Raw genomic sequence first — 72,089 nt, forward strand, 5'->3', positions numbered from 1 at the left:
AAACCAATCCGAAATTCAAAATAATAATTAACATTTGTTGAAAATCAATATGGAAATTTGAATATCCTAGCTAATTTGTCAAATTGAATAAATCGGTTTTATTTTAATAATAAACAGCTTTAAGTATGCTCGTTACAGCTTATGACTTGTGAGCCAAACAACCAACAACCAAGTGGGCTTCCAGGCTTGGTGTATTGCAACCGTAGAGATGCACAAACACCAATTTTGAAACAGTTCCGTTAAAAAAATCATTTTTTAAATCGGTTATAGAAAAATCATTTTTAATTTTTTTTGAAAATGAAATTTTGCTAAAAAAATCTAAATAATGGTTCGGTACTTTTTTAGAAAACCGGTAAAAAATTGGTTTTTGATTAAAAAAACGTTTCCTAACCAACAGTTTGGTTTTTTCCAATAAGTTAAAAAAAATTGATTCACAATGTGTAACATGTTGGGTTATGGAGAATCTGAAGGGCCATAAGGGACACAACGAAAACAACAAAACATTTAATCCCCATACACCAACCATAAATCTATGTTATACCTATCTTTGTAACTTTAACATAACAAGAAGGAAACACAATTACATACCTTTTAAATCTTTGAAACATTTTCATATCTTGATGCAATAATGAGTCCTAAGAGCCCAACATAGAGCTCCTATTTCGTAGTCGCACCCAAGGAGCAGACCAGCAACATCCGACAATACCCCATAGACGAACACCATGAATGACTAACAACAGAAAACTGGAACAAGGCCTATGCGTCGTGTAAAGCCCTTTACACACGATGTAGGTGGCTGCGATTTAGGGTTTTGAGAATCAGAAGGTTATGCCGAATACCATGGGGGGCTTAGAGGGGGGCAAAGTGGGCAACTGCACAGGGCCTAATTTTTTTTATTATATATTTTTATTTAAAAATACAAAATTATAATAAAGATAAGGGGCATTTTTTTCTTGTTCGTCCTAGGCCTTTTGTAACACCGAAATTTTCAAAACAAAATTTTCATTTAAATTCGCTTATCTCTTTAACACTTTTCCTAAAAATCTCATTTTTATTTAAATTACAAGTCATGACTCTTTTGTTCAATCAATTAATAAACCAGGATCCTCCAAAACAAACGCCTCCTCTGGTGTGTACAATCGAGCCGGTGCCGTCCCATGATCCTGAGAAAACCTGAAACATATAACATAAAACTCTGTAAGCACGAAGCTTAGTGAGTTCCCCAAAATACCACTCTAACACATATTAGCCACTCAAGGCTATAACTCTGTTGACCCTCTGGTCAGTGTGTCTCAGTGGGACCCTCCAGTCCCAACTCTCTCTATGGACCCTCTGGCCCTAACTCTATGGACCCAAAGGTCCTAACTCTGATAACTCTAAATCATGCATATCACATATCACAATAAATTTCATAAAATAAATAGCATACAAATACACTGGCACATAACTCTAATCCTAACTCTGTGGACCCTCTGGTCCTAGCTCTGTGGACCTTCTTGTCCTAACTCTGATATACACACAACATAAATCACATAGATATAATGCAGTGCCACACATCGCATAGATAGCATACAATAACTCTGTCACATAACTCTGTTACCACTCTAGGTAAAGTATAGTGAGAAGACTCACCTCAAACGAAGTCGGATGAACTCTCGTACTCAATGTCCCGACCTGGCCTCCTCCTATTATTCAAGTAACATCCCCGATCAACACTCTCTCATTGTCTCAGCTCTAATGATTGGGTAGAAGACCATTCTATCCTTCCCTGAACTCTCTTAAGTCAGTCTTGACCAAAACCCTAAAGTCAACGAAAGTCAACGGTCAAATTTTGACCCGACTCGTCGAGTGCACATGGGCAACTCGGCGAGTCCACACGTGACCACGAAATCCTCCTTCTAGCCTCGCTTGACACGTCGTGCCAACCCCTTGCTCGACGAGTTATGTCTGGTATGAATCGCGGGGCAACCCCGACTCGACTCGTCGAGTCCTCTCATGAACTCGGCAAGTTGCTCCCATGACAACACTCATCTGGCCTTCTGAGGTCAGATCCGTTCCTCTAATCCATAGATCTGACTTCCCTATGACCAATAACCATGAAAAGGTCAAATCTTGGTACACATGTAAGGCTCTCTATGCTTATTTTGGTGAAATCCTTCATATCATGACAACCCTAGCTCATAACGCCAAGGAAAAGGCTAAAGCAGAATGGAAGGGACTCTCTAGACCTTTTAAGGTTCAGATCTAAGAATCATTTCACCGTGGGACCTCTCATACTCTAGATTCAAGCTAAATAAACCATGAAGAAACCCTAGATTCATGAAATCAAACGAAGATGGACATGAATCCTTACCTCTCATAGCAGATCTGAACGAAATGATGGAAGATTTGAGTCCCACAAGACAGCCTAACTCGAAATCCTTCCTTCCTTTTGCTAAGACACCCCAAAGGATGATGAATTAGCCTTCCTCTTGCACCACAAGCTTCCTCTCTGCTCTCTATGGTTTCTCAGGGTGTAGTGGCCGCAAATGAAGGCCATAAGGACCTTTAAATAGGTCCCAAACCCGAGAAATTAGGGTTTCTCTGCCCAGCACCTACTCGGCGAGTCCCTCCTCTGACTCGTCGAGTCCACTCATTAAATCTGCGTGAAAAACCCGACTCGACTCGGCGAGTTGGATCCTCAACTCGTCGAGTCTCTCCTTTAATCAAAAGATTAAACTAGACAATAATAACCCTGAAAATCCGAATGTTACAATTCTCCCCCACTTGAATTAGATTTCGCCCTCGAAATCATTCCTTAACCACACATAGATTTAATCGTTAACCCGAAAGGCTCTGCCGAAATGATCTTCATACCACACTGATATCTTTCTCCATGGACATCCGAAACCACATAGAACCTCCAAAACCAGAGTTTAAACCAACTCTTTCGCCGCTAAAAATACCCCTTCCCAATAACCGGAAACTCTAGTGGCCTGATCCGCCACCAGACCGCCTACTTGAGCGATCACCATGATTTTTTCTCCTCGGATATCAACCCAGTTTCCTCACTGGCTCTCTGATTCCCATAATACCACGTCCAACAACCGGCTATCTCTCCTCCAAGCCGATCATGCTAAAACATATGAATCACGCCTCACGAATAAAAGGGGTCACACTCCACCGGGGCACATCTACTAGACTGCTATTAGAAACCCTCCGAAAAAAGAATCCCCAACACTCTGTACTTAGACACAAAAGCATAACCATGCTTGCTCAGAAGTGTCCTCAAACATCCCATTCATAAGCCTCAGCTCCAAATTCCATATCTCTTTTAACACCACACGAGGTCTGACCGTCGTCTATCTGCATACTCTTCTGACGGCTCTGGGCAGTCAGCAACCTCTGCCTGACCTGCTGAATCTGCTTGGTCGTCTGAAGCACCATCTCCGTACTAACCATCACACGCTACCCTACCTCTCCCCAGCAAATGGGAGTCTGACACCTCCTCCCATACAACAGCTCAAAGGGTGGCATACCAATGCTCGAATGATGGTTGTTGTTATAGAAAAACTCAACCAAGGGTAATTACGTGTCCCAACTCCCTCCGAAATCCAATACATACGCTCGAAGCATGTCCTTGAGCGTCTGAATCGTCCACTCGCTCTGCCCGTCAGTCTGTGGGTGGTAGGTGGTATTAAAATGCAACCTTGTGCCCAACTCCTCATGGAATTTCTTCCAGAATCTGGAAGTGAAATGTACATCTCGATCTGAGACAATCAAGATCGGTACTCTGTGCCGCGATACCACCTCCCTCACATACAACTCTGCCAGGCTCCCCGCATAAGAGCTCCCCCTGACTTCCTCTTCGCATCAACTAACTCGGCCCTGTGACACACAAGGCACAAAATTTTCAAATGAAAACTACAATCCAACCGAAAATCGACTTAGCCCTGACAGAGACGGAGACCCCAGTCTCGCCCCTGGTTCAACCACCATGCTCCAAAAACTCAATACTAGGGCTACTCAAGCCTAAAACTCTTCTGCATCATACACTGATCGGAGAACACTCCATCATCACACTCTCTTGCCGTCTAGTGAGTACTATGGCTCCCCGCAACATCACGACAACCTCTGACTAGTGAGTATTACGGCTCCCCGTAGCACCACAACACCAACTGACTAGTGAGAACTATGGCTCCCCACAGTACCACGACTCCCTCTCTCTGACTTGTGAGTAATACGGCTCCCCGTAGCATCACAACACCCTCTGATTAGTGAATACTACGGCTCCCCGTAGCTTAACCCCATACTCTCATTCTGATCACAACGCCACACTGCGTCCACTAACTCATGCTCCATAGACTATCATAGATAGCTACACACACTTGTCCCACATATGCATCACAAACTCTGGCGGCAACCGCTATAACAAAATACCTACCTTTGCGGAGATCCACTTTCTTAATTAATCCCTCTTGATGTCAATACCCGAAGGGATCCTACTGGAACCGTAGATACATGATACACCACCAGTCGTCTCAAACTCAAGATTCTAAATAACTCCGAAATCGGAACATTATACCCGGGTACCACGGAACACCATTACAGAACATCACGATGTCCTGCCTCAACCATTGATCTCCTACTCCCAGCACCATACAGATACCACAATACATTTCCTCTGAACCCCATAAATAATTCTTCATTTTACCCAAGCGCAAGTTCAGTGTATCCAAACACTCAATTGGAATACAAAGAAAGCGCTAACGCTTCAGAACACGCTGATGATCCTCCGAAACCCTTTCCCCTACTGTTCAAAATCCAAGCAAGAATACACATACCGGCCTAGGAGTTGGCTGCTTGATAATCTTCTATCCACCCCAAAAGGGGCATACACAATCCATACTTCGACCCAAAAGTTCTCAACTGCCCATACCATCATTACGGGTCTTCCATTTGAAACGGCCCTGACCACCACCAGATTCCTGGCCATTGGCCACCTGCCGTGGAGACACCCATCCTTTCTCAGACACATACCACATGCATTAACTCGCTCTGCACCTTTCCTTGATCACCAATGACCCTGGTCTCCTGAATTTGAGCCGCAGGTTTCTGTATCCAACCCCTAACCTCTCTTGCAAATCTCTGGTTCCCTCAATAAAATACCTGGTTCTCCCCCACTTAGGGTTCGAACCATCACCAATTGACACATCAACACTCTACCCCACAGACGGTTTCCTCCAGAAACATCGCACCTACGCTTGGAAGGTGCCACACAACGCTTAATGATCTCCTCACGTAGAGATCAAGAAACCTCAAATACCCTAAATCTCCGAAGAAATCCTCAGGAACTTCTCATCACGACTAGAGATGCACACAAAAACCGGTTTCACTATTCAAAACCGGATCCAATCCGAAACCGGATTGGGTCAAAACCGGTTTTGACCAAACCGGATCGGATCGGATTTAAAACCGGATTTTCAATCGGATCCTAATCCTATATTCCAAATCGGATTTGATACCGGATCGTAAATCGGATTCGCTAAAAACCGGATCCAAATCCGCCCCAAAATCCGATTAAAAGCCACTAAAATCGGTTTAAACCGGTTTCAAATCGGATTAGAATCGGATTCGGATTTTGGTTGGAACCGGATCGGATTTTGACCGGATTCGGATCAGATTTTGACCGGATCGGATTTTTGATGACGTAAGCGAAATCGGATCGGATTCGGATCCGGATCGGATCGGATCGGATTCGGGTTTTGTGCATCTCTAATCACGACTGCCTCTAGCCATTCGAAGTCTCATACCATCCCAATACTGAACATCCCAACTGTCCAGTACTATCACTGACTCTTAGACTGAAACAATAAATCATCATACTCCTCATCCTCGACTTCTCAACCCCCGCTCCAACACGTGAATCATCACGAGAATAGGGACTCCACTACCATACTCAATACCCATCATACACAGAAGAGCCACCGCTATGATATACTCGACTAGATTACCCGCTGATACCGATACCACACGCCCTACTATACTCAATTAGGGTGTAATGTGGTCCTTGACCATCTCAGTCCCCACTGACTACCTGCTCATGGTAGATCATTTCCTTGCGGCAGACATGCTTCCTGATACTCTGGTGGAAAAATCTTCATCAATGTCAACCCGTAGGGTTTACTCCTAAACCCAAAACTGAAATCTCACGCCTCTCCTACTTCCCATAGGAAACATAAATAGCACCCAACAAGTCACAGAAGGTGACATCTCCTCCATCGGCTGATTGCTCACTCAGACTGCAATCCCCCATAAATGCCTTCTCTACTAATCCCTGAGTCTTGCGACTACATTTGACATCTTACCAAGGTACTCTGAAATGCTCTCGACCTCCCTCTCAAGGGATGCCTCTTCGGATTCAATCATGGCCCTCAGACCTAAAACCCCATCGCGTCCAAAATCCACCAATCAATCCTGATCGGAAAACCGAAGAATCACAAGCATCATTTGCTAAGAACCATGGTACTCAACCCCGAACATCTCTTCTCAATCTGCTACAATGCATGGCACTCAAACTATAACATCACCCCTCAATCTGCTAAGATGCATGGTACTCGAACCATGGCATCACTTCCCAATCTTCTCCGATGTATGGTACTCGAACCATAACATCACTCCTCAATCTGCTCCGTTGTATGGTACTCGAACCATAACATCACTCCCCAATCTGCTCCGATGTATGGTACTCGAACCATAACATCACTCCCCAATTTGCTAATTAGAACCTTCAGAATGCTCCCTGTATTGAGTATGGATCCTCTGCTTTCGGTAGTACGTGACCATACTACCTGCCACATCTACCCATACTTTCCACACGAACCATTCCAGAGCTCCTAAATAGCTACTCAACCTTCTCGTTTACTAATTCCGCCATGCGTGCTCGCTCCTCAGTGAAATGCTCTACTCCGCCAGCATACTCATCTGGCTAAGGTTACTCCCTAGGCTCTTCCTTGGTCCTCCCACTTCTCTGCCATCAGCTGCTGAAGAGCTCCTAATGATGCCAGCCATCTACCTCCTGAATATCATCATATTCACTCGGTAGCTGACTCCCATCATCGAGAGTTCCACAAAGCACGAAGCAAGCAACATTTGGGCATCGAAGAATACATAGAACTCACCCTGGGTGATAACTCCGCTTGCTCTGCTCATTCTCCAAAGTACCACCGAACTCGGCAACTCTACCCCTCGCGGGTTCTAACTATTCTCTCGATAAGCACCACAATACTCATTTAGGCGTCTCTCCTAGATTACTCCTCTACTCAAATCCCCTAGAGGGATTCCAACTGAATACTCTCACTCATACTAAAAAACGCATCACATATAACAACAACTCCTATGCTAAGGCATCACAAATCAGGCCACTCTAGTCCTAAGATATGAAATACCTAGCCTGTCTGTAGCATGCATAATATCTCATAAAATGTATCATAAATATCTCATAACACAAAAGTAAGGGTATTTTGGGAAATCATCATTCGGGCTCTGGCTGATTGTACACACTGCTCTTTCTCGATTCCTCTTTGAACTCTTATTCACTCTTAGAAAATCATTTCTTTGAAAACTTTTCTTACTTCCTTAGTTTGAGTCCAGATTTACCCGAAGGTGCATCCGAATCCCTCAAACCAAGGCTCTGATACCAACTTGTAACACCGAAATTTTCAAAACATAATTTTCATTTAAATTTGCTTATCTCTTTAACACTTTTCATAAAAATCTCATTTTTATTTAAATTACAAGTCATGACTCTTTTGTTCAATCAATTAATAAACCAGGATCCTCCAAAACAAACGCTTCATCTGGTGTGTACAATCGAGCCGGTGTCGTCCCGTGATCCTGAGAAAACCTGAAACATATAACACAAAAATCTGTAAGCACGAAGCTTAGTGAATTCCCCAAAATACCACTCTAACACATATTAGCCACTCAAGGCTATAACTCTGTTGACCCTCTGGTCAGTGTGTCTCAGTGGGACCCTCCAGTCCCAACTCTCTATGGACCCTCTGGCCCTAACTCTATGGTCCTAAAGGTCCTAACTCTGATAACTCTGAATCATGCATATCACATATCACAATAAATTTCATAAAATAAATAGCATACAAATACACTGGCACATAACTCTAATCCTAACTCTGTGGACCCTTTGGTCCTAGCTCTGTGAACCTTCCTGTCCTAACTCTGATATACACACAACATAAATCACATAGAAATAATGCAGTGCCACACATCGCATAGATAGCATACAATAACTCTGTCACATAACTCTGTTACCACTCTAGGTAAAGTATAGTGAGAAGACTCACCTCAAACGAAGTCGGATGAACTCTCGTGCTCAATGTCCCGACCTGGCCTCCTCCTATTATTCAAATAACATCCCCGATCAACACTCTCTCATTGTCTCAGCTCTAATGATTGGGTAGAAGACCATTCTATCCTTCCCTGAACTCTCTTAAGTCAATCTTGACCAAAACCCTAAAGTCAACGAAAGTCAACGGTCAAACTTTGACCCGACTCGTCGATTGCACATGGGCAACTCGGCGAGTCCACACGTGACCATGAAATCCTCCTTCTAGCCTCGCTTGACACGTTGAGCCAACCCCTTGCTCGACGAGTTACGCCTGGTATGAATCGCGGGGCAACCCCGACTCGACTCGTCGAGTCCTCTCATGAACTCGGCCAGTTGCTCCCATGACAACACTCATCTGGCCTTCTGAGGTCAGATCCGTTCCTCTAATCCATAGATCTGACTTCCCTATGACCAATAACCACGAAAAGGTCGAATCTTGGTACACATGTAAGGCTCTCTATGCTTATTTTGGTGAAATCCTTCATATCATGACAACCCTAGCTCATAACGCCAAGGAAAAGGCTAAAGCAGAATGGAAGGGACTCTCTAGACCTTTTAAGGTTCAGATCTAAGAATCATTTCACCATGGGACCTCTCATACTCTAGATTCAAGCTAAATAAAGCATGAAGAAACCCTAGATTCATGAAATCAAACGAAGATGGACATGAATCCTTACCTCTCATAGCAGATCTGAACGAAATGATGGAAGATTTGAGTCCCACAAGACAGCCTAACTCGAAATCCTTCCTTCCTTTTGCCAAGACACCCCAAAGGATGATGAATTAGCCTTCCTCTTGCACCACAAGCTTCCTCTCTGCTCTCTATGGTTTCTCAGGGTGTAGTGGCCGCAAATGAAGGCCATAAGGACCTTTAAATAGGTCCCAAACCCGAGAAATTAGGGTTTCTCTGCCCAGCACCTACTCGGCGAGTCCCTCCTCTGACTCGTCGAGTCCACTCATTAAATCTGCGTGAAAAACCCGACTCGACTCGGCGAGTTGGATCTTCAACTCGTCGAGTCTCTCCTTTAATCAAAAGATTAAACTACACAATAATAACCCTGAAAATCCGAATGTTACACCTTTCAGAATATTTCATTTTTCTGGACCGGCCCTGCCGAATACTAGGGTTTTTCTAGAGAGATTTAATCTATTATGCACATCCAAATCTAGCACTAACAAACGAGCAAGAACTTCAGAATTGGGTATGAGTCATGGAATTGACCTTAATAATGAATTCGATGAAGAGCCATCGAAAGTCATTGTTCAAAGCCTGATGGGAAGAGGCAAAGCAAAAAGGCTGGGACGTCGTCGATAAAAAGCGTTGGCAATACGGAGGTAGTCCAAGTACTATCGGCCAAGCTTGACGAACATCTTCATTTTATTAAAAAAAATTGAATTCAAACAACAACAAATCATTATCGATTTACATATTTTGAACACACCACCTTGTCTGGATCTTCTTGTAACACCTATTTCCTAGTTTTCCTCTTGTGCTAAATGTAGAAATTCAAATTCTGGGTTTACGTCGCACGTAGGTTTAGCTACTTTGCACGTAGCTGTTCATGAAAACCCTTATTTCAGGCATTGGGCCCTATATAATAACCTTAACTCCTAGAGTTTTGTTCCATTTGTTGGATTAGATGTCTAAGCCATTAACTAAATTTTTATAAACTTAAATTATTATCAAAGTTATTTTAAGTTGCCCTCAAACTTAGTACGAGACTGAAATGCTATTTGGAGAGACAAAGAGAGAGAGAGAGAGAGAGAGAGAGAGAGAGAGAGAGAGAGAGAGATTTATTAATTTATTATATGATTAATAAATTAATTAGAAATCAAAATAAATAATTTATTTATATGTTTTGAGAAAATATATTAATTAGAAATTATATTATTTAATTATAAATTAATCAGACTAATTGGAATTAATTTCAGCATTAACTGGCTTTCTGAAGTTCTAGAAAGAAGGAATTCAAGTTTATTTACACTAATAAACTAAAAGACATGTTTTTCTAATAACCCTTCTCAATTTCGAAAATAGCAATGTACTTTAGGGTTTCTTAAATTCAAATTGTTATTTGCAAAGTGAGAACATAAATCCTTAGGGTGTATGCAAACTTAGGGTTAATGTTTTTTCCGCCAAAAATATGATTTTTAAAACATATAAAACCCATCAGTGGTATCAGAGCGGATGTTCTCTGTGATCTCATACAAAGTTGAATAAGATCAAAAACCCTTTGGTGGTGATTATCTTTAGGGTTTCATTTTTTTTTTATAATTATTAGTTTTAAATGTCTTAAAATTGGATAATTATAAATTTGGTAATTCCCAAACCCTAATTTTGAAATTAGAGGGTATTGGATTAGGATTAAATTTATTTGATTAACTGATTCATAGTAAATAAATTGTTTAATCCTTATTGGTTTAATTTAAATTGAATTAATTTTATTAATTTCGAAATTTATAAATTAAACTTAGTATTTTTGAAAATATTTATAAAATACACCTTATGTGTATAATATTAAAAGTTAATTACTATATGTATAAAACTAAGTCAGTCGGATATCTAGTATGCCTCATTCACAAAGCTTAACTATAAGAGGGGTATAAGAAAACTTCTTATAAAATTATAGTTGAATGAGTGTCCATTATTATCCACTACTTCCTTGTTTGGTGGAGGGTCGTTAGTAGAACGGATCTGATAGGACATTAACTTCATTAATAGTATAATGCTATTAAAGTAACTAAAACAATCAAGGTTTACGCATTTAGTCCCTCAATGTTTTTGAGGATTTGAAGGCCAACCTACACATTGGCAGTACGAGGAGGTACGCACAACGTACATGTGCAAGGAATGGATTGGGGAGTGCCATGCCAGTATGCTGGGCGTACGCTTGGTATGCATGACATACTAGCCTAGACTTGAAACCCTAATTTTAAGGGTTGCTCCCAATTTAAACAATCCTATATCCCTTTGGACCATCATTATCAGCCACCATTTCCACCTCAAACCCTGTTTTTGAGTCTAAGTTGCTTTTGTGAGTTTTGTGAGCTTATTGAGTGATTTTGGTGTATATTGTTGAAGAAGGAGACTACAGAAGAAGGAGTGGTTGCTAGCAAGCTTGTAGATCCAAGAACCTTTCCTCTTTGAGCATCTTTTTCAGGTATAAAGTTTATACTTTGATGAGTTATCTATTTGATCTACATGGTTGAAGTTTTATGAGCTTGTGTCCCTAAGATTGGACCTTTATGAGTTTGGAGCACTCCAGGGACCTTTATCTGTCCTTTCATGCATTATAAGACTTTTAGATTCATAAAAATGGTTGCTTGATCACTCCATATGGCTCATGCATCAGTAGAGTAGCTTCGAGTGTGTTGGAAGTTAAAGTTTGTTGCTTTGGGTCCTTCCTAGCCATGTAAAAGCTTAAAGTTGATGACTTTATGGATTAAGACGCCTAAGGATGGTTAGATCTGAAATTGGGTTAGATGTCTTAAAGGATTAAGACGCAAAGTTTGTGGAAAACTGAATCAACAGAGTACGCCGGGGGTACTCCTGGCTACGCCCCACATAGTCGTGTCCGCCCACGGTTTGGCCGTTGTTCGATTAGTACGCCCCGCATAAGGAGAAGTACGCCCAGTGTACGCGCTGGGCAGTTGACTTTCGTTGACTTTTGACTTTTGGTCAAAATATATAGTTTTGGACCATGAGAAGGGCAAAATGGTCTTTTTTCCCTTAAAGGACTTAGTTGTGGGATTTTAACTCTTGAGTTGAGTTTTAGAGCCTAATCATTAATTAGGGTTAATTGTTTCGTTGACCAGGCGGGGTCTAGTTCCGGAAGTTCAGGTTGAGATTTACTGGCTGTCAGTAGCAGGTGACTATTCTCCCAGTGCTCGTGAGTCGAAGGCACTAATGTCGGCTCAATAAGTTGTGTATGTAGGATGCTAGCTGTCTTTGTGACTCTTGCATGTTTGTATGAGCCTGTGTGGTAGAATAGCTCTATCTGTGATGACTAGCTGGGTCTAGATGTTATTATTGTGTTATGTTGTTTATGTGTGACTGAGACTGCTGATAGTCTCCAGGGTTGCCGATAACCCACCGGGCATGCTGTTAACCCACTTGGACTATTGATAGTCCCCAAGGTTGCTGATAACCCGTAGCTGTTTATTTGTGCTGTGCTGCGTGTGGTATATTGTAGAACTCATTAAGTTTTGTTCGTACGATTTGTGGTTTACATGTTTCAGGTTTTTCTTATATTAAAGGAGGGGCACAACTCGATTGCATCGCATCAATGGGGGACTTTTGTACATGTTAATTTTAGTGATACTCTGATAAGTTTTTTAAGATTTGTAGCTATGAATTGAATAAACACTTATAGTTTTAATTGAAAATTTTGGGTTGAAATATGGGGTGTTTCAAGTTGGTATCAGAGCCTTGGTTTGAGGGATTCAGGCATACTCTCGGATGTGCTTTAGCACTTGGCTTTTCCTTTGATGTAACATAGGCTCAATTAACACTAAGCCTTACGCTAATATTCGTTATGAATAAAGATAGCCTAGATCCATCATTAATTCCAAAGTCTATCGATCTTTAGTTGATAAGGAATAACCAGGTAGGATCATATCGGAGGTAGGGTCCGTTTGGTATACAGACTATACTATTTGGAAATCCCATTTTAAACACCTCACTAAATCCAACTTAGACATCAGTCCCGTAAGTAGACCAATCAATAATGCGACATCGGAACTATTGACGAATCTTATTTATAAATTCATAACAACGACTATGAATTTAAATATAAATCAAACTAGAATAGAATAAAGTGTAATTTAACTTACATATATTCCCTGGAAAATAGTATGGAAATTGCCCTAACGGAACTCTGGGTTGATAGCTCCTAGGGACTTCTAAACTTGACAAAATATCCTAATTACTAAGGAAAAAAATTCGGACCAAATCGAGAGTAATCAATAGAGAGAGAATCGAATGTTGTGGGAAAGGAATGAGCTTATGGTTTCTATTTATAGGCTGGGATATGGGCATGTGCGTCGTGCAAGGGCCTTGCGCGCCACATATAGGGTTGTTGTGCTTGCTCGGGTGTGGTGTCACGTGTCAGAATCTGGCTGGTGCTACATGGCAGCTTCTAGAAGGACGTGTGTGGAGCGCAGACACGTACAACGAAACTTAAACTTCAAAATTGCGTAACTTTTTTTATACGAGCTCCATTTTCGACGTTCTTCATATTTAAGCGTCGATATCATGGGATCTACAACTTTTATTTAGACTATGTCGGCTAATTTTGACTTTATTTATTTTACACAAGCTTAGGCTGTTAAAACCCATATAAAATACATAACTTTGTCATCCGACGCCCGTTTTTTACTGTCTTTTTATCGTTGAAATCCCATTAACGAGGTCTTCAACTCTCGTTTAGATTGTTTCGGCTAATAATCAACCGATCTAAAATTCGATATTTGAGTTGTCTATTGTTATGTTGAATCTTAGAAAAATCATAACTTCCTCTAATGAAATCATATTTGGACGTTCTCTATATGTACTCTCATGGTTTAACAACTACTATGACTTTTGTTTAGACCACTAAGGTTAAAAAGTAACCGAAAAAAATTTACTGTCTACAACGCGCACTGCCAAATTGTGTCGAATCGTGAAACTTTGAAATACCATAACTTCTTTGCTATAAGTTCGATGTAAGTGTTCCTTATAACCCCAGAATCCTTATCACGATTACTTCAATCTTTCGTCAAAGGTATTCGTCCTAATTATTATTCTATTTAGACGAGTATTTTATTCTTATTTTATTGTATTGTCGTAAGCACGTATACTCCAAATAATCACTCATAAATCACATAATTCTCAAATAATTTCCCCTTTATTATATCAAATAAGTTACAATCATTGACCCTAAATATTATGTAGCACCCATAAAAATCATGCCAATTTAAAAAATTTTAAATCATTCAAAAACCAATAATTATTACAAATTTGTTTTCAAAATAGTTTCATATCAGAGTATCCAAGAAATCAAGATCATAAAAATATGAGGAGGTGCATAATCATGCATTCGCCTTCACGTGTTCATCAGAAGCACCTGAAACATAATCAAAACTGTAAGCCCGAAGCTTAGTGAGTTCCCCCAAAATACCCGCACAACAAATAACACACATATAATAACAACATACTATGGGCCCAATCAACCATCGGTTGGAATGCCCCAGGCCCTCAACCATCGGGTTGGAACGCCAACATCTATGGGTCCAATCATCCTCGGGATGGTATATCCTCAGTCCATAACCATCGGGTTGGAATGCCCACATACTATGAGTCCAATCATCCTCGGGATGGAATACTCTTGGTCCACAACCATCGGGTTGGAATGCCCCGGTCTATTGGCTCTCGCACAAAGCAGATAAGCCTCAACCACCAATCAATCATGTGCACATATATCAGATAATCACTTAACAGTCTACAGACAGACAAACCGATCTCCAGATCACTAAGCATGGCAATATCCTATCTACCAGGATACCGATCTAAATTATCATAACCACATAGAAACATCCTATCAACCAGGATATCGATCTAACATATCATACTAACAATAAAGCAGGATAACAATCCAAAGGGCCGACCTTGGTGCCTTCGACCCTTGAGTATAGTGAGGAAAACTCACCTTACACTGCTGAAGTCCCGTAGATAAACTCTAGCTGATGGATGGCAGATTCCCGAACTGTCAACATCAAAACGACACCCAATTAATAATTGGGTTCCAACACATAATCATGAGTCCATGCTTGGGGTAAAAGACTACTTTACCCCCAACCTAGCTTGATTCAAGCCTAAGGCCCAAGCTCGCACTCCAAAGGCCCAAAAAGTCAAACAATGGACCAAAGCCTAACATATGGCCCAATTTTCCATATTGGGTCGAAACCCCTCACATGGTCTTACCTTAAGGCCCAACCATTTATTCTGGTCCAAACACATGGCATTCCAATGGTCCAATATCTCAAAATCATAAAGACCCAATTATGGCTGACCTATGGCCCACTTTTCCAAATTAGGCCCAAGCCTTTCCAATGGGCCTTGTCCTAAAGCCCATTCCTAATATTCTAGTCCACATACTTGTTCTTGGATAGCCAATCAATAGCCCAATCACCAAAGCCCAAACAAAATTAGGGTTTTCACATAAAATGACGATTAAGGTTAAGTATTCTTACTTAACCCATTAAGGACTTAATCCATTAAGTCCATCATTATACTAGGTAAATCATACGATGTGATCGGGTGTAACTCATAATTTAATTCCAATGGCCCAAAACGCGGGTCCTAGTAACTTCAAACCAACAAATCCAAAATTAGGGTTTCCAACCTAATCGCCTGCCCGTTAGTCAAATGGTTAGGTGTTTAGGTCAATTAGGGCTTCATTAGGTCAATTAGGGTTAAATAGGTCGGGCACCACCCACTACCACCTCGGGTAGTGGTGGTCGGCGGCGGTCACCACCTCATGGTGGTGGTTATGATTTTAGGGTAAATATGTCCAAGCATCTAAACTAACAATCTAATCACACAGTGCACACCGCCACTTAACACGACGACTGGTGGTGGCAGAAGGCGGCAGGCACCACCTCACGGTGGTGGTTATAGGGTTTTCCTTGATTATTCCGACCAAGGTAAAATGGTACAACATACATACAATAAATATCCAAAAATAAACACACATAATAAAATACACACACACACAACTACCCTTGTGGTGGCAGGCGGTGGTAGAGGGTGGAAGCCACCACCTCATTGCGGTGGTGGTGGCTTTTCTCATGGAATCCGGCCAAGATAACTACACCCACGACACACACTAACAATAGAACACACACATGCGTGCCCGGAACAGTAACACCACCACCCACCTAGTGGCGTATGACGGCGGCAGTGGGCTGACCTTGCAAACAGTAGTAGCGCTAGTGGCTGACATTGCTGCAACTGTGGATGCCAGAGAAGAGACGCGACCTAACACGAGCAACAACAACCTTCACGACTGAATCAACGACGACGAAGATCTTCTTCTTCGTCGGCAGTACCCGCGACGACAACAACTACGAGTCGAAAGAAAATGAGGGCAGTCGGGCCGAGACCACATCGAACAACAACAAAACTAACCGCTATCGTTAGAGGCGGCTTCGTCTTCAACGATTGAGCACAACGGCAGCAACAATGCAACAATGGGATGAGGTGGCGACGATGACTGTAAGGCAGTCTAACAATCAAACGACGGCAGCAACACACACAACTTCGTTTCGTGGTGGTCCTCGTTAGGACTGTTCATTATTTGGATAAAACCGAATTGTCCAATTGGACAAATTGGATTGGACTATTTGACTCATATATTCAGATTTTTGGATTGGTTTTCATCAAAACTGAATTACTATTTTGGATTTTGGATTGGTTTTGGTTTATAAAATATGAACCGAATAATCCAAAAAAACCGATTAATAATTTATTATTTATTTATTTTTAATATAAATATAACTATTTATTAATTTTATAATTTATTTTTTCAAATAAGTTCAAAAAGTTTCATCTAATAAAAAACATTAATATGCATTTTCTCCTAAAAGTTCTTTATCTATTAAATATTAAACTATAATATACATTCTTAGCAGTTTATAAATTTTAAATCACAATTAATATTTTTTTTGCTTCTTCTATAAAAATTGGATAATATTATAATTATATGTCATTTTAAAATGTTTTAGTTTTTGAAAACCGATTCAACCGAATTGTAATTGGATCAGATCGGATCGGATTTGAATTTAGTTTGAATTATTTGGATCCAATTATTGAAAACCAAAATCAATTTGGATTTACTTAATTGGATCAGATCGAACCGATCCATCCAAACGAACACCCCCCTCGTTGTCGCCGACAACAAGAGCTTTAGCAGTGGTTTGCGATTTCGACCATAGCCGGTAGCAGTGCCGGAGATCATAGGAAGGAGGGTGGTGACTGGTGTAGGATATTAGGGTTAGGGTTAGGGACACAAGGTGTCGGGTTTATAAGTTCCGATCAATTTAAAATTTGATCCATAATGACACTTTTAGTCCCTCCTTCTCTTTTTTCTTTCAAATTAAATCCAAATGTTACCAAATGGGCCCTCCTCCACAAAACCTTTTCAACTTAAGTCCAGAATTTACTCTTTAGCACATGCTTCCATAAATCCTTTCATCAGGCCCGGTTATGGAGAGGGGCAAAGTGGGCATGGGAACATGGCCTAATTTTTTTTATATTATATTAATATATTTATTATTCACAAAATTGAATCAATCCAAATGCTAATCGATCGGTCATGAGATCATGATTTTACGCACACACACAGAACGCAGAAAAGGGGCATGCGCGACAGTCAGTTAATCGATAAACATTGAATTTCAGTCGAGGAAGACAACCATTCAACAAGATAGCGTTATTTTATAGTTATGATTGAATAAAAAATCAGAAATTATGAATGTTGAATTAGATTATAGATTATCAATTTATCAGAAATCAGAATGTTGATTTGTTGCATCAGATTATGGTTTTCAGGTTTTGTGAATGTTGAAAGGAATCGCATTATCAGAAAAAACAACAAATACGCCAAACTTTCTAGCCCAATACATCGGAAATTCATTAACACCATATCTATATACTTTAGAGTAGCAATTAATGCTCCTGATCATACAACTTATTTCTTGTTTCTGCTGCTCATGTACAAAGTTTACATATTGTATTATCCAACTAATCTATGGTTCAGCAACGACTTAATTAACTTATATAAAAATAAATATGTTACTGAAGTTCTAAATTTGTTGTATTACTAATTACTATATATAAAGTTAAAAGTCTATACCAAGTTAACTTTAAAGTGTACTAACATTGTTACATTATTGACATCAATCATCAATTTTAAGGAACATGAGCGTAAAAGATATATGCCCCACTATGTTAGTGCCTTGCTTATGGAATTACAACAATTTTCTAGTGTTGTTTTAGTATATCTAATTTCAGTAAATTTCTCCGTTCTTCTGAAATAAACATGTTCTGTAACATTGTTGTTGTAAAAATAATTAAGTCTTACATTGTTTTGTAGCAACTATATGAAATAAAAATAGTTTTGTTGTGTTCAAACGAAACAAACATAGGGCATCATTACATTTTTTCGTCCCGGGCATGAAAATCCATAGGACCGGCCCTGCCTTTCATATTAAGTCCAAATGATACCAATCACCCCCTAACTTCTGAAAATATTTACAAAATAAATCCCGAAATTACACTTTAACCCCCGAAACTCCAACTTATATCATTTGGTTCCCCGAAACCAACACCCCGCTACATATTATGGATTTTAGGGCTACTATAAAACAATATAAAATATAAATTTACATCTTGGGGTTCTGGGTTTTTATTTAATTACTCTATTTTAAACGATATGTTACACATTACATCATCTTATTAATGCCTAGTGAGAAACGTGGACGTTACAAAAACTCAACTGTTGTTTATCTGAGGGGGAGCTGAATATAAGGGGGAGCAAACATCAACATTCTACTTCAGATGTAGCTGGTTCTTCTAGTATTTCATTCTCTAGTGATTAATTTTGACATCATCAGATTGGGGGAGATTGAAAAGTCGAAACTTATAATCTGATAAGTCAAACACTTTCACACATTGACTACCAGCACCAGCGCCAACGCGTACTTGTGAAGACCAGCGTCATCGTGTATCATTTGTACAATTTAGTTTGTATTTGTAATTATAGTAACTTTAGCTGTTAGATGACTGATCTGATATATTTGTGATTAGGACTAGTCTATATTATAGATTTGATATGTTCCCGTTAATGTAGGGATTTCTGTAATAGTATATATATATATATATATATATATATATATATTCTTGTAATAGGGTTCAACCCTAGTAGACACTTTGTGCACCTCATTCTCTTTGTGAGAACTCTTATCAGTAAAAACCAACTTTGTGATAATCGTATTGTTCATACTTGTTTGTATCCTATCATCAAACCTACTGATCAGATGCGTTTTCTCACTATATTACGTATGACACTACATATCCTTTGTATCAGGGAACAAGTATGCTATTTGAATAAGATAATATTTGTTGGGTATCTGATTGTTTGATTGTATGATACTTTTATGTGTCATGTCTAGTTGGAGTATTGTTAGTGTTGGTTGATTATTGAAAGAATGTCCTAGGGGCTGTATGTAGTTTAATTTAGATAACCTTAGAACTCTTAATCCAACCTTATTGTTTATTCTTGTTTGATAAATGCCTTAGGGAAGGAACACATGTTCGACTGACTATCTTATTTTCTAACTACGCATGACTATACATTGGCGATCCTTCAATATTAACAGTAACTTATGTATGATTGTGGGATGAGTGAGAGTCGGTGGTTGTATGATGGCTGAGAGCTGGTGTCTGAGAGATGGTATGGGGTATGATGGAAGGGTGCCAATGATTATATATGTAATGTTGATATGTACGCTTGATAGGGATGATGGTGGATCGACTATAGTGCTGAGAGCCTTGCTTGTATGCATTATATTTATGATAGAATACGTGGTATACTTGAAAACTCACTAAGCATTATGCTTATGTTGTTAAGTTAAATATTTTTAAGGTTGTTCAAGGGAAGAACGCGATGTGATTGTACATTCGCATCGAAGATTTGTTGTTTTTGACTTCTGCTGGTTTAATAAATAAACTATGTTTAAGCTTATATTTCCAAAATAAAAGGATAATATAATATGTTTTTAGGAATATACTTAAACGTTAATCGGATTTTAAATGAAAATTTTGGTTTAAAATTTGAGACGTTGCACTTCTGCTACAACTACAAGCGTTTTTAAAAACCCAACATAAAATTTAAGAAAAATATGTCGATTCTAATTTTAGTTTAATTTTTATTTTTAAAGTAAGCGTTTCTAATGTAATTTTTTTGAAAGAGGTTTCTAATGTAATTTTGAGTTTTAGAGTAAGGTAGTTTTAATTTTATGTATTTATTTTTATTAAGGTAATGTTTATTAGATTATTTACTGAAAAAATTATTTTGCTTAGAATATATTGTGTTTTTTTTAAATGTTGTATTAAAATAAATAAAAGATAAAAATATATAAATATATGGAGTGGTGGACTGGTTGTTATTTCATAATTTAGTAAGTTTAGTAGGGATATAATAATGATGTAACGAAGATGATATTGCAATGATATTTTAGAACTTCTTTTTTTTGAACAATACTCTATAGCCTTATTTCTACAAACATTTTGAAAACATCTATATTCTACAACCTTTTTTTCAAATGTATCTGTTTTTAAATAAGATAAGGTGATTTTATATTAATAGCAAGGGTACCCTTATACTTAATGGCAACATTGAGCGTTGATAACGATGAACAAAATTTAGGTGATCTTCATGCATTAGGAATTTTACACGTTTATTTAGAAAATCCATTTTTAAATGTCGTTGACTTTTGGAAGTTCACTCATCATATTTATATGTATGGTATGGAGACACAGAAGGGCATGGGTCATTATAATAGCATTAAATAGATATTTTGGAAATCATTCTTTCTCGGATATATATTAAATTTATCTGATTCGAGAAGTCAAAGCCGATCGATGCAGAGATCACTGAGAGTACTTAGACCAATTGTGGTGCATGGAACGACAGTATCACGACGGAAAATAGCTGCTGCTTCCTTCTCAACCTCTTTGTTATTCGATGAAACACAAATAAGGGTATATATATTATTCTTTCTTTTGTTTGTGAGTTATAAAATGGACGACTGTGATTATTCTTGTATTTATGTATAAGTAACCTCTAAGTCTAAGACGATAGATTGATGAGTTTTACTACAGCCTGTTGCAATCATGACTGCAGTTCAAAGAAGGTGTTCAGCAATTTTCCCAAGAGAAGATAGCTCCTCATGCAGACAAAATCGACAAGACGGATTCTTTCCCGGAGGTTCTTAGAAAAAAAATGATGCATTTTTCTATATATGTTTCATAAATACTTATAATATGTTGAGTATCAATCAGATCCGTTTGATGGTGCGGAATCCCAATCAAACGGATGATGCTAGATCAAAATAGAAGAGAATGAGAAGAAGAAGATGATGAATCTTGTATGTATTTATATGAATGAAAATCCGGATACAAGATTCACACACATTCTTTTTTCTCTCTTTAGAACACCTTCAAATGCACTCACTTAAGCTCCTATATTCTATTCTCACGTTCATCTATCTCTCCTTACCCACCTAACATCTATTTATATGTAAATGGGGATCATGGGCCGTAAATGATTTTACGGCCATAAACACCCACCTAGCCGTAAACACATAAAATATTACATAAAAATACAATTGCACAGAAAATCAAAGTATAAAACATAGTTTTGACCAAATAATCTCTCCCTTGGTTTATAGCTTTCTTTTCTTAATTGACCCAACAAGCCCCCCCCCCCCCCCCCCCCAAAAAAAAAGTAGCTGACTTTTCTTGTTAATCTTCAGTTGGAGATTGGCTTCAGCGTTTATCTTCGATGACTTCACAGCTTCAAGATGAACTTGATGAATCTTCAATAAATGACTTCATCTTGAGCAGTTGGGCATTTATTCAGAATTTGACATTTAACGCACATTGGGTGAGGAGGCTTCTTGTAGAGATTCTTGAAAATTGGTGCTTTCAACTTGAGAATCTTTAGAGAGAACTTCAGAGAGAAATAATCCTCTGGATCACTTCAGCAGGTTCATAGATAGCAGCAGATTGATTGAAGAGGCTTCAATGCAATCTGTCACATAATCTTCAAGTGCAGCTTCACCTTGCTTCTGGGGTTGGAGGATTGATTGTTGAAAGAATAATCTTCGTTTCTTGCTCATTTGAATAAGAATTCTTCGATGCTCACGGATGAAGCTTTGGCTCAGAAAATCTTCGATATAGTCTCCATGAGTCTCATCTACGCCTGGATTCACTTTTCAAAACAAAACAAAACTAAAGAAAAACTTAGCACACAAAAAAATATTTTTGGATTTTTCATGTTTTCTGGAAAAATAAAACGTAAAAAAATATTTTTGGATTTTCGATCTTTCTGAAAAAGAAATAAAACAGAAATAACACTATTTTTGGATTTTAACTTTCTGATTTTTGTTTGATTTTTGAATTTCTTTTTTTTTTAATTCTCCCCCTAAATTTGTGCATAAAGAAAAACTATGAACAAATTTAACAAAAAGAACAATATTTGGGATCAAAGTTGTGAGACAGCCTGAACTTTGTTTATCAGTACCTTCACCTTCATGAATAGATCTGGTCAATTGCTGGTATTGTGGTCCACTTAAACACGAAGGATATTGACAAAATTTTCCAAATTCCCCACTTACCGATATACCCTGGTTATCAAGAACTTCCAAAGAACTCCTAAAGTCTTTAGTTTTTGCTTCTAATTCAACCTTTAGGGGTTTTTGTCCTTTCTTGAGTTGATATCCTTCATATCTCAGGTCCTCAACTTCTCTTTTTAATAAATCAATTTGTTCACGAAGAAGTTTAATCGTAGATTCACATGATGGAGAGCATGAAACTTCATTGATCGGGATGTTTGCAGAACTCATTGTATTTCCACACTTCAAAGCGTTAAGTTCTTCAATTACAGCAGCAAGACTAAGATGATTGAGATCTTTTGTCTTCTTGATGACAGCCACGTTCATATCCCACGATTTCGGAAGTGAATTCAGTAGCTTTTTGTTTATCTCAGATTTAGTTAAGAAGATCCCATCTATATTCATCTTAGTAGTAAGTGTAGTAAATTGCTGCAACTGAGCTTCTAGGGTTTCTCCAGGGATATAATTGAACATGTTGAAATTTTGTCTTAACATATCCTGACGATTCTCTTTCATGTCTTTATTTCCCTCGTTGACCTTAAAAGCCATTAAAAGCACAACTAGAAGCCAAAATCAACCTTAAAAGTCAAACACTTTGACTATAAACCAGAAAAGTCAACCTTAAAAGTCAAATTAAAAAATTCAAACTCAAAAGTCAAACTTAAAAAGTCAAACTTAAAAAGTCAATCTTCCCTAGCCGTCAAAGCTGTTGCAAACCGCCGACCGTAAACTCCAGCGACCGTAAACTCTGGCAGTAAACTGTTTCCGGCCGTAAACTCTTCTCAGATTACGTGAAAAACAACATTTTTCACCCATTTTTGTTCCAAAAGTCGATCAAAAACCCGTTTTTATGAAAAAGGCGAAGAACAACCCTCCTTATTTTTCAGAGATCTATCTAAAAACCCAAGAATCCTTCAAAAATAAGATCAAATAAGTTCCAGATCTGATAAAATTGACTGATACAATCCTTGCTCTGATACCAATTGTAAGGACCTGAAAACGGATCTTTACCAATGATCAACCAATCACACAATCAAATAGAATAAGAAAGAATATAGAAACCGAATTGAAACAAGATTGCACACGCTTATATTGCATAAAACATATGGTACAACTTGTTCTCTATGACCATGAACTATTGTGGCATCAACAACCATTAAAGACCTACACAACCCCTATATATACTAGACTTGGGCCAGATACTGGGTTTACGGCCGTAAACTCACTACTTGGCCGTAAACTAACAAACAACCTACCAAAACTGCATAAAGACTCAAAAGAACTTATTACAATGAAAGCCTAGACCAAACCACTAACTAGACCCTTCACTAGTTAAAGACCTTCCTCTAAATTCGTTCTCTCCTCTTTGTGACATATAATGTACAAACATTCTATTAGGACAATTTCTAGCTATATGACCACCAATACCACAATTGAAACAAATCTGTTTGTTATTATTAAAACATGTACTGCCTTTTTCAGATTTATTTTCCATACCGACACCCTTGCTTTTCTCACATGAACATGAACAAGAAGTAGGTTGTGAGATAGGTGAGGGTGTATTAGATGGAGTGACTTGTGGAAATGGTGAGTTTTTATTAATATCGTTACAAACATCAGAATTATCAAACATTTCATCAACCACTTTAAAACCATTCAAACTAGTAGGTGTAGAAAAATCACAAAAAACATTGTCACTTTCAACATCAGGAAAAATAAAGTCTTTATTTAAAACTAAAACTTCAGCTTCAGACTTGGTTTTATTATCAGAAACAGATCCTTCAACTTCGTGCTTTGACTTATTTAAGGATTGATCTGCAAAGGAAGTAGAAACTCTAGTATTTTCAACATTAATAAATCCTCCTGAAACAAAATCTGTTGGTTTGCCATAAACCATGAATGGTTCGTTGCAAATCTCCTCTTTAGTCAAAGGGTGATATTGATATGTGTGATTAAAAGGAGGAGGTACATTATCGTATCCCAAACCCTTTTTTTGGTTTTGTTTAAACTGCAGGAAATGGTCAATCATGTTGGCAACTACCTCGCTTGATACATCATATTTTTTAAAATCAAAGTTTGCAGTATCAAATTTATTCTTTAATGTATCAAGCTTAGCAATTAACTCAACATTTTGTCTCTTGATATAATCATAGTTTTCACATTTATTACTGTAGTCTTCCTGGAGTCTCCTAAAGTCCTTTATTTTTGTCTCTAATTGGGCCTTTAAGGGTTTTTGTCCTTTTCTAAGTTGATAGCCCTCATATCTAAGGTCCTTTACTTCTCTACGTAATGATTTTATTTCCTCACGAAGAATTTTAACATAATCAATACAAGCTTGAGAGCAAGAAGGCAAACTTACCTCATTTTTCTTCGGTTCAGAAGTAGAAGATATCATCAATGCAAACTGAAGCTCCATCATCTTTTCTTCAGCTGCAACACTCTCCACGGAAGCTTCATCCTTAACTTGGGTCAAGTGAGCATTTTCAGGTTTTGAAATGTTTAGGGCCTGAATCTGGTCCTCCCAGTCAAATGACTGAGCAACCATAGCCTGCTCACGTTGACCTAGGCACCTCCCCAATTGTTTCCCACTACAACCATTGTTCGGTCATTGTTTAATCTTCTATCCGGCTTCGGGCACTCACGAGCAAAATGACCCGGCTCGTGACAGGTGAAACAACGCAACTTCCCTTTGCTGAACCCTACCTTTTTATCAGCATTCATGCCCCAATTGTTCTTCCCAGTCTTCTTGGCAAACTGCTTAGCCCTGAATACAACCATGGCTATTTGCCATGTGATGTCCATCTCTTCCACATCTTCTGGATGAATCTGATCCAGATTAGCAAATGACAACTGAGGTGGAAGTTCTTTAGCAAGAAAGACATTATAGTAGTTCAAAAGTCTTGCAACAAAGGCAAGATTTTCATCACACTCCTTTGTGTTTGAGGAAGAGGCCACAACTGGCACACTAGAGGAGGGAGCAGCTTGAGGAGTGGCATGCTGTTGGCTTTGCGAATGAGGCGTGGATGACGCATCAACAATTGTTTGGATCTGAGGCTGCTAAGCAGCAAATGCTTGACCTGAGGAAGGAATAACTGATGAAAGAGCATTGCGAGAGGAAATCCCAAGGTTTTCAGTCGAATACGAATTCACATAATTTATCTCTCGCTGTTTATCATCAATATCACAAGCCTTGATGATCACCATTATTTCAGCAAGAGTAAGACAATTTATATATTTGGTCTTCTTAATGACAGCTACATTCATGTCCCATGATTTTGGAAAAGCATTCAGTAGCTTTTTATTTATTTCTGACTTGGTCAATAAGATCCCAACTATAGTCATCTCAGTGGTGAGAGTTGTGAATCGCTGCAGTTGTGCCTCCAGGGTTTCTCCAGGAATGTAGTTGAACATGTTAAACCTTTGACGCAACATATCCTGGTGGATTTCCTTCATGTCCTCATTACCTTCATGTACCTCAATCAAAGCTTCCCACAAAGATTTTGTTGAAGTATACTCTCTGAAACCTTGAGCTATATCAGGAGATAAAGCCATTGTCAGAGTGGCCAAAACCCTTTCCTGTTCTTTTACTTTCTCAAAATCTTCATCTGTGTAGTTTTCAACAACTTTGTCAACCACTTGCCCTGCAACAGTGGTGGTAATTCTGACAGGTTTCTTGATGATGCTTCTCCAAATCTTGAAGTCCTTCATTTTAATGTACTTTTCAATCCGGTATTTCCATTCAGGAAAACCATCTACAGACATCAATCTTGGAATGCGTGTAGTGGTGCCCATAACATAATCCAACTCATGATGATGGGTTTGACTTTGAGAATGTATTTATTCTGATTTTAAAACTTAAAAATTAAAAAAATAAAAATTGTCAAAATTGAGTTTACGGTTAGCAGTTTACGGTCAGCAGTTTACGGCCGTAAACTATGTTTACGATCGGGTGTTTACGGTTGGGGTGTTTACGGTTAATTAAGATGCATTGATTACGGTTCAAGAACACAATTTACGGCTCTTTAATATGCTTGAGTTTACGGCCTTAAACAGGGTTTACGGTCGTAATCTTTTGGCAATAAACTCCCAAAAGTCTCAGTAAACGCAAGTTTGATGCAGATTTGACCCCTTTTATGATGAAAACACCAAACCCTAATGAAGAATATAAGTTTAAACGGCTGAAAACTCGATTGAATGATGCTTTGACACCGGTCTTGGTCTAATACCAATTGTAAGTCCCTAATCTGCTTGTGTATCAATCAGATCCGTTTGTTGGTGCGGAATCCCAATCAAACGGATGATGCCAGATCAAAATAGAAGAGAAGGAGAAGAAGAAGATGATGAATCTTGTATGTATTAATATGAATGAAGATCCGGATACAAGATTCACACACATTAACACACACTCTCTTTTTTCTCTCTCCAGAACACCTTCAAATGCACACACTTAAGCTCATTTATTCTATTCTCACGTTCATCTATCTCTCCTTACCCACCTAACATTTATTTATATGTAAATGGGGAACATGGGTCGTAAATGGGTTTACAATCGTAAATGGGTTTACGGTCGTAAACCCGTTTACGGTCGTAAACACCCACCTAGCCGTAAACACATAAAATATTACATAAAAATACAATTGCCCAGAAAAGCAAAGTATATACCATATTGTTGACCCAACAAAAACTTATGTTGCAGGATGTTGACTTATGGAAAGCTATGGGAGACTTTGATCTTCATGGACTTACTGCTCCAGGTACGTATATCTAGTGGCGTAGTCAGACTTTAAGGTAACATGGTCCATTTTATTAATTAATGTAATAAAAATTAAAAAAATTAAAATTTAACTAACCCTTTAAACTAACCCATTAAACTGTTGATATTCATGGCAAAGAAAGAAGGGTGAAAGAACTCTAACTAAAAAATATAAAATTTCACAAATGGTCATTTTGCTTTTCAATTTCCTTTAAAATAGTCTTTGTGAAACATTTTTTTCCCTGGATAGTCCCTACAGAACAAACCTTACACATGAAAAGTGTTTATAACTAACTTTGTTAACATATTCTGTTAAATATATTTAAAATGACAAAAACACATTTTATTTTTTGCACATAAATAGTCTCTCTCACACACATACATATACAAACATCAAACCAAAACCAACATCAAAACTGTATCAAAAGGTTTATGAAACATTCACAAGATGTCAAAATAAAATCCTATTCATAATTGAAACAAACTGAATCTCCATTTTTGTGTTCCCCAACCTTGTGATGCAAATCCTTTCCGGCGGGGATGTCGCTACAGTTGCAAATGAACCCAAACTCCAAAAATCATTAGGCAAATTAGTGATCTGATTATTGCTTAGATCCAAAGATTAAAGCTTTTTTGAGTTTGTCGAATGTGTTATCGGTGATCGAACCAGAAACACCTAAATTAGGAGCATCTAGACCTATGGCATGCTCTTGATCGGCATCACAGAAAACAACTTACCATGAAAAAATGGGTGAAGAAAAATTGTAAACATGATAAATCGAAGAATTTAAAATACTAATTTTTTTGAAAGAAACCAGAGATGAAGAACTCATATGTATTGGGAATGGGTGTGGGACTGGGATGTTCTTGTTATTGACCAAAGTTTGACCTGAAGAACAAAGTTAGAGCAAAACCCATGTTTGGAAAATGAGTTTTCAAGACTCCAAGAAAGCGCTTCAATTTATCATCAAGATTGTCTGTGAACTGAAATTTTGGGAGCTATTATCCATTGTAGCACATAAGCAAGAAAACCCCCAGTATTACATACTAAATCCTTGTTCTGAATACCCCAACAGTTCTGATTAATTTATGGACACAACTAGTGGTTAGATGGTATAGCAGTGGTCGGTGATGGTTGTGAGAGAAGAGGTCTCCCAGTCGCCCTATTTTGGTCCATGCCGCCTTATAACTTTTGACACATCAGGATGATTTGCAAGAAAGTGTTTGAGTAAGAAACTGAGAGATACAGAAGCTGATTTTGATGTTCGATTGACAACTGATCGCGAGGAGACGAAAAAGTGCGCATCTGATTTCCATCTTGCAATTCGTAATTATCGGCCATGTAACTCCTTGTTTCGACATCCCCTTCTCAACTTCTCTCCCCCTACTTTATGTGTTTTACCGCCTTTGAACTTAGATTAACGCCTCTCCTATAAGAAAATGCAATTAGAGATTGGTACCACACTTGAAATTGAACAATGATAGCGATCCTAGGCTTCTTACAGAATCGATAAACCATTCACGATTTCGACGAGCAACGATTATTATTTTACAATCTTCGTCTGTAATTTACAGTCTCCATCTTGTTCTTCAGTGTAAGACCTTGTTCCCAAATAAAGAGAGAGGGAGAGAGAGAGAGAGAGAGACTATTTATGTGCAAAAAAACTAAGACATTTTCATCATTTCTCATGCTAACATAATCTGTTAACAAAATTAGTCATAAAAGAGCTTCCAATTTGCTCTAAAGGGACTATCCATACAAAAAAATATTTCATAAGAAAAAGGTGAAAAGCAAAAAAGCAAAAGAACCATTTGTAAAAAAAATAGTGTATGTATCACTCTAAGTATACACTATCTCCGCCATTACGTACATCTGCTACCTTCACTATATATTATTTATTTTTTTTATCTATTGATCAGGGTGTCGGGTCAAATGTAAAACCAATCTTTCTTTTTAATGCATGCAGCGGAATATGGAGGACTCGACGTAGGTTATTTGTATCATTGTTTGGCCACGGAGGAGATTAGCCGTGCATCAGCGTCAGTTGGGTTTTCGTATGTTTGTCATTCTAACGTTTGCATTAATCAATTGGTAATTAAAACTATAACTTGATAGTTATGGAATATTATGGTGCTATATTCGCATACTAGGAGTAAGACCAATGTATTACATGTGTTCATTTTAAAGAAAAAAAAATATGCAATTCTAAACATTTGAGAAATTCGAATTTATGAGAAAAAATAAAAAATATTAAATTATTAAAATTAAATTGTTTGTTTTTCTTTTAAGTTAAACAAATAATTTAGATAAATAAATAAAGGAAACTAATGAAACTTTAATTTATAAATTTGAAAGAAGTCAATTAATGAAAATTGATATACATTTATTATTATATTTATTTAATTATTAAATTTAAATATTATGTGAAAATTAATAAAATGAAAAAAAACCATAAAATGTCATGTGAAAAAAAATGTATTTAAAATAATCACAAAATAACATGTGACCAAATCAATAAGAATATGACATGTGATAAAAAATTCTTTATTTATTAGGGAGGTTATATATATATATATATATATATATATATATATATATATATATATATATATATATATATATATATATATATATATATATATATATATATATATATATATATATATATATATACGCCCTAATTAAGGTTGCAACTTCCAATAACAATATTCATAAACAAAAAGTCGAAAACTTACTTTATTGCTTCTACAAACACAAGGATTTAAAATGATCCGCTCACTTTTCCTTCTTATTAATCTACATTTAACAAAAGGTATTCTAGCTGGTATCGGGTGTAGGGGTGTTCGTTTGGATGGATCGGTTTGATCCGATCCAATCAAGTGAATCCAAACTGATTTCGGTTTTCAAAACATGGATCCGAATAGTCCAATCTAAATTCAAATCCGATCCGATCCGATCCAATTACAATTCGGTTGGATCGGTTTTTTATAATTCGGTTTTCAAAAAGCGAAACATTTTAAAACGATATATAATTATAATATTACCCAACTTTACATAAGAATCAAAAACAAATTATTTAGTTGTGTTTTGAAATTTTTAAACAACTACTAAGAAGATATATTATAGTTAAATATTTTATAGATAGAAAACTTTTGAAAGAAAATACATATTAATGTTTTTTTTATCGGGTGAAACGTTTGGAACCTATTTGAAAAAATAAATTACCAAATTAATAAATAACTATGGATATATATATATATATATATATATATATATATATATATATATATATATATATATATATATATATATATATATTATAAATAGATAACTAATAAATGTTTATTCGGTTTTTTTGGATTATTCGATTCTTATTTTATAAACCAGAACCAATCCGAAATCCAAAATAATAATTCGGTTTTGTTAAAAACCAATCCAAAAATCCGAATATCCGAACCAAATAGTCCAATCCAAATTGTCCAACTGGATAATTCGGTTTTATCCAAATAGTGAACAGTCCTAATCGGGTGGTTTACTCTTTCCTTAAAGTCGATGGTTCAAGTCTCATAGTGGACATAGATGGAATTAGGTGTGCGTTTAGCAGTAAATTATAATATTTGTATTCGCAGGTTAAATAAAAATTAACCTACATTTTCCGCATTAAACATTCCAAGTTAATTAATACAATTATTAACTTCATTGTTAAGATAGTTACATTTAGAAGATACGAATATTTTCCAACAATTAACGACTTCGTTATTGTGTTCTTGTTCTTGAAGGTAAGGCATGGAAATGTTGCCCAGAAGGAAAGATATTTGCCCAAGGTATATATACTTGGTTTAATTTTGACATCGTACATATTTATAGCTCGCTAGATTCTAATTTTTCAATTAATTTTGTTGTAAAGCTAATTAGCGGGGAGCATGTAGGAGCTCTTTCTATGAGTGAACCAAATGGTACATACATACATATATATGTATTTTGCGGGTCTTAAGATTTCAGATTATGTTAATGCTTCTACAATTAACGATGGATGTGTTTATGCATATATGCATGGTATCAGCTGGCTCAGATCCTGTTGGGATGAAATGTAAAGCTGAACGTGTTGATGGTGGTTATGTTTTAAATGGGAACAAGATGTGGTGCAGCAATGGCGGAATTGCCGACACCCTGGTAAGAGTATATCTTAATACTTTTATATAGTTTCCTACTCCTACTTAATTAATGCGAATTATTTTTTGGTGTGGTTCAATGTTTTTTAGTGCAAATTATTTTTTGAGGCGGTTTTCGAAATTATTTTTTGGTGCGATTTTGGGAAACCGCCTCAAAAAATGCTTTAATGGTGCGCTTTTGGAAAACCACACTAATAAAGCTATTTTATGGTGCGGTTCTTTTTTTTTGATGCTGTAGATATTTAATAAGTCAGTTTTTAGAAAGGACCGCATCAAAAAATAAAAACCACTCGCACTATTAAATGACTTGTGTAGTAGTGATAAATAAAAGTTTTTTTTTTATCACTTGTCACACTCATTCAATTTGTCAAATATCATTTTGTAGTTATTTTAAATTATTTTTTTTTCAACATGCTATTTTATGAGTTTTTTCTATTTTATTAAATCTCACATAATATCCTCTCATATTCTATGTGGATTGTGAGCAGTATGCGTATGCGGGGTGTACCTGCCGGTACGCGACACATACTGGGTCAACTCGATGTATGCTGTGCGTACCAACTAAGTACATACGGCGTACTCAGTCTGTTTGGGCCTTCTTGATTTGTTGACCTTTTGACCATTGACCGTTGACCATAAGTTTGACCAGACTTGACCAATGGATATTTTGGGCCTGTTAGGATTAGGCCCATGATGGGTTTTAGGCCTAATTTGGATATTAGGCCTTATTGGGCCTTATGGTGCCATTTAAGGGATTTGGGCTTATGATGCTTGGATTGGGCTATGGATATTGGCAAATTAAGAAATGGGGTAAAATGGACTTTTACCCTGAAAGTTTTGGCCATCAGACTAAAATTCTAGATTGGGTCGAGGATCAATTATTGAAGGAATGTTATTTAATGATGTTAGTGCAAGGATTCCAGTAGCAGCGGCTCGAGTGTTCGGTTATCTTGGATTGAGGTGAGTCCCCTCACTAGGTCGAAATTAATCCCCTTAAAAGTGAAATGTTTTGTGTGGAGGGCTGTAATGGATAGAATTCCTGTTGCGCAGTTGCTTAGTCTTAGGGGTATATTAGTCCAAAATCCAAATTGCCAATTATGTGGGGAAAGTAACGAATCTTCGAATCATCTTCTAGCTGATTGCGGATTCTCCAAGGAGGTATGGTATTGGATTTTAAAATGGTGCGGAATTGACAATAATCAATTCAACTCAGTACGTGGTCTTATTGATTTTGCTGCCTCATGGGGGAATTGTCCCAAGAAGAGAGAAATTCTCAACATGATTTTTTACGCCACTTTTTGGAACATATGGATAGCAAGAAATGGAAAAACTTTCACGAAAATTGGTGCTTCCCCTGCAATCATTGCGGATTCTATAATTCTTCAAACTTACGAATGGATCAAATTCAGGGGGAATTGGGTAGGTAGATGGGTGGAATGGAGTTGCTTCCCATTCTAAAATAAATAAATAAATAAAATAAAATAAAATCTCTTCTTTGTTTCTTGTAACTATGCTTTTTTATTTTTTCTGTGATTCTCTGTTTGTTTCTATTCATTCCCCTCCGTTTGCTTCTTGCTTTTGGTTGGGTTTTTGATATATTAATATATTTGTTGTTTCCAAAAAAATATGATTAAAATGCATAAATTCAAGCAAAATTATTGTCCATTGATGCATGGGTTTGTAATTAATTCTTGTAGGATTGTGTTGGGGCAATACTTGTTGCTGCTGAAAGAGCCACGCAAGTTGCTTTACAGGTTTGAAATTAAATTTCCGATTTGTGAATTCAATGAATCCCAATCTCCAATGAATGAATATTTTGGTTATAAAATTGAAATATATATATATATATATATATATATATATATATATATATATATATATATATATATATATATATATATTGTCAGGCGATTCAATGTCTGGGTGGGAATAGGTATATGAATGAGTACCCTACCGGCCGATTTCTTCGTGATGCCAAATTATATGAGATTGCTGCTGGAACAAGTGAGATCAGAAGAATGCTTATAGGCCGCCAACTCTTTAGAGAACAATGATATTTTCATAAATATCATCACTGAATATTAAATTCAAACACTTTACATTTTAATAAAAACTATTTGGGTTTTACAAGTTTTGTAATTTCATAATTTGGTTGATATAAACATGGCCGAATTCCATTATAATTTTTATGATATAGACTATTGGGTGTGGTCAAGAGGGTTATGATGCCAAATATTGCAACCTCACATTTTCTTACGGTTTAACATGTTATAACCTGAAGTGGGGGGTGTTGTTCCTATGTTATAACATGATGTTAATAGGAGAGAGAAATAAAGAAAAAGAGAAGGAAATAATGTGGATTGGGTGTTGCCTCTCTTGCTTGTTACAACATTTTATAACGCCACATCCCATAACTAGAGGTGGGGGCGATGTTCCTTCCGTGGTAACGCCGTTAAGGTTGTGCCTCGAAGACAATAACGAGCCTTAACGGCCCCGTACCGAACAGTCTTAATAAATCACCGAAAGAATATATTTCTAGATTTAACTTTAAAAGACTTTTTTTCTTTAAAAAAGAACGATTGTAACCACTAAGTTATATATAAGGGTTTTTGGGTAACTATAATATTGTACGAAACCATTTTGAAAAAGAAAATCAATCTAACCATTGGGAGATCTTTTCTTATAATTTTACTTAGAAAAAACTTTTACATCCTCTCTAATAAATAAATGTTTTTTATCACTTGTTACAGTCATCCAATTTGTCAAATGTCATCTTTTAGTTATTTAATTTTTTTTCCACATGTCATTCTATGAGTTTTTTTTTATTTTATTAAATCCCACATAATATCATCTCTAATAAATAAATGTTTTTTTGCCACTTGTCACACTCTCATTCAATTTGCCAAATTTCATTTTGTAGCTATTTTGACTTTATTTTTTTTTTCTACATGTCATTTTGTGAGTTTTTTCTATTTTATTAAATTCTACATAATATTTTAATATAATAATTGCAATGATAGCCAGGGTGGAGAGAGAGAGAGAGACTGATATAGAGTACATCCGGAAGAGGAAGGCGGAGACTGGGCAGGTGACCAGGATTTCGGGGAAGAAGCCCAAGGGATCCGACTCTAGGTCGAAGGGCCAGCAGAGCTGGAGCCGCTGTGGGAAATGCGACGAGACACATGAGGGAGTTTGTAGATTAGGGTCATCGGTCTGCTATAAGTGCGGCAAGCTTGGGCATTTTGGCAGGGATTGTACTGCCCCTACCCTTACCCTTTAGACATCAAACCTGATTTGCTTTTATTGCAATCCGAAGGGCCATAAAAGGCTAACTGCCCGAGATTGACATCAGGAGCGCCAGCTCTAGCGACCCTGCAGATCACGGATGGCCGACAGGGCAAGACAGATGCTCCAGTGGTGAGGAGCCGACAACTGACTGCCGAAGAGGCGCGTGCCGCACTGGATGTGGTGACAGGTATGTTTTCTTCTCCCTAACTCTTATTACATGTCGGTTATGATATTTATGTTATGTGTTTTATGTGTTTTGTTTAGGATCGTTCCATGTGAACGCTATCCTAGTATAGGTGTTATTCGACTCGGGGGCTACCCGATCATTCATCTGTCTTGCTCTTAGCAAGAGGTTTTCTGAGTCTTCGGGCATGTTGGATTGTCATTTAGAGGTCGAGATTGCTGACGACCGATCTGTACAGGCAACGGAGGTCGACAGAGATTGTGTTTTAAGGATGTATGACGAGTGTTACCTCGTGGATTTGGTTCCCATTTCTTTGCGTGGAAACAAGGTCATCATAGGCATGGATTGGTTGAGCCCTAATGGGGGCGGTTATCGACTGTATGTAGTAGTTGGAACGTGTTAGGACCCCAAGTGGGGAAGATTTGATGATTCAGGGCGAGAGGCTGCAGCGTGGACCAGCGTTGTGCTCAGCAGTGAGGGCTAGGCGCTACCTTCAACAAGGTTGCGCAGGATATGTCACCTACTTCATGGATACCCGGGAGGCGGGTAAGGCGACCGTGAGTGATGTGCCAATGGTGCGAGAGTACCCGGACGTATTTCTAGAGGAGTTGCCTGGGATACCTCTGGAGAGACAAGTAGAGTTCAAGATCGACCTAGTCCCGGGTGCGGCTCCGATAACCAAGGCACCATATCGGTTGGCTCTTCCTGAGATGCATGAGTTGTCTACCCAGTTGCAGGAGATGTTAGACAAGAGATTCATTAGGCCGAGCAGACAGGGAGCCCCAATCCTGTTTGTGAAGAAGAAGGACGGGTCACATCGGATGTGTATAGACTACCTGGAGCTGAAAAAGGTAACGGTGAAGAACCGTTACCCACTCCCGAGGATCGATGATCTCTTCGACCAGCTATACGGGACATCTTGGTTTCCAAGATAGATTTGCATTCGGGCTACCACCAAATGTGATTCAGAGATGAGGATGTATAGAAGACAACTTTCTGGACTCGCTATGGCCACTACAAGTTTGTGGTGATGCCCTTTGGGCTCACCAATGCCCTTGACGCGTTCATGGACCTCATGAACCGTGTATGTAGACCGATGTTGGATCGGTCTGTGATAGTCTTTATTGATGACATCTTGGTTTACTCCAAGACGCAAGAGCAGCACGACGAGCACTTTCGGGAGGTGTTGGATACCATAAGGAGGGAAAGCTTGTACACCAAGTTCTCCAAGTGTAAGTTCTGGTTGCACGGGGTGCAGTTTCTAGGGCACCTTGTCAACCAGAACGGTGTTTTGGTCGGCCCAGCCAAAGTGGATGCCGTGATGAGATGGGAGGTTCAAAAGTCTCCATCTTAGATTTAAAGTTTCCTCGGGTTAGTAGGCTTTTACCGGAGATTCATACAGGAGTTCTCCAAGATAGCAGTACCCTTGACCCGACTGACGAAGAAGGTCGTTGTATTTTGCTGGGGGCTTAAGCAGCAAACAACGTCCGAGAATTTGATGCAGAGGTTGTGTGAGGCGCCGAATTTAGCCCTGCCAGAGGGCATTGAGGATTTTGTAGTATAGTGCAATGCATCCATTTCGGGTTCGGGCGCAATGTTAATGTAGAGAGGGCAAGTCATCGCCTACGCCTCGAGGCATCTGAAGCCTCACGAGGCGAACTACCTGACGCACAACTTGGAGTTGGGGGCGGTTGTTTTCGCCCTCAAGATCTGGCGGCACTACCTCTATGGGGTCCATTGTACCATTTACACGGACCACAAGTGCTTAGGGTACCTCATGGATCAACTGAATCTGAACATGAGGCAGCGTGGATGGTTAGATATGGTAAAGGATTACGACTGTGAGATCCTCTACCACCCGGGGAAGGAGAATGTAGTGGCCGATGCACTCAGCCGCAAGGTATTCGTAGCCCTGATCAGAGACATCTGTCTGAGGATGACAGTAGTGACTCCGCTTCTGGAGAAGATCTGGGAGGCCCAATAGGAGGCTATGAAGAAGGAACACTGAAAGAGTGAGCGTATCGTGGGCCAAATTTCCTCCTTCAACTATGATATCCGCAAGTTGTTGATACTTCACCGTAGAGTGTGGGTTCCGTACGCAAGAGGTGTGTGCCAAATCCTAGTGGACGAGGCGCATAAGTGCAGATTTTCTATCCATCTCGGGGCGACGAAGATATATAGAGATATTCTTCCTGATTACTGGTGGCCCTGCATGAAGTGGGATGTAGCCTGGTACGTTGAGAGGTGCTTGACCTATAGGAAGGTCAAGGCCGAACACTAGAGGCTTCACGACAAGACGTAATCGTTGGACATCCCTGTGTGGAAATAGGAGGATATTACTATGGATTTCATCACAAAACTTCCAAGGACCGCATGGGGAGTGGATTCGATTTGGGTCATCGTGGATCGGTTGACCAAGAGCGCCCATTTCATCCCGATCCAGGAGAGCATTTCGGCCGAGAGGCTTGCCGACATCTACATCAGAGAGGTAGTAGCTCGACACGGAGTGCCAATTTCCGTGATTTCTGACCGAGATGTACGGTTTACTTCCATATTTTGGAAGAAATTTCATGAAGAGTTAGGTACTCGTCTGCATTTTAGCACGAGTACATTCTTGTAACAGGGTTCAACCCTAATAGCCACTTTGTGTACCTCGTTCTCTTTGTGAGAACTCTTATTAGTGAAAACCATCTATGTGATAATCGTATTGTTCATACTTGTTTGTATCCTATCATCGAACCTACTGATCAGATGCGTTTTCTCACTATATTGCATATGACACTGCATATCCTTTGTATCAGGGAACAAGTATGCTATTTAAACAAGATAGTATTTGTTGGGTATGTGATTGTTTGATTGTATGATACTTTTATGAGTAATGTCTAGTTGGAGTATTGTTAGTGTTGGTTGATTAGTGAATGAATGTCTTAAGGGTTGTATGTAGTTTAATTCAGATAGCCTTAGAACTCTTGATCTGACCTTATTGTTTGTTCTTGTCTAATAAATGCCTTAGGGAAGGAACACATGTTCGACTGACTATCTTATTTTCTGACTACGCATGACTATACATTGATGATCCTCCAATATTAATAGTAGCTTATGTATGATTGTCGGACGACTGAGAGTCGGTGGTTGTATGATGGCTGAGAGCTGGTAGGGGTATGATGACAGGGTGTTAATGATTGTATATGTAATGTTAATATGCACGCTTGATAGGGATGAAGGTGGATCGACTATTGTGCTGAGAGCCTTGCTTGTATGCATTATACTTATGATATAATATATGGTATACTTGAGAACTCACTAAGCTTTATGCTTATGTTGTTAAGTTAAATGTTTTTAAGGTTGTTCGAGGGAAGGACGCGACGTGACTGTACATTCGCATCGAAGATTTATTGTTTGTGACTTCCGCTGGTTTAATAAATATACTATGTTTAAGCTTACGTTTCCAAAACGAAAGGATAATATAATATGTTTTTAGGAATATACTTAAACGTTAATCAGATTTTAAATGAAATTTTAGTTTAAAATTTGAGACGTTGCATTTCTGCTACAACTATAAGCATTTTTAAAAACCCAACAGAACATTCAAGAAAAATATGACGATTTCTAATTTTAGTTTAATTTTTATTTGTAAAGTAGGCGTTTCTAATGTAATTTTTTTTAAAGAAGTTTCTACTGTAATTTTGATTTTTAGAGTAAGGTAGCTTTAATTTTATGTATTCATTTTTATTTTTATTAATTTTGATTTTTAGAGTAAGGTAGCTTTAATTTTATGTATTCATTTTTATTTTTATTAAGGTAATGTTTATTTGATAATTTACTGAAAAATTTATTTTGCTTAGAATATATTGTGTTTTTTTTAATGTTGTATTAAAATAAATAAAAGATAAAAAGATATAAATATATGGAGTGGTGGACTGGTTGTTATTTCATAGTTTAGTTAGTTTAGTAGGGATATAATAATGATGTAATGAAGATGATGTAGCAAGGATATTTCAGAACTTCTTTTTTTGAACAATACTCTATAGCGTTATTTCTACAAACATTTTCAAAACATCTATATTCTACAACCTTTTTTTCAAACGCATCTGTTTTTAAATAAGATAAGGTGATTTTATATTAATAGCAACATTGAGCGTTGATAACGATGAACAAAATTTAGGTGATCTTCATGCATTAGGAATTTTACACGTGTATTTAGAAAATCCATTTTTAAATGTCGTTGACTTTTGGAAGTTTACTCATCGTATTTATATGTATGGTATGGAGACACAGAAGGGCATGGGTCATTATAATAGCATTAAATAGATATTTTGGAAATCATTCTTTCTCGGATATATATATTATATTTATCTGATTCGAGAAGTCAAAGCCGATCGATGCAGAGATCACTAAGAGTACTTAGACCAATTGTGGTGCATGGAACGACAGTATCACGACGGAAAATAGTTGCTGCTTCCTTCTCAACCTCTTTGTTATTCGATGAAACACAAATAAGGGTATATATATTATTCTTTCTTTTGTTTGTGAGTTATAAAATGGACGACTGTGATTATTCTTTTATTTATGTATAAGTAACCTCTAAGTCTAAGACGACAGATTGATGAGTTTTACTACAGCCTGTTGCAATCATGATTGCAGTTCAAAGAAGGTGTTCAACAATTTGCCCAAGAGAAGATAGCTCCTCATGCAAACAAAATCGACAAGACGGATTCTTTCCCGGAGGTTCTTAGAAAAAAAATGATGCATTTTTCTATATATGTTTCATAAATACTTATAATATGTTGAAAATAACTAACTGTTGTATTAAAACTGTAAGTCATCAATCTGCTTGTGTATCAATTGTATCAATCGGATCCGTTTGATGGTGCGGAATCCCAATCAAACGGATGATGTCAGATCAAAATAGAAGAGAAGGAGAAGAAGAAGATGATGAATCTTGTATGTATTGATATAAATGAAGATCCGGATATAATATTCACACACACTAACACACTCTCTTTTTTCTCTCTCTAGAACACCTTCAAATGCACACACTTAAGCTCCTCTATTCTATTCTCACGTTCATCTATCTCTCCTTACCCACCTAACATCTATTTATATGTAAATGGGGAACATGGGCCGTAAATGGGTTTATGGCCGTAAACCCGTTTACGGCCGTAAACACCCACCTAGCCATAAACACATAAAATATTACATAAAAATACAATTGCCCAGAAAAGCAAAGAATAACCCATATTTTTGACACAACAATCTCCCCATTGGTTTATAGCTTTCTTTTCTTAATTGACCCAACAAGCTCCCCCTAAAAAGTAGTTGGCTTTTCTTGTTAATCTTCAGTTGGAGATTGACTTCGGCGTTTATCTTTGATGACTTCACAGCTTCAAGATGAACTTGATGAATCTTCAATAAATGACTTCATCTTGAGCAGTTGGGCATTTCTTCAGAATGTGAGATTTAACGCACATTGGGTGAGGAGGCTTCTTGTAGAGATTCTTGAAAATTGGTGCTTTCAGCTTGAGAATCTTTAGAGAGAACTTCAGAGAGAAATAATCGTTTGGACCACTTCAGCAGGTTCATAGATAACAACAGATTGATTGAGGAGGCTTCAATGCAATTCGTCACATAATCTTAAAGTGCAGCTTCACCTTGCTTCTGGGGTTGAAGGATTGAATGTTGAAAGAATAATCTTCATTTCTCGCTCCTTCGAATGAGAATTCTTCGATGCTCACGGATGAAGCCTTGGCTCCGAAAATCTTCGATACAGTCTCCATGAATCTCATCTACACCTGGATTCACTTTTCAAGACAAAACAAAACTAAAGGAAAACTTAGCACACAAAAAAAAATATTTTTGGATTTTTCATATTTTCTGGAAAAATAAAACGTAAAAAAATATTTTTGGATTTTTGATTTTTCTGAAAAAGAAATAAAACAGAAATAACACTATTTTTGGATTTTAACTTTCTGATTTTTGTTTGATTTTTGAATTTTCTGATTTTTGTTTGATTTTTGAATTTCTTTTTTTTTTAATTCACCCCTAAATTGGTGCATAGAGGAAAACTATGAACAAATTTAACAAAAAGAAAAATATTTGGGATCAAAGTTGTGAGACAGCCTAAACTTGTTTATCAGTACATTCATCTTCATGAATAGATCTGGTCAATTGCCGGTATTGTGGTCCAGTTAAACACGAAGGATATTGACAAGATTTTCCAAATATACCATTTAGCTAACAACGACCACGGGTATTGCTGTCCACTTAAATTAAGCAGCGAGATCTACAAGCAACCTTTTAAATGGTTCAATTTTAGTTGCACTAGAACGTGTTCCCCACTTCCCGATATACCCTGGTTATCAAGAACTTCCAAAGAACTCCTAAAGTCTTTGGTTTTTGCTTCTAATTTAGCCTTTAGGGGTTTCTGTCCTTTCCTGAGTTGATATCCTTCATATCTCATGTCCTCAACTTCTCTTTTTAATAAATCAATTTGTTCACGAAGAAGTTTAATTGTAGATTCACATGATGGAGAGCATGAAACTTCATTCATCGGGATGTTTGCAGAACTCATTGTATTTCCACACTTCAAAGCGTCAAGTTCTTCAATTACAGCAGCGAGACTAAGATGATTGAGATCTTTTGTCTTCTTGATGACAGCCACATTCATATCCCACGAGAAGTGAATTCTTTAGCTTTTTGTTTATCTCAGATTTAGTTAAGAAGAACCCAACTATATTCATCTCAATAGTAAGTGTAGTAAATCGTTGCAACTGAGCTTCCAGGGTTTCTCCATGGATATAATTAAACATGTTGAAATTTTGTCTTAACATATCCTGACGATTCTCTTTCATGTCTTTATTTCCCTCGTTGACCTTAAAAGACATTAAAAGCACAACTAGAAGCCAAAACCAAACTTAAAAGTCAAACCTTTTGACTATAAACCAGAAAAGTCAAATTTAAAAAGTCAAACCAAAAAGCTAAATTTGAAAATTTAAAAGTTAAACGAGAAAGTCAAAGTTTAAGGTCAAATTTTAAAAGTCAAAGTCAAAATTTTAAGTAAAAAGTCAAAAATAAAAGTCAAAATTTAAAAACTATTTTTTTTGGGTGAAAAATGAATTTAAAACTAAAAGAAATTGAATTTTGGGCTGAAAGTGACAATTGTGTGAAACTGGGTTCGAAAATGAGAGTTTTTCAATTAAAAACGGAAGGAATGAAACAAGATGCTTGGTAGATCAACTGGTAAGTCGCGTGTTGGTTTGGGAGGAAACCCGGGTTCGATCCCCGGTACCCCTAAAATTGATCCCCCTTTTTTTAATGAAGCAAGGCTACTAAGCTGTAAGCCACCAAGAATCTTCCCTAGCCGTCCAAGCCGTATACTCCGAGCCGCAAACCGCCGACCGTAAACTCTGGCCGTAAACTTTTCGCAGATTACGTGAAAACAACGTTTTTCACCCCCTTTTGCTCCAAAACTCGATCAAAACCCCGTTTTTCACCCCACCTAGCCGCAAACACATAAAATATTACATAAAAATACACTTGCCCAGAAAAGCAAAGTATAAACCATATTTTTTACCCAATAAAAACTTATGTTGCAGGATGTTGACTTATGGAAATCTATGGGAGACTTTGATCTTCATGGACTTACCGCTCCAGGTACGTATATCTAGTGGCGTAGTCAGACTTTAAGGTAACATGGTCCATTTTATTAATTAATATAATAAAAATTAAAAAATAAATAAAATTTAACTAACCCTTTAAACTAACCCATTAAACTGTTGATATTCATGGCAAAGAAAGAAGGGTGAAAGAGCAATGCCAAATGAAGAACTCTAACTCAAAAAAATACAAAATTTCACAAATGGTCATTTTGCTTTTTAATTTCCTTTAAAATAGTCTTTGTGAAACATTTTTTCCATAGATAGTCCTTGCAGAACAAACCTTACACATACATAGTGTTTATAACTAACTTTGTTAACATATTCTGTTAAATGTATTTAAAATGACGAAAACACATTTTGTTTTTTGCACATAAATAGTCTCTCTCACACACATACATATACAAACATCAAACCAAAACCAACATCAAAACTGTATCAAAAGGTTTATGAAACGTTCACCAGATGTCAAAATAAAATCCTATTCACAATTGAAACAAACTGAATCTCCATTTTTGTGTTCCCCAACCTTGTGATGCAAACCCTTTCCGGCGGGGATGTCGCTACAGTTGCAAGTGATCCCAAACTCCAAAGATCGTTAGGCAAATTAGTGATCTGAGTATTGCTTAGATCCAAAGATTAAAGCTTTTTTGAGTTTGTCGATTGTGTTATCGGTGATCGAACCAGAAACACCCAAATTAGGAGCATCTAGACCTATGGCATGTTCTTGATTGGCATCACAGAAAACGACTTACCATGAACAAATGGGTGAAGAAAAATTGTAAACATGAGAAATCGAAGAATTTAAAATACTAATTTTTTTGAAAGAAATCAGAGATGAAGAACTCATATGTATTGGGAATGGGTGTGGGACTGGGATGCTCTTTTTATTGACCAAAGTTTGACCTGAAGAACAAAGTTAGAGCAAAACTCATGTTTGGAAAATGAGTTTTCAAGACTCCAAGAAAGCGCTTCAATTTATCATCAAGATTGTCTATGAACTGAAATTTTGGGAGTTATTATTCATTGTAGCACATAAGCAAGAAAACCCCCAGTATTACGTACTAAATACTTGTTGTGAATACCCCAACAATTCTGATTAATTGATGGACACAACTAGTGGTTAGATGGTATAGCGGTGGTCGGTGATGGTTGTGAGAGAAGAGGTCTCCCAGTCGCCCTATTTTGGTCCACGTCGCCTTATAACTTTTGACACATCAGGATGATTTGCAAAAAAATGTTTGAGTAAGAAACTGAGAGATACAGAAGGTGATTTTGATGTTCGATTGACAACTGATCGGGAGGAGACGAAAGAGTGTGCATCTGATTTCCATCTTGCAAGTCGTAATTATCGGCCATGTAACTCCTTGTTTCGACATCCCCTTCTCAGTTTCTCTCCCCCTACTTTATGTGTTTTACCGCCTTTGAACTTATATTAACGCCTCTCCTATAAGAATTGCAATTAGAGATTGGTACCACACTTGAAATTGAACAATGATAACGATCCTAGGCTTCTTACAGAATCGATAAACCATTCACGATTTCGACGAGCAACGATTATTATTTTACAATCTTCGTCTGTAATTTACAGTCTCCATCTTGTTCTTCAGTGTAAGACCTTGTTCCCAAATAAAGAGAGAAAGAAAAAGAGAGAGAGAGAGAGAGAGAGAGAGAGACTATTTATGTGCAAAAAACAAACACATTTTCATCATTTCTCATGCTTAACATAATCTGTTAACAAAATTAGTCATAAAAACCATCCAATTTGCTCCAAAGGGACTATCCATACAAAAAATATTTCATAAGAAAAAGTTGAAAAGCAAAAAAGCAAAAAGCAAAAGAACCATTTGTAAAAAAAAAAAAAATAGTGTACGTATCCCTCTATGTATACACTATCTCCGCCATTGCGTATATCTGCTACCTTCACTATATATTATTTATTTATTTTTATCTGTTGATCAAGGTGTCGGGTCAAATGTGAAACCAATCTTTCTTTTTAATACATGCAGCGGAATATGGAGGACTCGATGTAGGTTATTTGTATCATTGTTTGGCCACGGAGGAGATTAGTCGTGCATCAGCGTCAGTTGGGCTTTCGTATGTTTGTCATTCTAACGTCTGCATTAATCAATTGGTAATTAAAACGATAACTTGATAGTTACGGAATATTCTGGTACTATATTCGTGTGTTTGTGTGTCTGTGTTGTGTGTATATATATATATATATATATATATATATATATATATATATATATATATATATATATATATATATATATATATATATATATATATATATATAAAGGTTACAACTTTACAATAACAATATTCATAAACGAAAAGTCGAAAACTTACTTTATTGCTTCTACAACACAAGGATTTAAAATGATCCACTCACTTTTCCTTCTCATTAACCTACATTTTCCTGCACTAAACATTCCAAGTTAATTGATACAATTATTAACATTATTGTTAAGATAGTTACATTTAGAAGATACGAATATTTTCCAACAATTAACGACTTCGTTATTGTGTTCTTGTTCTTGAAGGTGAGGCATGGAAATGTTGCCCAGAAGGAAAGATATTTGCCCAAGGTATATATACTTGGTTTAATTTTGACATCGTACATATTTATAGCTCGCTAGATTCTAATTTTTCAATTAATTTTGTTGTAAAGCTAATTAGCGGGGAGCATGTAGGAGCTCTTTCTATGAGTGAACCAAATGGTACATACATACATATATATGTATTTTGCGGGTCTTAAGATTTCAGATTATGTTAATGCTTCTACAATTAACGATGGATGTGTTTATGCATATATGCATGGTATCAGCTGGCTCAGATCCTGTTGGGATGAAATGTAAAGCTGAACGTGTTGATGGTGGTTATGTTTTAAATGGGAACAAGATGTGGTGCAGCAATGGCGGAATTGCCGACACCCTGGTAAGAGTATATCTTAATACTTTTATATAGTTTCCTACTCCTACTTAATTAATTCGTCAAAGTCCAAAACTGATAGAGTTTATTTGATTAGGTGGTTTACGCAAAAACAGATGTCTCTGCTGGGTCAAAAGGGATAACAGCGTTTATCGTTGAAAAAGGAGCGCCTGGGTATGTTGGTTCATGCATGCAGCTCTAAGGTTAGAAAACGTTATATTTTCTTGATCTCTCACTAATCTTCTGCTTGTTGTGTAATTTACATTCGATATACAGATTCATTGCTGCCCAAAAATTAGATAAACTTGGAATGCGTGGAAGTCCTACGTATGTATTCATTATTTCCGGCTACTTTCAATGTCTCTCTTCTAAGATAAATTTAACAATCTTTATCTCATCTTCCGGATCTCAGATACGAGCTTGTTTTTGAAAATTGCTTTGTTCCTACAGAGAATATACTTGGTGAAATAGGAAAAGGTATCATTGCATGCACGCAAAGATAATTTCATCTTGTTTTTCTGATTTTCTCTCATGAAGCAAAAATCAATAAAAAGAATTCTCTTTTGGTTTTCAATTATGCATTCCAGGAGTTTATATCATGATGTCCGGATTAGATTTAGAGAGAATCGTATTCGCAGCTGGACCTATCGGGATCATGCAAGCATGTCTTGATATTGTTCTTCCATATGTCCGCCAACGTGAACAATTCGGACGCCCCATTGGGCAGTTTCAACTTATGGAGGTTCAATTCATGCATTTTCAGTCGCATTTTTATTATGTTGTTTCATTTTTTTTTTTAATCTTGTGCTAAAACAGGGGAAGATTGCGGACATGTATGTTGCTTTGCAGTCTTCAAGGTAAAAATGAACAGTTTTTCAACTTCAGAGGTCTTATAGCCTCATGGTCATTGTTATTGATATATAGTTTCAATCGTGTTATAGATCATATGTATATTCTGTTGCAACGGATTGTGACAATGGAAAAATCATTACAAAGGTGAAATTTGTAGCTAGCTATGATTAAAATGCATAAATTCAAGCAAAATCATTGTCCATTGATGCATGGGTTTGTAATTAATTCTTGTAGGATTGTGCTGGGGCGATACTTGTTGCTGCTGAAAGAGCCACGCAAGTTGCTTTACAGGTTTGAAATTAAATTTCCGATTTGTGAATTCAATGAATCCCGATCTCCAATGAATGAATATTTTGGTTATAAAATTGAAATTATATATATATATATATATATATATATATATATATATATATATATATATATATATATATATATATATATATATATATATTTGTCAGGCGATTCAATGTCTGGGTGGGAATGGGTATATGAATGAGTACCCTACCGGCCGATTTCTTCGTGATGCCAAATTATATGAGATTGCTGTCGGAACAAGTGAGATCAGAAGAATGCTTATAGGCCGCCAACTCTTTAGAGAACAATGATATTTTCATAAATATCATCACTGAATATTAAATTCAAACACTTTACATTTTAATAAAAACTATTTGGGTTTTACAAGTTTTGTAATTTCATAATTTGGTTGATATAAACATGGCCGAATTCCATTGTAATTTTTACGATTTAATAAATCACCGAAAGAATATGTTTCTAGATTTAACTTTAAAATTAATACGTTTTTTTTCTTTCAAAAAGAACGATTGTAACTACTAAGTTACATATAAAAGTTTTCGGGTAACTATATAATATTGTATGAAAGCGGTTTGAAAAAGAAAATCAATCTTACCATTGGTAGTTTCTTATAATTCTACTTGAAAAAACTTTTATATCCTTTCTAATACACTAGTACATAAATGATTTGTTGATGCGGTTAAAATAGTTATTTGATGCGGTTATTGAACCGCACTAACAAATATCGCATCAAAAAATACCCTCATTTAATAGTGCGGTTAAAACCGTCTCAAAAAATAGTCAAAACCACATCAAAAAATAGTAGAGGAAAAATACAAACTGCACCATAAAATGATGAAAACCGCCCCAAAAATGCTAACAGCACAAAAAAAAAAAAAAAAAAAAAAAAAAAAAAAAAAAAAACAATCCCACCGAAAACCACCGTCATAACTACCGCGTGTTTGTTGCCGAGAAGACAAGATTCACCAAGCCACACCATTTTTATCGTCATTAACCACCGTCGAGCATCTCAACATCGACCTCCTTTACAACCAAGGATAAACCACCACCAGTTGACACCATCGCCATCTGCCCCACCTTTGCCGGAAACCATCATTACAGCCATGAAGAACACCCAACATCCTCGTTACCATCGTTTTTTCCACCTTAAACAAACCAAACATAAATCAATAAAATAAAAGGAAGAAGAACAAACATTAGTTTATCTGCATATCTTCACCACTAACCACCATCAACACCAACCACAAATGTCATGCCTTTACTAGAACCATCGAAGCACCATCATCTCCTACATATTTTCGATCAACCAACTTATTTCACCTTAAACAAACCAAACGTTAATCAGAAAAAGAAAATAAGGAAGGAAAAAAGAGATATGCTTCTTGTGTTGTCTATAAAAAGGGAAAAGCACACACAGGGCACACATACTTTTAGAGGGAAATGAAAATATAGAAGGAAAAACGAAAATATAAGAGGGAAATAAAAATTGGAATGATCAACCAACTTGTAGCTTGGTTGAACATGAAAATTTTAAACGAAATTTGGAGGGATCTCGTGAAGAATGAAATTTTTAGAAAAAAGATTAATGGTGCGGTTGAATGTTTTTTAATGCGAATTATTTTTTGGTGTGGTTCAATGTTTTTTAGTGCAAATTATTTTTTGAGGCGGTTTTCGAAATTATTTTTTGGTGCGATTTTGGGAAACCGCCTCAAAAAATGCTTTAATGGTGCGCTTTTGGAAAACCACACTAATAAAGCTATTTTATGGTGCGGTTCTTTTTTTTTATGCTGTAGATATTTAATAAGTCAGTTTTTAGAAAGGACCGCATCAAAAAATAAAAACCACTCGCACTATTAAATGACTTGTGTAGTAGTGATAAATAAAAGTTTTTTTTTATCACTTGTCACACTCATTCAATTTGTCAAATATCATTTTGTAGTTATTTTAAATTATTTTTTTTTCAACATGCTATTTTATGAGTTTTTTCTATTTTATTAAATCTCACATAATATCCTCTCATATTCTATGTGGATTGTGAGCAGTATGCGTATGCGGGGTGTACCTGCCGGTACGCGACACATACTGGGTCAACTCGATGTATGCTGTGCGTACCAACTAAGTACACACGGCGTACTCAGTCTGTTTGGGCCTTCTTGATTTGTTGACCTTTTGACCATTGACCGTTGACCATAAGTTTGACCAGACTTGACCAATGGATATTTTGGGCCTGTTAGGATTAGGCCCATGATGGGTTTTAGGCCTAATTTGGATATTAGGCCTTATTGGGCCTTATGGTGCCATTTAAGGGATTTGGGCTTATGATGCTTGGATTGGGCTATGGATATTGGCAAATTAAGAAATGGGGTAAAATGGACTTTTACCCTGAAAGTTTTGGCCATCAGACTAAAATTCTAGATTGGGTCGAGGATCAATTATTGAAGGAATGTTATTTAATGATGTTAGTGCAAGGATTCCAGTAGCAGCGGCTCGAGTGTTCGGTTATCTTGGATTGAGGTGAGTCCCCTCACTAGGTCGAAATTAATCCCCTTAAAAGTGAAATGTTTTGTGTGGAGGGCTGTAATGGATAGAATTCCTGTTGCGCAGTTGCTTAGTCTTAGGGGTATATTAGTCCAAAATCCAAATTGCCAATTATGTGGGGAAAGTAACGAATCTTCGAATCATCTTCTAGCTGATTGCGGATTCTCCAAGGAGGTATGGTATTGGATTTTAAAATGGTGCGGAATTGACAATAATCAATTCAACTCAGTACGTGGTCTTATTGATTTTGCTGCCTCATGGGGGAATTGTCCCAAGAAGAGAGAAATTCTCAACATGATTTTTTACGCCACTTTTTGGAACATATGGATAGCAAGAAATGGAAAAACTTTCACGAAAATTGGTGCTTCCCCTGCAATCATTGCGGATTCTATAATTCTTCAAACTTACGAATGGATCAAATTCAGGGGGAATTGGGTAGGTAGATGGGTGGAATGGAGTTGCTTCCCATTCTAAAATAAATAAATAAATAAAATAAAATAAAATCTCTTCTTTGTTTCTTGTAACTATGCTTTTTTATTTTTTCTGTGATTCTCTGTTTGTTTCTATTCATTCCCCTCCGTTTGCTTCTTGCTTTTGGTTGGGTTTTTGATATATTAATATATTTGTTGTTTCCAAAAAAATATGATTAAAATGCATAAATTCAAGCAAAATTATTGTCCATTGATGCATGGGTTTGTAATTAATTCTTGTAGGATTGTGTTGGGGCAATACTTGTTGCTGCTGAAAGAGCCACGCAAGTTGCTTTACAGGTTTGAAATTAAATTTCCGATTTGTGAATTCAATGAATCCCAATCTCCAATGAATGAATATTTTGGTTATAAAATTGAAATATATATATATATATATATATATATATATATATATATATATATATATATATATATTGTCAGGCGATTCAATGTCTGGGTGGGAATAGGTATATGAATGAGTACCCTACCGGCCGATTTCTTCGTGATGCCAAATTATATGAGATTGCTGCTGGAACAAGTGAGATCAGAAGAATGCTTATAGGCCGCCAACTCTTTAGAGAACAATGATATTTTCATAAATATCATCACTGAATATTAAATTCAAACACTTTACATTTTAATAAAAACTATTTGGGTTTTACAAGTTTTGTAATTTCATAATTTGGTTGATATAAACATGGCCGAATTCCATTATAATTTTTATGATATAGACTATTGGGTGTGGTCAAGAGGGTTATGATGCCAAATATTGCAACCTCACATTTTCTTACGGTTTAACATGTTATAACCTGAAGTGGGGGGTGTTGTTCCTATGTTATAACATGATGTTAATAGGAGAGAGAAATAAAGAAAAAGAGAAGGAAATAATGTGATTGGGTGTTGCCTCTCTTGCTTGTTACAACATTTTATAACGCCACATCCCATAACTAGAGGTGGGGGCGATGTTCCTTCCGTGGTAACGCCGTTAAGGTTGTGCCTCGAAGACAATAACGAGCCTTAACGGCCCCGTACCGAACAGTCTTAATAAATCACCGAAAGAATATATTTCTAGATTTAACTTTAAAAGACTTTTTTTCTTTAAAAAAGAACGATTGTAACCACTAAGTTATATATAAGGGTTTTTGGGTAACTATAATATTGTACGAAACCATTTTGAAAAAGAAAATCAATCTAACCATTGGGAGATCTTTTCTTATAATTTTACTTAGAAAAAACTTTTACATCCTCTCTAATAAATAAATGTTTTTTATCACTTGTTACAGTCATCCAATTTGTCAAATGTCATCTTTTAGTTATTTAATTTTTTTTCCACATGTCATTCTATGAGTTTTTTTTTATTTTATTAAATCCCACATAATATCATCTCTAATAAATAAATGTTTTTTTGCCACTTGTCACACTCTCATTCAATTTGCCAAATTTCATTTTGTAGCTATTTTGACTTTATTTTTTTTCTACATGTCATTTTGTGAGTTTTTTCTATTTTATTAAATTCTACATAATATTTTAATATAATAATTGCAATGATAGCCAGGGTGGAGAGAGAGAGAGAGAGATTGATATAGAGTACATCCGGAAGAGGAAGGCGGAGACTGGGCGCAGGTGACCAGGATTTCGGGGAAGAAGCCCAAGGGATCCGACTCTAGGTCGAAGGGCCAGCAGAGCTGGAGCCGCTGTGGGAAATGCGACGAGACACATGAGGGAGTTTGTAGATTAGGGTCATCGGTCTGCTATAAGTGCGGCAAGCTTGGGCATTTTGGCAGGGATTGTACTGCCCCTACCCTTACCCTTCAGACATCAAACCTGATTTGCTTTTATTGCAATCCGAAGGGCCATAAAAGGCTAACTGCCCGAGATTGACATCAGAAGCGCCAGCTCTAGCGACCCTGCAGATCACGGATGGCCGACAGGGCAAGACAGATGCTCCAGTGGTGAGGAGCCGACAGCTGACTGCCGAAGAGGCGCGTGCCGCACTGGATGTGGTGACAGGTATGTTTTCTTCTCCCTAACTCTTATTACATGTCGGTTATGATATTTATGTTATGTGTTTTATGTGTTTTGTTTAGGATCGTTCCATGTGAACGCTATCCTAGTATAGGTGTTATTCGACTCGGGGGCTACCCGATCATTCATCTGTCTTGCTCTTAGCAAGAGGTTTTCTGAGTCTTCGGGCATGTTGGATTGTCATTTAGAGGTCGAGATTGCTGACGACCGATCTGTACAGGCAACGGAGGTCGACAGAGATTGTGTTTTAAGGATGTATGACGAGTGTTACCTCGTGGATTTGGTTCCCATTTCTTTGCGTGGAAACAAGGTCATCATAGGCATGGATTGGTTGAGCCCTAATGGGGGCGGTTATCGACTGTATGTAGTAGTTGGAACGTGTTAGGACCCCAAGTGGGGAAGATTTGATGATTCAGGGCGAGAGGCTGCAGCGTGGACCAGCGTTGTGCTCAGCAGTGAGGGCTAGGCGCTACCTTCAACAAGGTTGCGCAGGATATGTCACCTACTTCATGGATACCCGGGAGGCGGGTAAGGCGACCGTGAGTGATGTGCCAATGGTGCGAGAGTACCCGGACGTATTTCTAGAGGAGTTGCCTGGGATACCTCTGGAGAGACAAGTAGAGTTCAAGATCGACCTAGTCCCGGGTGCGGCTCCGATAACCAAGGCACCATATCGGTTGGCTCTTCCTGAGATGCATGAGTTGTCTACCCAGTTGCAGGAGATGTTAGACAAGAGATTCATTAGGCCGAGCAGACAGGGAGCCCCAATCCTGTTTGTGAAGAAGAAGGACGGGTCACATCGGATGTGTATAGACTACCTGGAGCTGAAAAAGGTAACGGTGAAGAACCGTTACCCACTCCCGAGGATCGATGATCTCTTCGACCAGCTATACGGGACATCTTGGTTTCCAAGATAGATTTGCATTCGGGCTACCACCAAATGTGATTCAGAGATGAGGATGTATAGAAGACAGCTTTCTGGACTCGCTATGGCCACTACAAGTTTGTGGTGATGCCCTTTGGGCTCACCAATGCCCTTGACGCGTTCATGGACCTCATGAACCGTGTATGTAGACCGATGTTGGATCGGTCTGTGATAGTCTTTATTGATGACATCTTGGTTTACTCCAAGACGCAAGAGCAGCACGACGAGCACTTTCGGGAGGTGTTGGATACCATAAGGAGGGAAAGCTTGTACACCAAGTTCTCCAAGTGTAAGTTCTGGTTGCACGGGGTGCAGTTTCTAGGGCACCTTGTCAACCAGAACGGTGTTTTGGTCGGCCCAGCCAAAGTGGATGTCGTGATGAGATGGGAGGTTCAAAAGTCTCCATCTTAGATTTAAAGTTTCCTCGGGTTAGTAGGCTTTTACCGGAGATTCATACAGGAGTTCTCCAAGATAGCAGTACCCTTGACCCGACTGACGAAGAAGGTCGTTGTATTTTGCTGGGGGCTTAAGCAGCAAACAGCGTCCGAGAATTTGATGCAGAGGTTGTGTGAGGCGCCGAATTTAGCCCTGCCAGAGGGCATTGAGGATTTTGTAGTATAGTGCAATGCATCCATTTCGGGTTCGGGCGCAATGTTAATGTAGAGAGGGCAAGTCATCGCCTACGCCTCGAGGCATCTGAAGCCTCACGAGGCGAACTACCTGACGCACAACTTGGAGTTGGGGGCGGTTGTTTTCGCCCTCAAGATCTGGCGGCACTACCTCTATGGGGTCCATTGTACCATTTACACGGACCACAAGTGCTTAGGGTACCTCATGGATCAACTGAATCTGAACATGAGGCAGCGTGGATGGTTAGATATGGTAAAGGATTACGACTGTGAGATCCTCTACCACCCGGGGAAGGAGAATGTAGTGGCCGATGCACTCAGCCGCAAGGTATTCGTAGCCCTGATCAGAGACATCTGTCTGAGGATGACATTAGTGACTCCGCTTCTGGAGAAGATCTGGGAGGCCCAATAGGAGGCTATGAAGAAGGAACACTGAAAGAGTGAGCGTATCGTGGGCCAAATTTCCTCCAACTATGATATCCGCAAGTTGTTGATACTTCACCGTAGAGTGTGGGTTCCGTACGCAAGAGGTGTGTGCCAAATCCTAGTGGACGAGGCGCATAAGTGCAGATTTTCTATCCATCTCGGGGCGACGAAGATATATAGAGATATTCTTCCTGATTACTGGTGGCCCTGCATGAAGTGGGATGTAGCCTGGTACGTTGAGAGGTGCTTGACCTATAGGAAGGTCAAGGCCGAACACTAGAGGCTTCACGACAAGACGTAATCGTTGGACATCCCTGTGTGGAAATAGGAGGATATTACTATGGATTTCATCACAAAACTTCCAAGGACCGCATGGGGAGTGGATTCGATTTGGGTCATCGTGGATCGGTTGACCAAGAGCGCCCATTTCATCCCGATCCAGGAGAGCATTTCGGCCGAGAGGCTTGCCGACATCTACATCAGAGAGGTAGTAGCTCGACACGGAGTGCCAATTTCCGTGATTTCTGACCGAGATGTACGGTTTACTTCCATATTTTGGAAGAAATTTCATGAAGAGTTAGGTACTCGTCTGCATTTTAGCACGAGTACATTCTTGTAACAGGGTTCAACCCTAATAGCCACTTTGTGTACCTCGTTCTCTTTGTGAGAACTCTTATTAGTGAAAACCATCTCTGTGATAATCGTATTGTTCATACTTGTTTGTATCCTATCATCGAACCTACTGATCAGATGCGTTTTCTCACTATATTGCATATGACACTGCATATCCTTTGTATCAGGGAACAAGTATGCTATTTAAACAAGATAGTATTTGCTGGGTATGTGATTGTTTGATTGTATGATACTTTTATGAGTAATGTCTAGTTGGAGTATTGTTAGTGTTGGTTGATTAGTGAATGAATGTCTTAAGGGTTGTATGTAGTTTAATTCAGATAGCCTTAGAACTCTTGATCTGACCTTATTGTTTGTTCTTGTCTAATAAATGCCTTAGGGAAGGAACACATGTTCGACTGACTATCTTATTTTCTGACTACGCATGACTATACATTGATGATCCTCCAATATTAATAGTAGCTTATGTATGATTGTCGGACGACTGAGAGTCGGTGGTTGTATGATGGCTGAGAGCTGGTAGGGGTATGATGACAGGGTGTTAATGATTGTATATGTAATGTTAATATGCACGCTTGATAGGGATGAAGGTGGATCGACTATTGTGCTGAGAGCCTTGCTTGTATGCATTATACTTATGATATAATATATGGTATACTTGAGAACTCACTAAGCTTTATGCTTATGTTGTTAAGTTAAATGTTTTTAAGGTTGTTCGAGGGAAGGACGCGACGTGACTGTACATTCGCATCGAAGATTTATTGTTTGTGACTTCCGCTGGTTTAATAAATATACTATGTTTAAGCTTACGTTTCCAAAACGAAAGGATAATATAATATGTTTTTAGGAATATACTTAAACGTTAATCAGATTTTAAATGAAATTTTAGTTTAAAATTTGAGACGTTGCATTTCTGCTACAACTATAAGCATTTTTAAAAACCCAACAGAACATTCAAGAAAAATATGACGATTTCTAATTTTAGTTTAATTTTTATTTGTAAAGTAGGCATTTCTAATGTAATTTTTTTTAAAGAAGTTTCTACTGTAATTTTGATTTTTAGAGTAAGGTAGCTTTAATTTTATGTATTCATTTTTATTTTTATTAATTTTGATTTTTAGAGTAAGGTAGCTTTAATTTTATGTATTCATTTTTATTTTTATTAAGGTAATGTTTATTTGATAATTTACTGAAAAATTTATTTTGCTTAGAATATATTGTGTTTTTTTTAATGTTGTATTAAAATAAATAAAAGATAAAAAGATATAAATATATGGAGTGGTGGACTGGTTGTTATTTCATAGTTTAGTTAGTTTAGTAGGGATATAATAATGATGTAATGAAGATGATGTAGCAAGGATATTTCAGAACTTCTTTTTTTGAACAATACTCTATAGCGTTATTTCTACAAACATTTTCAAAACATCTATATTCTACAACCTTTTTTTCAAACGCATCTGTTTTTAAATAAGATAAGGTGATTTTATATTAATAGCAACATTGAGCGTTGATAACGATGAACAAAATTTAGGTGATCTTCATGCATTAGGAATTTTACACGTGTATTTAGAAAATCCATTTTTAAATGTCGTTGACTTTTGGAAGTTTACTCATCGTATTTATATGTATGGTATGGAGACACAGAAGGGCATGGGTCATTATAATAGCATTAAATAGATATTTTGGAAATCATTCTTTCTCGGATATATATATTATATTTATCTGATTCGAGAAGTCAAAGCCGATCGATGCAGAGATCACTAAGAGTACTTAGACCAATTGTGGTGCATGGAACGACAGTATCACGACGGAAAATAGTTGCTGCTTCCTTCTCAACCTCTTTGTTATTCGATGAAACACAAATAAGGGTATATATATTATTCTTTCTTTTGTTTGTGAGTTATAAAATGGACGACTGTGATTATTCTTTTATTTATGTATAAGTAACCTCTAAGTCTAAGACGACAGATTGATGAGTTTTACTACAGCCTGTTGCAATCATGATTGCAGTTCAAAGAAGGTGTTCAGCAATTTGCCCAAGAGAAGATAGCTCCTCATGCAAACAAAATCGACAAGACGGATTCTTTCCCGGAGGTTCTTAGAAAAAAAATGATGCATTTTTCTATATATGTTTCATAAATACTTATAATATGTTGAAAATAACTAACTGTTGTATTAAAACTGTAAGTCATCAATCTGCTTGTGTATCAATTGTATCAATCGGATCCGTTTGATGGTGCGGAATCCCAATCAAACGGATGATGTCAGATCAAAATAGAAGAGAAGGAGAAGAAGAAGATGATGAATCTTGTATGTATTGATATAAATGAAGATCCGGATATAATATTCACACACACTAACACACTCTCTTTTTTCTCTCTCTAGAACACCTTCAAATGCACACACTTAAGCTCCTCTATTCTATTCTCACGTTCATCTATCTCTCCTTACCCACCTAACATCTATTTATATGTAAATGGGGAACATGGGCCGTAAATGGGTTTATGGCCGTAAACCCGTTTACGGCCGTAAACACCCACCTAGCCATAAACACATAAAATATTACATAAAAATACAATTGCCCAGAAAAGCAAAGAATAACCCATATTTTTGACACAACAATCTCCCCATTGGTTTATAGCTTTCTTTTCTTAATTGACCCAACAAGCTCCCCCTAAAAAGTAGTTGGCTTTTCTTGTTAATCTTCAGTTGGAGATTGACTTCGGCGTTTATCTTTGATGACTTCACAGCTTCAAGATGAACTTGATGAATCTTCAATAAATGACTTCATCTTGAGCAGTTGGGCATTTCTTCAGAATGTGAGATTTAACGCACATTGGGTGAGGAGGCTTCTTGTAGAGATTCTTGAAAATTGGTGCTTTCAGCTTGAGAATCTTTAGAGAGAACTTCAGAGAGAAATAATCGTTTGGACCACTTCAGCAGGTTCATAGATAACAACAGATTGATTGAGGAGGCTTCAATGCAATTCGTCACATAATCTTAAAGTGCAGCTTCACCTTGCTTCTGGGGTTGAAGGATTGAATGTTGAAAGAATAATCTTCATTTCTCGCTCCTTCGAATGAGAATTCTTCGATGCTCACGGATGAAGCCTTGGCTCCGAAAATCTTCGATACAGTCTCCATGAATCTCATCTACACCTGGATTCACTTTTCAAGACAAAACAAAACTAAAGGAAAACTTAGCACACAAAAAAAAATATTTTTGGATTTTTCATATTTTCTGGAAAAATAAAACGTAAAAAAATATTTTTGGATTTTTGATTTTTCTGAAAAAGAAATAAAACAGAAATAACACTATTTTTGGATTTTAACTTTCTGATTTTTGTTTGATTTTTGAATTTTCTGATTTTTGTTTGATTTTTGAATTTCTTTTTTTTTTAATTCACCCCTAAATTGGTGCATAGAGGAAAACTATGAACAAATTTAACAAAAAGAAAAATATTTGGGATCAAAGTTGTGAGACAGCCTAAACTTGTTTATCAGTACATTCATCTTCATGAATAGATCTGGTCAATTGCCGGTATTGTGGTCCAGTTAAACACGAAGGATATTGACAAGATTTTCCAAATATACCATTTAGCTAACAACGACCACGGGTATTGCTGTCCACTTAAATTAAGCAGCGAGATCTACAAGCAACCTTTTAAATGGTTCAATTTTAGTTGCACTAGAACGTGTTCCCCACTTCCCGATATACCCTGGTTATCAAGAACTTCCAAAGAACTCCTAAAGTCTTTGGTTTTTGCTTCTAATTTAGCCTTTAGGGGTTTCTGTCCTTTCCTGAGTTGATATCCTTCATATCTCATGTCCTCAACTTCTCTTTTTAATAAATCAATTTGTTCACGAAGAAGTTTAATTGTAGATTCACATGATGGAGAGCATGAAACTTCATTCATCGGGATGTTTGCAGAACTCATTGTATTTCCACACTTCAAAGCGTCAAGTTCTTCAATTACAGCAGCGAGACTAAGATGATTGAGATCTTTTGTCTTCTTGATGACAGCCACATTCATATCCCACGAGAAGTGAATTCTTTAGCTTTTTGTTTATCTCAGATTTAGTTAAGAAGAACCCAACTATATTCATCTCAATAGTAAGTGTAGTAAATCGTTGCAACTGAGCTTCCAGGGTTTCTCCATGGATATAATTAAACATGTTGAAATTTTGTCTTAACATATCCTGACGATTCTCTTTCATGTCTTTATTTCCCTCGTTGACCTTAAAAGACATTAAAAGCACAACTAGAAGCCAAAACCAAACTTAAAAGTCAAACCTTTTGACTATAAACCAGAAAAGTCAAATTTAAAAAGTCAAACCAAAAAGCTAAATTTGAAAATTTAAAAGTTAAACGAGAAAGTCAAAGTTTAAGGTCAAATTTTAAAAGTCAAAGTCAAAATTTTAAGTAAAAAGTCAAAAATAAAAGTCAAAATTTAAAAACTATTTTTTTTGGGTGAAAAATGAATTTAAAACTAAAAGAAATTGAATTTTGGGCTGAAAGTGACAATTGTGTGAAACTGGGTTCGAAAATGAGAGTTTTTCAATTAAAAACGGAAGGAATGAAACAAGATGCTTGGTAGATCAACTGGTAAGTCGCGTGTTGGTTTGGGAGGAAACCCGGGTTCGATCCCCGATACCCCTAAAATTGATCCCCCTTTTTTTAATGAAGCAAGGCTACTAAGCTGTAAGCCACCAAGAATCTTCCCTAGCCGTCCAAGCCGTATACTCCGAGCCGCAAACCGCCGACCGTAAACTCTGGCCGTAAACTTTTCGCAGATTACGTGAAAACAACGTTTTTCACCCTCTTTTGCTCCAAAACTCGATCAAAACCCCGTTTTTCACCCCACCTAGCCGCAAACACATAAAATATTACATAAAAATACACTTGCCCAGAAAAGCAAAGTATAAACCATATTTTTTACCCAATAAAAACTTATGTTGCAGGATGTTGACTTATGGAAATCTATGGGAGACTTTGATCTTCATGGACTTACCGCTCCAGGTACGTATATCTAGTGGCGTAGTCAGACTTTAAGGTAACATGGTCCATTTTATTAATTAATATAATAAAAATTAAAAAATAAATAAAATTTAACTAACCCTTTAAACTAACCCATTAAACTGTTGATATTCATGGCAAAGAAAGAAGGGTGAAAGAGCAATGCCAAATGAAGAACTCTAACTCAAAAAAATACAAAATTTCACAAATGGTCATTTTGCTTTTTAATTTCCTTTAAAATAGTCTTTGTGAAACATTTTTTCCATAGATAGTCCTTGCAGAACAAACCTTACACATACATAGTGTTTATAACTAACTTTGTTAACATATTCTGTTAAATGTATTTAAAATGACGAAAACACATTTTGTTTTTTGCACATAAATAGTCTCTCTCACACACATACATATACAAACATCAAACCAAAACCAACATCAAAACTGTATCAAAAGGTTTATGAAACGTTCACCAGATGTCAAAATAAAATCCTATTCACAATTGAAACAAACTGAATCTCCATTTTTGTGTTCCCCAACCTTGTGATGCAAACCCTTTCCGGCGGGGATGTCGCTACAGTTGCAAGTGATCCCAAACTCCAAAGATCGTTAGGCAAATTAGTGATCTGAGTATTGCTTAGATCCAAAGATTAAAGCTTTTTTGAGTTTGTCGATTGTGTTATCGGTGATCGAACCAGAAACACCCAAATTAGGAGCATCTAGACCTATGGCATGTTCTTGATTGGCATCACAGAAAACGACTTACCATGAACAAATGGGTGAAGAAAAATTGTAAACATGAGAAATCGAAGAATTTAAAATACTAATTTTTTTGAAAGAAATCAGAGATGAAGAACTCATATGTATTGGGAATGGGTGTGGGACTGGGATGCTCTTTTTATTGACCAAAGTTTGACCTGAAGAACAAAGTTAGAGCAAAACTCATGTTTGGAAAATGAGTTTTCAAGACTCCAAGAAAGCGCTTCAATTTATCATCAAGATTGTCTATGAACTGAAATTTTGGGAGTTATTATTCATTGTAGCACATAAGCAAGAAAACCCCCAGTATTACGTACTAAATACTTGTTGTGAATACCCCAACAATTCTGATTAATTGATGGACACAACTAGTGGTTAGATGGTATAGCGGTGGTCGGTGATGGTTGTGAGAGAAGAGGTCTCCCAGTCGCCCTATTTTGGTCCACGTCGCCTTATAACTTTTGACACATCAGGATGATTTGCAAAAAAATGTTTGAGTAAGAAACTGAGAGATACAGAAGGTGATTTTGATGTTCGATTGACAACTGATCGGGAGGAGACGAAAGAGTGTGCATCTGATTTCCATCTTGCAAGTCGTAATTATCGGCCATGTAACTCCTTGTTTCGACATCCCCTTCTCAGTTTCTCTCCCCCTACTTTATGTGTTTTACCGCCTTTGAACTTATATTAACGCCTCTCCTATAAGAATTGCAATTAGAGATTGGTACCACACTTGAAATTGAACAATGATAACGATCCTAGGCTTCTTACAGAATCGATAAACCATTCACGATTTCGACGAGCAACGATTATTATTTTACAATCTTCGTCTGTAATTTACAGTCTCCATCTTGTTCTTCAGTGTAAGACCTTGTTCCCAAATAAAGAGAGAAAGAAAAAGAGAGAGAGAGAGAGAGAGAGAGAGAGAGAGAGAGAGAGAGAGAGAGAGAGAGAGACTATTTATGTGCAAAAAACAAAAAAACAAACACATTTTCATCATTTCTCATGCTTAACATAATCTATTAACAAAATTAGTCATAAAAACCATCCAATTTGCTCCAAAGGGACTATCCATACAAAAAATATTTCATAAGAAAAAGTTGAAAAGCAAAAAAGCAAAAAGCAAAAGAACCATTTGTAAAAAAAAAAAAAATAGTGTACGTATCCCTCTATGTATACACTATCTCCGCCATTGCGTATATCTGCTACCTTCACTATATATTATTTATTTATTTTTATCTGTTGATCAAGGTGTCGGGTCAAATGTGAAACCAATCTTTCTTTTTAATACATGCAGCGGAATATGGAGGACTCGATGTAGGTTATTTGTATCATTGTTTGGCCACGGAGGAGATTAGTCGTGCATCAGCGTCAGTTGGGCTTTCGTATGTTTGTCATTCTAACGTCTGCATTAATCAATTGGTAATTAAAACGATAACTTGATAGTTACGGAATATTCTGGTACTATATTCGTGTGTTTGTGTGTCTGTGTTGTGTGTGTATATATATATATATATATATATATATATATATATATATATATATATATATATATATATATATATATATAAAGGTTACAACTTTACAATAACAATATTCATAAACGAAAAGTCGAAAACTTACTTTATTGCTTCTACAACACAAGGATTTAAAATGATCCACTCACTTTTCCTTCTCATTAACCTACATTTTCCTGCACTAAACATTCCAAGTTAATTGATACAATTATTAACATTATTGTTAAGATAGTTACATTTAGAAGATACGAATATTTTCCAACAATTAACGACTTCGTTATTGTGTTCTTGTTCTTGAAGGTGAGGCATGGAAATGTTGCCCAGAAGGAAAGATATTTGCCCAAGGTATATATACTTGGTTTAATTTTGACATCGTACATATTTATAGCTCGCTAGATTCTAATTTTTCAATTAATTTTGTTGTAAAGCTAATTAGCGGGGAGCATGTAGGAGCTCTTTCTATGAGTGAACCAAATGGTACATACATACATATATATGTATTTTGCGGGTCTTAAGATTTCAGATTATGTTAATGCTTCTACAATTAACGATGGATGTGTTTATGCATATATGCATGGTATCAGCTGGCTCAGATCCTGTTGGGATGAAATGTAAAGCTGAACGTGTTGATGGTGGTTATGTTTTAAATGGGAACAAGATGTGGTGCAGCAATGGCGGAATTGCCGACACCCTGGTAAGAGTATATCTTAATACTTTTATATAGTTTCCTACTCCTACTTAATTAATTCGTCAAAGTCCAAAACTGATAGAGTTTATTTGATTAGGTGGTTTACGCAAAAACAGATGTCTCTGCTGGGTCAAAAGGGATAACAGCGTTTATCGTTGAAAAAGGAGCGCCTGGGTATGTTGGTTCATGCATGCAGCTCTAAGGTTAGAAAACGTTATATTTTCTTGATCTCTCACTAATCTTCTGCTTGTTGTGTAATTTACATTCGATATACAGATTCATTGCTGCCCAAAAATTAGATAAACTTGGAATGCGTGGAAGTCCTACGTATGTATTCATTATTTCCGGCTACTTTCAATGTCTCTCTTCTAAGATAAATTTAACAATCTTTATCTCATCTTCCGGATCTCAGATACGAGCTTGTTTTTGAAAATTGCTTTGTTCCTACAGAGAATATACTTGGTGAAATAGGAAAAGGTATCATTGCATGCACGCAAAGATAATTTCATCTTGTTTTTCTGATTTTCTCTCATGAAGCAAAAATCAATAAAAAGAATTCTCTTTTGGTTTTCAATTATGCATTCCAGGAGTTTATATCATGATGTCCGGATTAGATTTAGAGAGAATCGTATTCGCAGCTGGACCTATCGGGATCATGCAAGCATGTCTTGATATTGTTCTTCCATATGTCCGCCAACGTGAACAATTCGGACGCCCCATTGGGCAGTTTCAACTTATGGAGGTTCAATTCATGCATTTTCAGTCGCATTTTTATTATGTTGTTTCATTTTTTTTTTTAATCTTGTGCTAAAACAGGGGAAGATTGCGGACATGTATGTTGCTTTGCAGTCTTCAAGGTAAAAATGAACAGTTTTTCAACTTCAGAGGTCTTATAGCCTCATGGTCATTGTTATTGATATATAGTTTCAATCGTGTTATAGATCATATGTATATTCTGTTGCAACGGATTGTGACAATGGAAAAATCATTACAAAGGTGAAATTTGTAGCTAGCTATGATTAAAATGCATAAATTCAAGCAAAATCATTGTCCATTGATGCATGGGTTTGTAATTAATTCTTGTAGGATTGTGCTGGGGCGATACTTGTTGCTGCTGAAAGAGCCACGCAAGTTGCTTTACAGGTTTGAAATTAAATTTCCGATTTGTGAATTCAATGAATCCCGATCTCCAATGAATGAATATTTTGGTTATAAAATTGAAATTTATATATATATATATATATATATATATATATATATATATATATATATATATATATATATATATATATATATATATATATATATATATATTTGTCAGGCGATTCAATGTCTGGGTGGGAATGGATATATGAATGAGTACCCTACCGGCCGATTTCTTCGTGATGCCAAATTATATGAGATTGCTGCCGGAACAAGTGAGATCAGAAGAATGCTTATAGGCCGCCAACTCTTTAGAGAACAATGATATTTTCATAAATATCATCACTGAATATTAAATTCAAACACTTTACATTTTAATAAAAACTATTTGGGTTTTACTAGTTTTGTAATTTCATAATTTGGTTGATATAAACATGGCCGAATTCCATTATAATTTTTACGATTTAATAAATTACCGAAAGAATATGTTTCTAGATTTAACTTTAAAATTAATACGTTTTTTTTTCTATCAAAAAGAACGATTGTAACTACTAAGTTACATATAAGGGTTTTCGGGTAACTATATAATATTGTATGAAACCGGTTTGAAAAAGAAAATCAATCTTACCATTGGTAGATCTTTTCTTATAATTCTAATACACTAGTATATAAATGATTTGTTGATGCGGTTAAATTAGTTATTTGATGCGGTTATTGAACCGCACTAACAAATATCGCATCAAAAAATACCCTCATTTAATAGTGCGGTTAAAACCGTCTCAAAAAATAGTCAAAACCACATCAAAAAATAGTAGAGGAAAAATACAAACTGCACCATAAAATGATGAAAACCGCCCCAAAAAATGCTAACAGCACAAAAAAAAAAAAAAAAAAAAAAAAAAAAACAATCCCACCGGAAACCACCGTCATCTCTACCTCGTGTTTGTTGCCGCGAAGACAAGATTCACCAAGCCATACCATTTTTATCGTCATTAACCACCGTCGAGCATCTCAACATCAACCTCCTTTACAACCGAGGATAAACCACCACCAGTTGACACCATCGCCATCTGCCCCACCTTTGCCGGAAACCATCATTACAGCCATGAAGAACACCCAACATCCTCGTTACCATCGTTTTTTCCACCTTAAACAAACCAAACGTAAATCAATAAAATAAAAGGAAGAAGACCAAACATTAGTTTATCTGCATACCTGTCATCTCCACCACTAACCACCATCAACACCAACCACAAATGTCATGCCTTTACTGAGAACCATCGAAGCACCACCATCTCCTACATATTTTCGATCAACCAACTTATTTCACCTTAAACAAACCAAACGTTAATCAGAAAAAGAAAATAAGGAAGGAAAAAAGAGATATGTTTCTTGTGTTGTCTGTAAAAAGGGAAAAGCACACGCAAGGCACACATACTTTTAGAGGGAAATGAAAATATAGAAGGAAAAACGAAAATATAAGAGGGAAATAAAAATTGGAATGATCAACCAACTTGTAGCTTGGTTGAACATGAAAATTTTAAACGAAATTTGGAGGGATCTCGTGAAGAATAAATTTTTTAGAGAAAAGATTAATGGTGCGGTTGAATGTTTTTTAATGCGAATTATTTTTTGGTGTGGTTCAATATTTTTTAGTGCAAATTATTTTTTGAGACGGTTTTCGAAATTATTTTTTTGGTGCGATTTTGGGAAACCGCCTCAAAAAATGCTTTAATGGTGCGCTTTTGGAAAACCGCACTAATAAAGCTATTTTATGGTGCAGTTCTTTTTTTTTTTTTTGATGTTGTAGATATTTAATAAGTCAGTTTTTAGAAAGGACCGCATCAAAAAATAAAAACCACTTGCACTATTAAATGACTTGTGTAGTAGTGATAAATAAAAGTTTTTTTTATCACTTGTGACACTCATTCAATTTGTCAAATGTCATTTTGTAGTTATTTTAAATTATTTTTTTTCCACATGCTATTTTATGACTTGTTTCTATTTTATTAAATCTCACATAATATCCTCTCATATTCTATGTGGATTGTGAGCAGTATGCGTACGCGGGGTGTACCTGCCGGTACGCGACACACACTGGGTCAACTTGATGTACGATGTGCGTACCAACTAAGTACGCAAGGCATACTCAGTCTGTTTGGGCCTTCTTGATTTGTTGACCTTTTGACCATTGACCATTGACCATAAGTTTGACCAGACTTGACCAATGGATATTTTAGGCCTGCTAGGATTAGGCCCATGATGGGTTTTAGGCCTAATTTGGATATTAGGCCTTATTGGGCCTTATGGTGCCATTTAAGGGATTTGGGCTTATGATGTTTGGATTGGGCTATGGATATTGGCAAAGTAAGAAATGGGGTAAAATGGACTTTTACCCTGAAAGTTTTGGTCATCAGACTAAAATTCTTGATTGAGTCGAGGATCAATTATTGATGGAATGTTATTTAATGATGTTAGTGCAAGGATTTTAGTAGCAGCGGCTCGAGTGTTCGGTTATCTTGGATTGAGGTGAGTCCCCTCACTAGGTCGAAGGCACCAATGTCGGACCATTGGCTTATGTATTATTGGAAGACCAAGGTGTGGCCCTTGGCATTGTATATAAGACCCGAAGGTGGCTCCTGGAAAATTTGTATGCAAGACCAGGGTTCAGACCCTGGCAGTTAAGTAGATTGTTAGTTCTAGATTGTATACTTGTTGTCTTTGTGATGCTTGCATGGAGGAACAGGAGGTGGCTCTTGGCACTTTTACGTAAGACCTAGGGTATTGGCCCCCGGCTTGGCAAAGAAAGACCATCATATGGCTCATGGCATAATGACAAGACTATGGCTGGCACATAGCATTCTCTATTGTATGTATGGTATGTGGTATTTTGGGGAACTCACTAAGCTTTGTGCTTATAGTTTATTGTTTATGGTTTTTGGTCCTTCCAGTTTTAAAGGGAAGGGCTCGGGTTGATCGCAACGCATACACCCATGTTTTTTCGCAACTTGTGATTTTGGGGTTGTACTCTGATAACTGTTTTATTATGAAATACTTCGAAATGTTTGAATAAAAGATAAATGGGTGTTTTTATTATATTAAAAATGAAATTTTTACTTTATGATTTCCGGGAAGTTACAGGTTAGACTCAAACGATAGTTGGGCAATATGATCAAATCTGTCACTCTGAGATTATCCATCCTTTGTCATAGGTGACTTGACATATCCACTTAATAACTAACTCACATCACTTAAGAGTTCCACAAAGCACAAAGCAAGCATCATTTGTGTAGTAGCACTCCAATCCATAGAATAACCGAAGAACATTCAAACTTCCATACTACAACTCATGCTAGGAACTTCCACTCTCGCTTCCGGTTGCCTTATGCATGTAAATTATACACAATACAGGATCAAATAGATTACCGAATAAATGAGTTTATCCTAGGACCACAACCAAATGAGGAATAGGAAATAAGGCCAAATCATTCATTCTAGGGCTATATGATCCTAAACGTATACAATTCTTAAAGCATACACTTAGCAATCCACGATACCAATACATATTTCCCAATCTAGCATCCCATGCTTCCTAGGCTACAAGGCATCACATATCAGGCCAATCTATCATGGAGTTACAGAAAGTATCCCTAGCCTTATCCTAGCATGCAAACATTCAAACTATATAACATATCAACATGTATGGGTATTTTGGGAATCACTTACTTGAGCTCGACCAATTACACGCATACCACCCCTTTCTTTTATTAGAAAGTCCTTTGATAAAACATTTATGTTATGAAAATTTCACCAAACCCTCAGGTTGAGTTCAGACACACCTGAGAGTATGTTTGAATCCCGCAAACCAAGGCTCTAATACCAACTTGTAACATCCCTAAATTATGAGGTAAAAAATTCATTTTTAATTCCACCAAAACATTAATTATATTTTAAGTCAACATTCCACATCCTTTTTCTAAATATTCAAAAGTACTTTATAAGAAAACGGTTATCAGAGTAGAATCCCAAAATCATCATAATGCGGAAACATGGGTGGATGCGCTACGATCAAGCCGAGTTCGTTCCTTTCAAACAGTAAGTACCTGAAACATAAACTGAAAACCGTAAGCATGAAACTTAGTGAGTTCCCTAAAATATCACATACCAATCAAACATACCATACAAACATACTGAAATAACCTAGTGCCAAGCATATTTGGGTGCTGGTCTGCCCCTTTGGTCTATTCCAACCGGATACTGCCAAGCATATATAGGTGCTAGCCTACCCCTTCTATCTATTTCAACCGGACACTGCCAAGCATATATGGGTGTTGACCTACCCCTTCAATCTATTTCAATCGGACACTGCCAAGCATTTCTGGGTGCTGGCCTACCTCTTCGTTCTATTTCAACCGTATATTGGGTCTATTTCACCCCTTACTACTACCACATAAAATCATAACAGTAATCACCGAGTCATCATACAAATACAAACATGACTGGAAATTATCACAAAGACAATCATCATGCTATAACGTAACTAGTGGTCCGACCTTGGTGCCTTCGACCCATGGTTATTGTGAAAGAAGACTCACCCCGAACTGTCGAATATCTCAGTTAAAAGCTCAGACTACTGATCCGAAAAATCCCCACGTGCTAGCACCAACAAATAATACCAAATTAATAATTGGTCCACAACCCATAGTTAGGATCCAAGTCCGATTGTTCAACCCTCAGGGTAAAAGTCCATTTTACCCTTTCCTCACTTGGTCTAAAATCTGAGGCCCACCTATAGCGTCAAGAGCCCATTATGGCCCAACTTTTGAATTGGCCCAAAACCCATCTTGGGCCTAATCGAAGAAGGTCCAAACTCCTAAAAGATACCCACAACTCCAAATGGGCCCAAGCACCAACCCATCCTGGACACTTACATTGATCCAAAATGTGCATAAGATAATGATGATGAAGCCTCCTTGTTGAACCAACACTCTATAACCTCTTATTCTTCTTCTTCTTCTTCTAGCCACCAAAACACTAAAATGGATCCAAAATCACCAAGATATATTAGGTTTGGGTTTTTCTAAGTTAGGGGAAGGTGGAGGCTAAGAAATGAACCAAAAAACTGAGTTAAGGGGGATTAAATACGTGGGAAACCCTAAAACTTTGTGGGCTTGGACTGCAATGACCCTCACGTCATGAGTTCTTATTGCTCATGTTATGAGCTTAGTCTTAGATGGAATCTTCATGCGGCCCTCCTCACGTCGTGAGCCTCCATGCCTCACGTCGTGAGGACCCCTTTTCCTCCAAAATCCAACCTTTTGACCCTCTGAAACCCTAATACGAAACATCGAGGAAAACGGATGTTACACATTAATTTGAGCCAAATATAACATAATCGAGATTCTTTTGTTCAAAAAATAAAAGTTGAGATTAAACCGTAAACTGACCCAAAATATTGGGGTTTTATCGGAGTTCTTCCTTAATTTAAGTATCATAAAACACAAATATAAATTATAGTTCCTTTTCTTTTTTTTCTTTTTTTTTGTTTCGAAATCTCTTGTAGATGGTATATAATTTTTTTATCCATAAAACCTACTTTTTAGCAACATCACACAAATTATTCAGGGGCACCTTCGAACCCACTGGTTCTGATTTCAGACTAATTCAGCGGTGTAAGTATAATGCAAATCAATATTACTTATTAATTTAACAATATTAGAAACAATACAAGTTCTGTAAAAAGAACATGATTCCCATTTCGGAGTTGTTCTTCGTATTCCGGATGTACCGGAGTAGTTCTTCGTATTCCACACTCGTAAAGCACATTTCAAATTTAGATTGAATATGTAACCTACATTTCTTCACTCTCTATGTACTATTACTATGGGATTTTATGCTACTTATATGGTAACAATGTCTAGAAGCAACAATAACACTACATGCAATATGGTATTCTAAAGATGTTCCTCTAATTTCGAACTAGTTCTATACATTATGGACTACATTAAATCATTTATATACTAAAGTGCAAGTACATTAATCAATAAAACTAACATGGTTTTTTGAAACCATGCTAGAAAACACCCAAAATCTTTGATATTTAGGTTACAAGAATTTTGAAATCATCTCTGTCCGAAATGTTTTGTCTGGTATGTCTATGTACGGGCCCTATTTATACATTGAGGGTTTTGGCCCATTTTTCTTACTCGGAAATAGCATTATGGAATGAGTGGTTATTATCCACAAAAGAAATGGTTGTTTTTTACAAAATATCTTCAAGAGTCGGTTAGATTACAAATCAAAATCAATTTGGTTTCACTTGATTGGATCGAATAAAATCGATATATTCAAACGAACACTCCTAAACTTCAACGCCATTAAGTAATTATTCTCAATTTAGGTTTCATTTTTTTCACCACTAAGTTCCTTTATTTGTATGGATATTATTTGTCTAAACCAAAGTGATATAAAAACAGATATATTTTTAAAGTGATATAAAAACAGATATATTTTCATAAGTCGTACCATATCAAATTGACCGGAGATGTAGGTGACATCAATTCAATGTGTTAATAAAGTCATTGAGAATTTTCCCTTTTTAACTCTTATATGTTATTGAGATCGGGGACAAGTACAACGTGTTTGAATAAAATATCAACGAAAAAGTCAAATTTGTATCATTGTTCTCTAAAGAGTTGACGACCGATAAGCATTCTTCTAATCTCACTTGTTCCGGCACCGATCTCATATAATTTGGCATCACGAAGAAATCGACCAGTCGGATACTCATTCACATACCCATTCCCACCCAGACATTGAATCGCCTGAACAAATTAAAAATATCACAAATTAATTTATAACCAAAACATTCAGTCATTCAGATCGATAGTTACAAGTAAGACGAATTAATTGTCGAACCTGAAGAGCAACTTGTGTAGCTTTCTCAGCAGCAACAAGTATCGCTCCAGCACAATCCTATAATTGAAGAAACAACGATCAGAGATCATACTTCTTAAATCTCTGCACCTGTTGATAGCTGGAAATCTAATTACCTTTGTGACGATGTTTCCATTGTCACAATCCCTTGCAACAGAATATACATATGATCTGTAACAAGATAAACCATGATCAGCTATAAATATGGCGAAGAGGATAACACTTGAGAGTTATGGAGTAATGGAGTCGAGAAACTGTTTGTTTTTGTTTTTACCTTGAAGACTGCAAAGCAACATACATGTCTGCAAGCTTTCCCTATTTTTCGGCAAGGTAAATAAAGAATTTATAAAAAAATAATGAAGGATTCGGTGTTGATTTTAACAAAAAGTTGAGTGCAAATAAAATGACGAACCTCCATTAATTGAAACTCTCCAATGGGGCGTCCGAATTGTTCTCTTTGGCGAACATATGGAAGAACAACATCAAGACATGCCTGCATAATCCCGATAGGTGCAGCTGCAAATACGATTCTTTCTAGATCTAATCCGGACATCATGATATAAACTCCTGGAAATGCATAATCAAAATTAACGAGTTGCTAGTTTTTGCTTCATTAATAAAGGATCATGATATATTTTTGTTATTAATGTTACCTTTTCCTACTTCACCAAGTATATTCTCTGTAGGAACGAAACAATTCTCAAAAACAAGCTCATACGTACCACTTCCACGCATTCCAAGTTTATCTAGTTTCTGGGCAGCGATGAATCTGTATCCAATATTATACAACAGCAAGAAGATTAATAAAGGATCAAGAAAATATAATATAAAACAAAAAACAAGTTTACTTATTTTTATTTCTACCATTAAAGACATACCCAGGTGATCCTTTTTCAACGATAAACGCTGTTATCCCTTTCGACCCAGCTAAAACATCTGTTTTAGCGTAAACTACCTAATCAAGTGGAAATTTCAGCTTTGGACTTTGACCAATTAATTAAGTAGGAGTTGGAAGAAATTAAGATATATATTACCAGGGTGTCGGCAATTCCGCCATTGGTGCACCACATCTTGTTCCCATTAATAACATATCCACCATCAACACGATCGGCTTTACATTTGATGCCAACAGCATCTGACCCAGCTGATCATAACATGAAAAAGAAGATGAAACTCATAGCTGTAGTAGCAATATTTAATCTAAAGATATTAAGATTTAAGAGAGGAACAAAATTAATTCGTACCATTTGGCTCACTGATAGAAAGAGCTCCTACATGATCCCCACTGATTAGCTTTACAACAAATTCGACAGAGATTAGAACTTAATTCCTAATAAGCTATATATGGTTGAAATAAAAATATAAAACCAAGTATTTATGCAAGCAAAATTACCTTTGGCAAATATTTTTCTTT

At 36.9% G+C, this 72,089-nt stretch overlaps 4 protein-coding genes and 1 long non-coding RNA gene across 17 annotated transcripts in view; 4 read left to right on the forward strand and 1 right to left on the reverse strand.

Annotated features, from left to right (window-relative positions):
• Positions 1 to 20,747: 20,747 nt before the first annotated feature.
• Positions 20,748 to 33,878, forward strand: LOC145087945 (isovaleryl-CoA dehydrogenase, mitochondrial-like). Of its 5 annotated transcripts, none has more exons than XM_079026091.1 (10): positions 20,755 to 21,188; positions 21,331 to 21,414; positions 27,519 to 27,576; positions 29,543 to 29,667; positions 31,356 to 31,400; positions 31,484 to 31,532; positions 31,640 to 31,749; positions 32,658 to 32,708; positions 33,446 to 33,502; positions 33,656 to 33,878. In XM_079026091.1, exons 1-10 carry the CDS (start codon positions 21,069 to 21,071, stop codon positions 33,800 to 33,802), a joined length of 846 nt encoding a protein of 281 aa, XP_078882217.1. In that variant the 5' UTR covers positions 20,755 to 21,068; the 3' UTR covers positions 33,803 to 33,878. The 5 variants fall into 5 exon arrangements, with proteins under 5 accessions (XP_078882219.1, XP_078882217.1, XP_078882220.1 ...); XM_079026094.1 differs by having other exon boundaries at positions 33,682 to 33,878; XM_079026093.1 differs by lacking the exon at positions 21,331 to 21,414 and having other exon boundaries at positions 20,748 to 21,188.
• A 5,635-nt stretch (positions 33,879 to 39,513) lies between these two features.
• Positions 39,514 to 47,345, forward strand: LOC145087946 (isovaleryl-CoA dehydrogenase, mitochondrial-like). Of its 5 annotated transcripts, none has more exons than XM_079026096.1 (15): positions 39,514 to 39,722; positions 39,865 to 39,948; positions 42,816 to 42,873; positions 44,885 to 45,009; positions 45,425 to 45,469; positions 45,553 to 45,601; positions 45,709 to 45,818; positions 45,910 to 45,986; positions 46,089 to 46,139; positions 46,225 to 46,289; positions 46,400 to 46,554; positions 46,629 to 46,669; positions 46,754 to 46,808; positions 46,899 to 46,955; positions 47,123 to 47,345. In XM_079026096.1, the coding sequence occupies exons 1-15, from the start codon at positions 39,603 to 39,605 to the stop codon at positions 47,267 to 47,269; spliced, it is 1,239 nt and encodes a 412-aa protein (XP_078882222.1). In that variant the 5' UTR covers positions 39,514 to 39,602; the 3' UTR covers positions 47,270 to 47,345. The 5 variants fall into 5 exon arrangements, with proteins under 5 accessions (XP_078882222.1, XP_078882223.1, XP_078882224.1 ...); XM_079026098.1 differs by having other exon boundaries at positions 39,584 to 39,722; positions 39,843 to 40,164; XM_079026099.1 differs by having other exon boundaries at positions 39,628 to 39,722; positions 39,823 to 40,164.
• A 1,885-nt stretch (positions 47,346 to 49,230) lies between these two features.
• LOC145087947 (uncharacterized) lies at positions 49,231 to 50,493 on the forward strand. The gene is made up of 3 exons (XR_013700914.1): positions 49,231 to 49,490; positions 50,228 to 50,284; positions 50,426 to 50,493. It is a non-coding gene; the product is annotated as an uncharacterized LOC145087947 (long non-coding RNA).
• A 5,788-nt stretch (positions 50,494 to 56,281) lies between these two features.
• LOC145087949 (isovaleryl-CoA dehydrogenase, mitochondrial-like) lies at positions 56,282 to 64,198 on the forward strand. Of its 5 annotated transcripts, none has more exons than XM_079026101.1 (15): positions 56,282 to 56,490; positions 56,633 to 56,716; positions 59,584 to 59,641; positions 61,689 to 61,813; positions 62,209 to 62,253; positions 62,337 to 62,385; positions 62,493 to 62,602; positions 62,694 to 62,770; positions 62,873 to 62,923; positions 63,009 to 63,073; positions 63,184 to 63,338; positions 63,413 to 63,453; positions 63,538 to 63,592; positions 63,683 to 63,739; positions 63,918 to 64,195. In XM_079026101.1, exons 1-15 carry the CDS (start codon positions 56,371 to 56,373, stop codon positions 64,062 to 64,064), a joined length of 1,239 nt encoding a protein of 412 aa, XP_078882227.1. In that variant the 5' UTR covers positions 56,282 to 56,370; the 3' UTR covers positions 64,065 to 64,195. The 5 variants fall into 5 exon arrangements, with proteins under 5 accessions (XP_078882227.1, XP_078882228.1, XP_078882229.1 ...); XM_079026106.1 differs by having other exon boundaries at positions 56,430 to 56,490; positions 56,633 to 56,932; positions 63,918 to 64,198; XM_079026104.1 differs by having other exon boundaries at positions 56,475 to 56,490; positions 56,611 to 56,932; positions 63,918 to 64,198.
• A 6,050-nt stretch (positions 64,199 to 70,248) lies between these two features.
• Positions 70,249 to 72,089, reverse strand: part of LOC145087950 (isovaleryl-CoA dehydrogenase, mitochondrial-like) — a 2,739-nt gene continuing 898 nt past the window's right edge. The window contains exons 5-14 of the mRNA XM_079026107.1: positions 72,069 to 72,089; positions 71,920 to 71,968; positions 71,710 to 71,819; positions 71,554 to 71,630; positions 71,329 to 71,444; positions 71,088 to 71,242; positions 70,950 to 70,990; positions 70,792 to 70,846; positions 70,658 to 70,714; positions 70,249 to 70,563 (exon numbers count right to left, since the gene is read on the reverse strand). The exon at positions 72,069 to 72,089 is cut by the window's right edge and continues 24 nt beyond it. Coding sequence (XP_078882233.1) covers positions 70,417 to 70,563; positions 70,658 to 70,714; positions 70,792 to 70,846; positions 70,950 to 70,990; positions 71,088 to 71,242; positions 71,329 to 71,444; positions 71,554 to 71,630; positions 71,710 to 71,819; positions 71,920 to 71,968; positions 72,069 to 72,089 — 828 coding nt within the window. The 3' untranslated portion in view covers positions 70,249 to 70,416. The remainder of the gene's footprint in view (positions 70,564 to 70,657; positions 70,715 to 70,791; positions 70,847 to 70,949; positions 70,991 to 71,087; positions 71,243 to 71,328; positions 71,445 to 71,553; positions 71,631 to 71,709; positions 71,820 to 71,919; positions 71,969 to 72,068) is intronic.

This window comes from Lactuca serriola, chromosome 2, assembly GCF_051521515.1.
Source record: "Lactuca serriola cultivar US96UC23 chromosome 2, Lser_US96UC23_V15, whole genome shotgun sequence".
Classification (NCBI taxonomy): Eukaryota; Viridiplantae; Streptophyta; class Magnoliopsida; order Asterales; family Asteraceae; genus Lactuca; species Lactuca serriola.

What these genes read in the sequence shown, in the direction of transcription:
- LOC145087945 (XM_079026091.1), top strand. Translation starts at nt 21,069, where the DNA reads ATGCAGAGATCACTGAGAGTACTTAGACCAATTGTGGTGCATGGAACG. An exon ending in ACGTTTGCATTAATCAATTG is followed by an intron (nt 29,668 to 31,355) that starts GTAATTAAAACT and finishes TTGTTCTTGAAG; the next exon opens with GTAAGGCATGGAAATGTTGC. An exon ending in TTCTATGAGTGAACCAAATG is followed by an intron (nt 31,533 to 31,639) that starts GTACATACATAC and finishes GCATGGTATCAG; the next exon opens with CTGGCTCAGATCCTGTTGGG.
- LOC145087946 (XM_079026096.1), top strand. Translation starts at nt 39,603, where the DNA reads ATGCAGAGATCACTAAGAGTACTTAGACCAATTGTGGTGCATGGAACG. An exon ending in TCGATGAAACACAAATAAGG is followed by an intron (nt 39,723 to 39,864) that starts GTATATATATTA and finishes TCATGATTGCAG; the next exon opens with TTCAAAGAAGGTGTTCAACA. An exon ending in GTTGAAAAAGGAGCGCCTGG is followed by an intron (nt 45,987 to 46,088) that starts GTATGTTGGTTC and finishes TTCGATATACAG; the next exon opens with ATTCATTGCTGCCCAAAAAT.
- LOC145087949 (XM_079026101.1), top strand. Translation starts at nt 56,371, where the DNA reads ATGCAGAGATCACTAAGAGTACTTAGACCAATTGTGGTGCATGGAACG. An exon ending in AGACGGATTCTTTCCCGGAG is followed by an intron (nt 56,717 to 59,583) that starts GTTCTTAGAAAA and finishes CTTATGTTGCAG; the next exon opens with GATGTTGACTTATGGAAATC. An exon ending in TTCTATGAGTGAACCAAATG is followed by an intron (nt 62,386 to 62,492) that starts GTACATACATAC and finishes GCATGGTATCAG; the next exon opens with CTGGCTCAGATCCTGTTGGG.